This window comes from Zea mays, chromosome 10 (genome assembly GCF_902167145.1).
Source record: "Zea mays cultivar B73 chromosome 10, Zm-B73-REFERENCE-NAM-5.0, whole genome shotgun sequence".
Classification (NCBI taxonomy): Eukaryota; Viridiplantae; Streptophyta; class Magnoliopsida; order Poales; family Poaceae; genus Zea; species Zea mays.
Window position 1 is genome coordinate 144,802,933 of NC_050105.1, and position 69,852 is coordinate 144,872,784.

The 69,852-nt window shown below is 46.2% G+C and overlaps 4 protein-coding genes, 1 long non-coding RNA gene and 1 other non-coding gene across 18 annotated transcripts; 2 read left to right on the top strand and 4 right to left on the bottom strand.

Moving 5' to 3' along the window:
• The first annotated feature begins 14,162 nt into the window (after positions 1–14,162).
• Positions 14,163–16,510, top strand: LOC100502153 (uncharacterized). 4 transcript variants are annotated; one of them, NM_001196631.1, is given in 3 exon segments: positions 14,395–15,438; positions 15,534–15,615; positions 16,193–16,398. In NM_001196631.1, coding segments are annotated over 2 exon segments (732 nt in total). In that variant the 5' UTR covers positions 14,395–14,757; the 3' UTR covers positions 15,585–15,615; positions 16,193–16,398.
• A 1,838-nt stretch (positions 16,511–18,348) lies between these two features.
• On the top strand, positions 18,349–22,101 carry LOC100383103 (uncharacterized). The gene is made up of 11 exons (NM_001175774.1): positions 18,349–18,554; positions 18,770–18,896; positions 19,086–19,210; positions 19,671–19,784; positions 19,869–19,976; positions 20,073–20,164; positions 20,568–20,709; positions 20,794–20,897; positions 20,974–21,103; positions 21,222–21,366; positions 21,489–22,101. The coding sequence occupies exons 2-11, from the start codon at positions 18,836–18,838 to the stop codon at positions 21,713–21,715; spliced, it is 1,248 nt and encodes a 415-aa protein (NP_001169245.1). The 5' UTR covers positions 18,349–18,554; positions 18,770–18,835; the 3' UTR covers positions 21,716–22,101.
• Positions 22,102–22,783: 682 nt separating this feature from the next.
• Positions 22,784–26,702, bottom strand: LOC100273308 (Gamma-soluble NSF attachment protein). Of its 2 annotated transcripts, none has more exons than XM_008663370.2 (9): positions 26,387–26,702; positions 25,256–25,323; positions 25,083–25,167; positions 24,834–24,992; positions 24,618–24,755; positions 24,236–24,314; positions 23,945–24,024; positions 23,717–23,857; positions 22,784–23,153 (listed from the first exon to the last, which is right to left on the bottom strand). In XM_008663370.2, exons 1-9 carry the CDS (start codon positions 26,434–26,436, stop codon positions 23,150–23,152), a joined length of 804 nt encoding a protein of 267 aa, XP_008661592.1. In that variant the 5' UTR covers positions 26,437–26,702; the 3' UTR covers positions 22,784–23,149. The 2 variants fall into 2 exon arrangements, with proteins under 2 accessions (XP_008661592.1, NP_001141221.1); NM_001147749.1 differs by having other exon boundaries at positions 22,828–23,153; positions 23,717–23,846; positions 26,387–26,519.
• A 2,356-nt stretch (positions 26,703–29,058) lies between these two features.
• LOC103645998 (peroxisome biogenesis protein 6) lies at positions 29,059–38,117 on the bottom strand. 9 transcript variants are annotated; one of them, XM_035963554.1, is made up of 22 exons: positions 37,750–38,115; positions 36,240–36,884; positions 35,845–36,088; positions 35,608–35,749; positions 35,238–35,421; positions 34,957–35,148; positions 34,603–34,875; positions 34,433–34,504; positions 34,179–34,265; positions 33,937–34,059; positions 33,750–33,860; positions 33,606–33,644; positions 33,399–33,520; positions 33,188–33,332; positions 33,020–33,103; positions 32,843–32,933; positions 32,134–32,303; positions 31,953–31,999; positions 31,075–31,141; positions 30,949–30,992; positions 29,621–29,672; positions 29,059–29,366 (listed from the first exon to the last, which is right to left on the bottom strand). In XM_035963554.1, exons 1-16 carry the CDS (start codon positions 37,981–37,983, stop codon positions 32,844–32,846), a joined length of 2,787 nt encoding a protein of 928 aa, XP_035819447.1. In that variant the 5' UTR covers positions 37,984–38,115; the 3' UTR covers positions 29,059–29,366; positions 29,621–29,672; positions 30,949–30,992; positions 31,075–31,141; positions 31,953–31,999; positions 32,134–32,303; position 32,843. The 9 variants fall into 9 exon arrangements, with proteins under 9 accessions (XP_035819447.1, XP_035819446.1, XP_035819451.1 ...); XM_035963553.1 differs by having other exon boundaries at positions 32,129–32,303; XM_035963558.1 differs by having other exon boundaries at positions 31,953–32,024; positions 32,129–32,303.
• A 5,068-nt stretch (positions 38,118–43,185) lies between these two features.
• TRNAV-CAC (transfer RNA valine (anticodon CAC)) lies at positions 43,186–43,259 on the bottom strand. Its single transcript has one exon. It is a non-coding gene; the product is annotated as a tRNA-Val (tRNA).
• A 503-nt stretch (positions 43,260–43,762) lies between these two features.
• On the bottom strand, positions 43,763–45,662 carry LOC103642063 (uncharacterized). Its single transcript, XR_560610.2, has 2 exons — positions 45,304–45,662; positions 43,763–44,150 (listed from the first exon to the last, which is right to left on the bottom strand). It is a non-coding gene; the product is annotated as an uncharacterized lncRNA (long non-coding RNA).
• Between the last annotated feature and the right edge of the window lie 24,190 nt (positions 45,663–69,852).

The following is a 69,852-nucleotide window of genomic DNA, read 5'->3' on the forward strand; positions in this document are numbered from 1 at the left end:
CACATTATATCTTGATTGAGACCTGATGACAATTAGCTAATTACCAATAACTAAGTGTACCTGTTCTAAAAAAATGAGTACCTTCACTAAATTAATCTCATATATATGTCCTTCAGTAGATTCAATGTCTAAAGATTGGATACAAGCTTCTGCCACCACAAGTCTGCTAACTTCCCCCACAAGCTTGTCGCCTAGTAGGTATGAGGTGTTAGAAGAAGCAAAAATCTTATCAAAACAAAAGTGTCATCATAAAATGCAGGTGAACAAAAGAAATAACCTTTGCCTATGACTACTGCTCGTCGCTCCCCAGCTGTAGCTTTAAGAAGTGTATTAAGATCATATGAAGTGTAGGGTCCATCTATCAATCTTCTAGGCCTGCAAACAGCTTGTATCATGTCAGAATAATATATCTATGATCCCACCAAAAAACTTTTCTGTGAACAAACCTGAATACCTGATAATCGTGAATGGTATTTGAAAGGGAAATAGGGTCAAACCTTTCCCCTGAATGATTTTGGTGGTTGAAACGCCCAACACAAATAATTGGACTAACTAGTTTGCTCTATATTATATACTCTACAGGTGCCAAAGGTTCGACACAAACCAATAAAAAGATCAAAGTTAGGTTCAAAACAAAGGAGCAAAAGAGAACCCTGGTCTGGCGCACCGGATTGTCCGGTGTGCCACCGGACAGTGTCCAGTGCACCAGGAGCCATACAGTCCGAACTCTTCACCTTCGGGTTTTTCAGACGTATGCCTCCAGTGTCATACGGTGAGCTCTACAAGCAAATCTCACTTATACAAGACAAATACATGCTAATCTCCCACTAATCCTCTCATCCTCCCACTAATCCTCTCATCCCTCCCCCTAATCCCCCACCATGGCTATAAATAGAGAGGGCCTCCTCTCATCCCACCCCAAGACATTTCATGGCAACTCTCTCCCCCCCCACACACCCACTCCATGTTCCACACAAGCACACACTAGCACAAGGATCGTTCGGTCGTTCTTCGATCGTTCGTCCCCCTGTTCTTAGTTTGTTCGTTCGTCCGATCGTTTGATCGTTCGTCCGATCGTTCATGGTTCGTTCGTCCGTTCGTCCGATCGTTCGTCCGTTCGTTCGTCCAAATAATCTTTTCCCTGCCGTTATGCTGCCGAAATTCCGATCGTTCGTTCGTTCGATCATTCAATCGTTCATCGTTCGTTCATAGTTCCTATTCATTGTTCGTTCATAGTCCCTATTCATCGTTCTTCCAGATAATCTTTGTCCTGCCGTTATGCTGCCGAAATTCCGATCGTTCGTTCGTCCGATCCTTCGATCGTTCGTCCAAATAATCTTTTCTGTGCCGTTATGCTGCCGAAATTCTGATCGTTCGTTCCTTCGATCGATCATCGTTCGTTCATAATTTCTATTCATCGTTCGTTCATAGTCCCTATTCATCGTTTTTCCAGATAATCTTTGTACTGCCGTTATGCTGCCGAAATTCCGATCGTTCGTTGTCCGATCGTTCGTTCATAGTTCCTATTCATCGTTCGTGCACACGACTATTCATCATCACTATTCACCGTTACTATTCACCGACCCTATTCATCATCGTTACTACTCATCGATGATATCTATAGTAACTTTTTCGTCGTCACTATTCATCGTTACTATTCATCGATTAGCCGATCACCCTAAATTTCAACTACTCATACATCATGTTGTCCAATCCACCTAAGACCAGCTAGACCCATATTCCAGTCATACGAACTCCGGTGACTGTGATTTCCCTTCCAGTGGGAACTTCCCATCTGGTCACCCATCCCAGGTTTCTCCAAGTTGAGCACGCTTAACTTTGAGATTCCTTCGAACCAGGCTCCCAAACTCAGATTCCAATAATTCTCGTTTCTAAATTCTTATCAAACTATTCTCTATCCAACCATGTCATCCCTTAAGCATGGCCCATATTCCAGAAAACTTCCAAAATACTCTTGTCCCATATTCTTCCTATAACTCTCCTGTTCATACTAAGTGATAGTCGCCTAGAGGGGGGGGGGTGAATAGGGCGAAACTGAAATTTACAAAGTTAATCACAACTACAAGTCGGGTTAGCGTTAGAAATATGATCGAGTCCGCGAGAGAGGGTGGAAAACAAATCGCAAGCAAATAAGAAGTGTGACACGCGGATTTGTTTTACCGAGGTTCGGTTCTCGCAAACCTACTCCCCGTTGAGGAGGCCACAAAGGCCGGGTCTCTTTCAACCCTTTCCCTCTCTCAAACGGTCCCTCGGACCGAGTGAGCTTTCTCTTCTCAATCACTTGGAACACAAAGTCCCCACAAGGATCACCACAAGATTGGTGTCTCTTGCCTCAATTACAAGTGAGTTTGATCGCAATGAAAGATTGAAAGAAAGCACGATTGCAAAAAGCCAAGCGACAAGAGCGACAAATAACACACGGATCACTTTCTCTCTCAAGTCACTAATCAGTAATGATCTCTTTTCTCAATTGTGAAACTTGGAGAGATGGAGGCTTTGAATGTGTCTTGGAATGGATTGCTAGCTCTTGTATTGAATGTTGAAGGTTGGAATGCTTGGATGGAGTGAATGGAGGTGGTTGGGGTTGTATTTATAGCCACCAACCACTTCCTAGCCGTTGCTCCATTCTGCTGAGCGTGGACGGTCCGCCCGCCTGGTCCGGACGGTCCGCCCCTGTAGATCAACGGCTGAAAACGCAACGGTCAGCAGTAACGGCTATATCAACGGCTATATCGCATTTAATGCGACGTCAGATGTCAGGTAAAGCCAGTCGCGGACGGTCCGCCCGCCTGGTCCGGACGGACCGCGAGGCCGCTATAATTCAATTCTCCGAACCCGTCACCTTCGGGTTTTTCGGTTTCTCACCTACCGGACGGTCCGTGCCTGAGGCCGGACGGTCCGCGAGGGGGCTCGGACGGTCCTTGCTTTTCCTCCGGACGGTCCGTAGTGGACACTTGTATTTTTGCATTGGTTCTGTCCGAAGGGTATCCTGGTGTCGCGGACGGTCCGCCGCAAGGGCCCGGACGGTCCGCGTTTGGTCTGTTTTTCCAAAAAGATTCTCCTGTCCGGAATAATCTACGGTATTCCGGACAGTCGATTTAGTATAGTTGTAGATGAACCTTTGACACCTGTAGAACATATAATCTAGAGCAAACTAGTTAGTCCAATTATTTGTGTTGTGCAATTCAACCACCAAAATCAATTAGGAAATAGGTGTAAGCCTAATTCCCTTTCAATCTCCCCCTTTTTGGTGATTGATGCCAACACAAACCAAAGCAAGTATAGAAGTGCATATTTAAACTAGTTTGCATAATGTAAGTGCAAAGGTTGCTTGGAATTGAGCCAATAAGAATTCTTGCATGGATTGTTTCTTTATTTTTAACATTTTGGACCACGCATGCACCACACGTTTTGTTTTTGCAAATTCTTTTGTAAACCTTTTTCAAAGTCTTTTTGCAATTAGTCAAAGATAGATGAATAAGATTTCGAGAAGCATTTTCAGGATTTGAAATTCTCCCCCTGTTTCAAATGCTTTTCCTTTGACTTAAACAAAACTCCCCCTAAATGAAATCCTCCTCTTAGTGTTCAAGAGGGTTTTGAGATATCAAGTTTTGAAAATACTACTTGCTCCCCCTTTAGAACACGAAGAGATACCAATTTGAAATTTACCAATTGAAAATCATTAATTTTAAAATTAGGGTGGTGGTGCGGTCCTTTTGCTTTGGGGCTCATATTTTCTCCCCCTTTGGCATGAATCGCCAAAAACGGAATCATTAGAGCCCAACGAAGTACTTTCTCCTCCTTTGGTCATAAAATAAATGAGTGAAGATTATACCAAAGTTGGAGAGTGAAGCAGAGCGACGACGAAGGATGGGTAATAGAGTGGAGTGGAAGCCTTTGACTTCGCCGAAGACTCCAATTCCCTTTTAATATACCTATGACTTGGTTTGGAATACACTTGAAAACACATTAGTCATAGCATATAAAGGATACGTGATCAAAGGTATATAAAAGAGCTATGTGTGCAAATCAACAAAAGAAGTTCCTAGAATCAAGAATATTTAGCTCATGCCTAAGTTTGTTAAAAGTTTGTTCATCTAGTGGCTTGGTAAAGATATCGGCTAATTGATCTTTAGTATTAATGTATGAAATCTCGATATCTCCCTTTTGTTGGTGATCCCTAAGAAAATGATACCGAATGGCTATGTGTTTAGTGCGACTATGCTCGACGGGATTATCCGCCATTTTGATTGCACTCTCATTATCACATAGCAAAGGAACTTTGGTTAATTTGTAACCGTAGTCCCGCAGGGTTTGCCTCATCCAAAGTAATTGCGTGCAACAGTGGCCTGCGGCAATATACTCGGCTTCGGCGGTAGAAAGAGCTACCGAGTTTTGCTTCTTTGAAGCCCAAGACACCAAGGATCTCCCCAAGAACTGGCAAGTCTCCGATGTGCTCTTTCTATTAATCTTACACCCCGCCCAATCGGCATCCGAATAACCAATCAAATCAAATGTGGATCCCTTAGGATACCAAAGCCCAAACTTAGGAGTGTAAGCCAAATATCTCAAGATTCGTTTTACGGCCGTAAGGTGAGCTTCCTTAGGGTCGGCTTGGAATCTTGCACACATGCATACGGAAAGCATAATGTCCGGTCGAGATGCACATAAATAGAGTAATGAGCCTATCATCGACCGGTATACCTTTTGATCGACGGATTTACCTCCCGTGTCGAGGTCGAGATGCCCATTGGTTCCCATGGGTGTCTTGATGGGTTTTGCGTCCTTCATACCAAATTTGTTTAGAATGTCTTGAGTATACTTCGTTTGGCTGATGAAGGTGCCCTCTTGGAGTTGCTTCACTTGAAATCCTAAGAAGTACTTCAACTCCCCCATCATAGACATCTCGAATTTCTGTGTCATGATCCTACTAAACTCTTCACATGTAGATTCGTTAGTAGACCCAAATATAATATCATCAACATAAATTTGGCATACAAACAAGTCATTTTCAAGAGTTTTAGTAAAGAGTGTGGGATCGGCTTTTCCGACTTTGAAGCCATTAGCAATAAGGAAATCTCTAAGGCATTCATACCATGCTCTTGGGGCTTGCTTGAGCCCATAAAGCACCTTAGAGAGCTTATAGACATGGTTAGGATACTCACTGTCTTCAAAGCCGGGAGGTTGCTCAACATAGACCTCTTCCTTGATTGGTCCATTGAGGAAGGCACTTTTCACGTCCATTTGATAAAGCTTAAAGCCATGGTAAGTAGCATAGGCTAATAATATGCGAATTGACTCAAGCCTAGCTACGGGTGCATAGGTTTCACCGAAATCCAAACCTTCGACTTGGGAGTATCCCTTGGCCACAAGTCGAGCTTTGTTCCTTGTCACCACGCCATGCTCATCTTGCTTGTTGCGGAAGACCCATTTGGTTCCTACAACATTTTGATTAGGACGTGGAACCAAATGCCATACCTCATTCCTAGTGAAGTTGTTGAGCTCCTCTTGCATTGCCACCACCCAATCCGAATCTTGTAGTGCTTCCTCTACCCTGTGTGGCTCAATAGAGGAAACAAACGAGTAATGTTCACAAAAATGTGCAATACGAGATCTAGTGGTTACCCCCTTATGAATGTCGCCGAGGATGGTGTCGACGGGGTGATCTCGTTGGATTGCTTGGTGGACTCTTGGGTGTGGCGGCCTTTGCTCTTCATCCTCCTTGTCTTGATCATTTGCATCTCCCCCTTGATCATTGCCGTCATCTTGAGGTGGCTCATTTGCTTGATCTTCTACTTCATCAACTTGAGCTTCATCCTCATTTTGAGTCGGTGGAGATGCTAGCGTGGAGGAGGATGGTTGATCTTGTGTATGTGGAGGCTCTTCGGATTCCTTAGGACACACATCCCCAATGGACATGTTTCTTAGCGCTATGCATGGAGCCTGTTCTTCACCTATCTCATCAAGATCAACTTGCTCTACTTGAGAACCGTTAGTTTCATCAAACACAACGTCACAAGAAACTTCAACTAGTCCTGAGGACTTGTTAAAGACTCTATATGCCCTTGTGTTTGAATCATATCCTAGTAAAAAGCCTTCTACAGTTTTAGGAGCAAATTTAGATTTTCTACCTCTCTTAACAAGAATAAAGCATTTGCTACCAAAAACTCTAAAATATGAAATGTTGGGCTTTTTACCGGTTAGGAGTTCATAGGATGTCTTCTTGAGGATTCGGTGAAGGTATAACCGGTTGATGGCGTAGCAAGCGGTGTTGACCGCTTCGGCCCAAAACCGATCCGGTGTCTTGTACTCATCAAGCATGGTTCTTGTCATGTCCAATAGAGTTCGATTCTTCCTCTCCACTACACCATTTTGTTGTGGAGTGTAGGGAGAAGAGAACTCATGCTTGATGCCCTCCTCCTCAAGGAAGCCTTCAATTTTAGAGTTCTTGAACTCCGTCCCATTGTCGCTTCTAATTTTCTTGATCCTTAAGCCGAACTCATTTTGAGCCCGTCTTAAGAATCCCTTTAAGGTTTCTTGGGTATGAGATTTGTCCTGCAAAAAGAACACCCAAGTGAAGCGAGAATAATCATCCACTATTACAAGACAATACTTACTCCCACCGATGCTTATGTAAGCAATCGGGCCGAATAGATCCATGTGGAGTAGCTCAAGCGGCCTGTCGGTCGTCATGATGTTCTTGTGTGGATGTTGGGTTCCAACTTGCTTCCCGGCTTGACATGCGCTACAAATCCTGTCTTTCTCAAAATGAACATTTGTTAATCCTAAAATGTGTTCTCCCTTTAGAAGCTTATGAAGATTCTTCATTCCAACATGGGCTAGTCGGCGGTGCCAGAGCCAACCCAAGTTAGTCTTAGCAATTAAGCAAGTGTCGAGTTCAGCTCTATCAAAATCTACCAAGTATAGCTGACCCTCTAACACTCCCTTAAATGCTATTGAATCATCACTTCTTCTAAAGACAGTGACACCTACATCAGTGAATAGACAGTTGTAGCCCATTTGACATAATTGGGATACGGAAAGCAAATTGTAATCTAACAAATCAACAAGAAAAACATTTGAGATGGAATGGTCAGGAGATATAGCAATTTTACCCAAACCTTTGACCAAACCTTGATTTCCATCCCTGAATGTGATAGCTCGTTGGGGATCTTGGTTTTTCTCATATGAGGAGAACATCCTTTTCTCCCCTGTCATGTGGTTTGTGCACCCGCTGTCGAGTATCCAACTTGAGCCCCCGGATGCATAAACCTACAAAACAATTTTAGTTCTTGACTTTAGGTACCCAAACAGTTTTGGGTCCTTTGGCATTAGAAACAAGAACTTTGGGTACCCAAACACAAGTCTTGGAGCCCTTGTGTTTGCCCCCAACAAATTTGGCAACCACCTTGCCAGATTTATTAGTCAAAACATAAGATGCATCAAAAGTTTTAAATGAAATGTCATGATCATTTGATGCATTAGGAGTCTTCTTCTTAGGCAACTTAGCACGGGTTGGTTGCCTAGAACTAGATGTCTCACCCTTATACATAAAAGCATGATTAGGGCCAGAGTGAGACTTCCTAGAATGAGTTCTCCTAATTTTGCTCTCAGGATATCCGGCAGGGTACAAAATGTAACCCTCGTTATCCTGAGGCATGGGAGCCTTGCCCTTAACACAGTTGGATAAGTTCTTTGGAGGGGCATTAAGTTTGACATTGTCTCCCCTTTGGAAGCCAATGCCATCATTGATGCCAGGGCGTCTCCCATTATAGAGCATACTTCTAGCAAACTTAAATTTTTCATTTTCTAAGTTATGCTCGGCAATTTTAGCATCTAATAATGCTATATGATCATTTTGTTGTTTAATCAAAGTCATGTGATCATGAATAGCATCAATATCAACATCTCTACATCTAGTACAAATGGAAACATGCTCAACACTAGATGTAGAAGGTTTGCATGAATTAAGTTCAACGATCTTAGCACGCAAAATATCATTATTATCTCTAAGATCGGAAATAGTGACATCAAAGTTTTTAGCCTTAGCAATCAAATTTTCATTTTCTACTTTAAGGCTAGCAAGAGAAATGTTTAATTCTTCAATCCTAGCAAGCAAATCATCATTATTATTTCTAGGATTGGGAATTAAAACATCACAAACATGAGAATCAACCTTAGCATTTAATCTAGCATTTTCATTTCTAAGGTTGTCAATGGTCTCATGGCAAGTGCTTAGCTCACTAGACAATTTTTGACATTTTTCTACTTCTAGAGCGTAAGCATTTTTAACCTTAACATGCTTTTTGTTTTCATTGATTAGGAAGTCCTCTAGGGAGTCCAAGAGGTCATCCTTTTCATGGATGGCACTAATTAGCTCATTTAGTTTTTCCTTTTGTTCCATGTTAAGGTTGGCAAAAAGAACGCGCAAGTTATCCTCCTCATTGCTAGCATCATCCTCATCACTAGAGGTTTCATATTTAGTGGAGGATCTTGATTTTACCTTCTTCCTCTTGCCGTCCTTTGCCATGAGGCACTTGTGGCCGACGTTGGGGAAGAGGAGTCCCTTGGTGACGGCGATGTTGGCGGCGTCCTCGTCGGAGGAGGAGTCGGTGGAGCTCTCGTCAGAGTCCCACTCGTGGCATACGTGGGCATCGCCGCCCCTCCTCTTGTGGTACCTCTTCTTTTCTTTCCTCTTTCCCTTCTTGTCGTTATCCCTATCACTGTCACTTGATAATGGACATTTAGCGATAAAGTGACCGGGCTTACCACACTTGTAGCAAACCTTCTTGGAACGGGATTTGTAATCCTTCCCCTTCCGTTGCTTGAGGATTTGGCGAAAGCTTTTGATGATTAAAGCCATCACCTCATTGTCGAGCTTGGAGGCGTCAATTGGTTGTCTACTCGGTGTAGACTCCTCCTTCTTCTCCTCCGTCGCCTTAAATGCCACCGGTTGCGCCTCGGATGTGGAGGGTTCGTCAAGCTCGTTGATCTTCTTTGATCCTTTAATCATACATTCAAAGCTCACAAAATTCCCGATAACTTCCTTGGGGGTCATTTGAGTATATCTAGGATTACCACGAATTAATTAAACTTGAGTGGGGTTAAGGAAAATGAGTGATCTAAGAATAACCTTAACCACCTCGTGGTCATCCCACTTCTTGCTCCCGAGGTTGCGCACTTGGTTCACCAAAGTCTTGAGCCGGTTGTACATGTCTTGTGGCTCTTCCCCTTGGCGAAGTCGAAAGCGACCGAGCTCCCCCTCGATCGTTTCTCGCTTGGTGATCTTTGTTAGTTCATCACCCTCGTGCGCGGTCTTGAGGAGGTCCCAAATTTCCTTTGCATTCTTCAACCCTTGCACCTTGTTGTATTCCTCTCTATTTAGAGAGGCCAAGAGTATGGTTGTGGCTTGGGAGTTGAAGTGCTCGATTTGGGCCACTTCGTCCGTATCATAATCCTCATCCCCTACAGAAGGTACCTGTGCTCCAAACTCAACAACATTCCATATACTTTTGTGGAGTGAGGTTAGATAAAATTTCATTAAATCACTCCACCTAGCATAATCTTCGCCATCAAAAGTTGGCGGTTTGCCTAATGGAACGGAAAGCAATGGAGTATGTCTAGATGTACGGGGATAGTGTAAGGGAATCTTACTAAACTTCTTGCGCTCTTGGCGCTTAGAAGTTACGGACGGCGCATCGGAGTCGGAGGTAGATGTTGATGAAGTGTCGGTCTCGTAGTAGACCACCTTCCTCATCCTTTTGTGCTTGTCTCCTTTCCGATGCGACTTGTGGGAAGAAGATTTCTCCTTCTTCTCCTTGTGGTGTGAGGAAGAAGATCTTTTCTCCTTCCGTTTGGAGGAGTCCTTCTTCTTCTCCTTCCTCTTGGTGCGGGACTCTTCCGATGAAGTGCTCCCTTGGCTTGTAGTGGGCTTGTCGTCGGTCTCCATCTCCTTCTTGGTGTGATCTCCCGACATCACTTCGAGCGGTTAGGCACTAATGAAGCACCGGGCTCTGATACCAATTGATAGTCGCCTAGAGGGGGGGGGGTGAATAGGGCGAAACTGAAATTTACAAAGTTAATCACAACTACAAGTCGGGTTAGCGTTAGAAATATGATCGAGTCCGCGAGAGAGGGTGGAAAACAAATCGCAAGCAAATAAGAAGTGTGACACGCGGATTTGTTTTACCGAGGTTCGGTTCTCGCAAACCTACTCCCCGTTGAGGAGGCCACAAAGGCCGGGTCTCTTTCAACCCTTTCCCTCTCTCAAACGGTCCCTCGGACCGAGTGAGCTTTCTCTTCTCAATCACTTGGAACACAAAGTTCCCACAAGGATCACCACAAGATTGGTGTCTCTTGCCTCAATTACAAGTGAGTTTGATCGCAATGAAAGATTGAAAGAAAGCACGATTGCAAAAAGCCAAGCGACAAGAGCGACAAATAACACACGGATCACTTTCTCTCTCAAGTCACTAATCAGTAATGATCTCTTTTCTCAATTGTGAAACTTGGAGAGATGGAGGCTTTGAATGTGTCTTGGAATGGATTGCTAGCTCTTGTATTGAATGTTGAAGGTTGGAATGCTTGGATGGAGTGAATGGAGGTGGTTGGGGTTGTATTTATAGCCACCAACCACTTCCTAGCCGTTGCTCCATTCTGCTGAGCGCGGACGGTCCGCCCGCCTGGTCCGGACGGTCCGCCCCTGTAGATCAACGGCTGAAAACGCAACGGTCAGCAGTAACGGCTATATCAACGGCTATATCGCATTTAATGCGACGTCAGATGTCAGGTAAAGCCAGTCGCGGACGGTCCGCCCGCCTGGCCCGGACGGTCCGCGAGGCCGCTATAATTCAATTCTCCGAACCCATCACCTTCGGGTTTTTCGGTTTCTCACCTACCGGACGGTCCGCGCCTGAGGCCGGACGGTCCGCGAGGGGGCTCGGACGGTCCTTGCTTTTCCTCCGGACGGTCCGTAGTGGACACTTGTATTTTTGCATTGGTTCTGTCCGAAGGGTATCCTGGTGTCGCGGACGGTCCGCCGCAAGGGCCCGGACGGTCCGCGTTTGGTCTGTTTTTCCAAAAAGATTCTCCTGTCCGGAATAATCTACGGTATTCCGGACAGTCGATTTAGTATAGTTGTAGATGAACCTTTGACACCTGTAGAACATATAATCTAGAGCAAACTAGTTAGTCCAATTATTTGTGTTGTGCAATTCAACCACCAAAATCAATTAGGAAATAGGTGTAAGCCTAATTCCCTTTCACTAAGTCAGACGATTCATTCGTCACTATTCTCACCAACAGTGAACTTCACTGTGCTACACCACCTACACTCAGCTATAAATACACCCAGCTACCCTCTCCCTCTCCACACACACTCAACACCCTCAGCCAAGGCAAACACCCCACCCACTCAGTTACTCCGCTCTGCCGGCTACACGCATAGTGTCGCTTCGCCTCCAGTCCACCCTCCTGGTAAGCACCTCCGCTCCACCACTAGTAGTATCTCAACACCACATGACATATATTCTACTCAGGACTCTACCCATCCATGTATCGCTATTTTGACCACTATACTAAATATTTGTTGCTATACTTGTTGGTTTGTATGTTTGTTTGTTCATGTTGCATAGTTATCGGAGCGTTCGTGCCGTCTCGTGGAGGCCAGATCTGCAAGTCTACGCCAGGCGGTGGAGCCAGAAGCCAGTTCCGCGAGCTCCCCTTCCCCCTTCACCGAATAAGCACGACAAGCTCACTGGATCCCTTTGATGCATAAATTACCTATGTTTTTCAACCACAACCCTCAGCCTGTTATTTTACGCATGATATGATTTTGAGACAAGTTATTATGCCCACCCAAGCCGCTTGCCGCAATCAATCCTTAATATATTTGTTACAAATGATTTGAGAAAAGGTGTGAGTTTTTTCAAAAGAAAATGCTTTTCAAAATGTGTATGATGAAGGGTTTTCACCCTTATCACCTTTGAGTAGGGATGATCGTTAGGGACTCCCTGGTTTAGGGGAGGGCCTAAGGTGATGGCTCAGCTGGTTTAGGCGTGAGCAGAAGGATTGTCCCCTCACATAAGGACCGGTCTGTCATCTTTCACTACCTGTACTCATGATAAGTACAACCACTCGAGACTGTGTGGGCAGTCACTCAATCTGAACTCGTACGGTCTAACCCCAGGGTTATGAAGGCTGGGGAGCACCGGGAGGATAAGGAGGGGGAATGTTTTGTCCGGTTTGGATATGGTGGTGGCCTGACTCCTTCCGGTATAACCGTTAAGGTTAGGACGTGCGAGGAAAGAAAGAGATTCGGATTCAGGTCTCACTAGCTATGAGATCGCAGAGCCGGACTAGTGGGTAAAGTGTACACCTCTGCGCAGAGTTTGAAAACCTATTCGAATAGTTTGTGTTCACAGAAATGGACGAGTCTGGTATGGTATGGTATGGTAATTAATGTTTTGTTTTCCAAAAAAAGAGATGCTTTTGAAAAGTGGGTTTTAAAAGGTCTGGCTGTTGAACCGTGAGCTATGGTAGACGGGAAGTCCAGTAGCTGTTTTTGGAAATGAAAACCAGTGGGAAACTGCTGAGATACCTGGATGGTTGAGTCCAGGGGATTTTGTTATAATACTGAAAAACTTCCTGCTCCTTTTGGAGAGGATGCGCTTTGCAAAAGTACAAAATGTTTTTCAAAACAACCCTGCATAAAATATTGCTGTTTCTGCAAAATATTCTGAGCTCCACATATTCCATGCATTATATCTGATTTCCCCATTCCGCGGGTGAAGGTTGGCTGCTGAGTACGTTTGTACTCACCCTTGCTTATTTGTTGTTTTTCAGAAAAAGGAGATCGGGTAAGAGTTACGACTGTTCCCAACCTTGCCTGTGGCTGTTAGACCGCTGATTTGCTTCGCTGCGTATATCGGGCTGCTTCAGCCCCACTCTGATGATATGTCCCGAGTTGTGGACCAACTCTTAAAGTTGATCGCCACATTTATAGGTTTGTCTCGTTTAAGCAGATCTGGAATCATCTGATGTATAAATGTGTTTACTAGCCTCCTGGGACTAGTAATTGTATCACATTTGAGTCCCAGAGGATTGAGACACTTCAGGCGGGGGGAGGGGGTGGATCGCGGATTCCTGGGCGGTGGCTTATTGTGCCACACGGGCGCCGTAGGGGGAGCAGACTGCGACTGCCACATCACCGGCGCCGATGGGAGGATGGCAGATCCAGGAATCGCGAGCGCATGCTTGGATGGCGCGTGGATGACGGTTGTGGGGCTAGGGGCATCGCGAGCGGGGCTGGGGGCGAGCATCGCGCCGCTAGGGTCGATGCAGAGAGGATGGGGCGTGGTGGTGGGGAGGCGTCGAGGCAGGGGATGGGTGGGGGCGACGATCTCGGACCAAGGCAGGTTGGGGGCGGGGGCATGATTGTGACCCTATTTGTTTCAGCTTCTGGCAGCTTATGGCCACCAAAAGCTGCTGCAGACTGCCAAACGCTCAGCTTTTCAGCCTGCTTCTATAAAATTCGTTGGGGCAAAAACCATCCAAAATCAACATATACACATAATCGGTTGAGTCGTTGTAATAGTAGGAATCCGTCACTTTATATATCCTGAGCCCTATGAATAACTTTATCTTCATCCACACGTAATTGTAATGATATTCAGATTCTCCGCACAGCCAGATTATCCCCACAGCCAGATTTTCAGAAAAGCTGGTTAGAAAAAAGCTGAACTAAACAGGCCCTGTGTTCCGCGGCATGGCTGGTGGCGTGGGTGCGGATATGCGGCGGTCGTGCGGATATGGGTGGTAGGCTGGCGTGCGGGTGGTTCGCGGCGGAGGCGGGCGTGCGGTAGCGGCGGGTTTCACGGGGGCTGGCGTGCGGGCGTGAGGGCGGTTCGGGAGCGGAGGTATTCACGGCGGCGGGCGGGCGTGCGGGCTTGAGGGTGTTGCGGGTTGCAGGAGGGGATTCGCGGCGGGCGGGCGGCGGGATCCGCGACGGGCGTGGGCGGAGGCGGTTGCTGGCGGTCGTGCTGGCTGCTCGAGGCGGGGGCAGTCTACACTATCCCCTTAATAGTTAGTAGAGATAAGTTTCTAACATACAATACATCACCAACGTAAAACTCAAAGTATCTAGCATACATTGAATTATGTGATGATCTGTCCAAAAAAATGTTAGAAAGAAAATAGAAATGAAAAAAGGAAAGAGAAAAAAATAAGGAAACTATGGAATTTTATTTGGTGGCCCATGTAAAAGATCATTAATTCAGCCCAAACCCAAGTTACACCAGATCCAGACGTTTCTTTACCATCACCTTTTCACTGCTCCAGCGAAGAAGGCACACAGCCAGCCGCCGCCGCCGATTATTCATCTTCCTCACAGCGCCGGCGCTACATCTTCCGCTACCTCGGCACAGGCGACGGCGGGGGCGCTCAGGCTCGGGCTCGCGCTCGGAGCGACGGCGTCAGCGGCTTCCCCCTCCGCCTCTTGCCAGTCGCCTCGCGCCCTTGCCTCCGGTCCTCCGCACACCAGCCGGTGACCCTGTGTGCGTGCCCCCCTCTCTCTCTCCTCCCGCCTCCGGTGGATCGTCAAACGGAGCCAGGCCTCGGCGTCTGCGCCGCGCGCGGCCTGAGGGCAGCCGGGGGGGGGGGGGGGGGGGGTTCAGCAGCCGCTGCTCCAGCAAGGCGGTCGCGGGGCTTTGGGAGCGCTTATGCCCCAAAGCGAAGATCATGTCGAGAGCCTTAGCGCGTCACCCGGTACCTCCTTTCCTGAAACTTCGTTCCACGGTTTGCGACGACGGCTACTGGATGGGCAGATTGGACCACAAGGACTGGCTCGCTCCAAACGAGGTGCTCAAAGTATTTGTGAACATCAGGGACACTAGCCTGATAAACAGCGTATTCAAGAAGGCATGCAGCCGGAGAGACTACAAGCCCAGCGAGGCGCTCTACAGCTTGATGATCGACAGGCTGGCCTGCGCCAGGAGGTTCAGTGATGTGGAGGAGTTGCTGTCCAAGGCAAGAACCGAAAAGTTGAGGTTTTCAGACGAGTTCTTCTACAGGCTGATCAAGATGTACGGCAACGTGGCAGAACATCCTCAGAAAGCCATGGACACCCTCTTTGCAATGCCTGGGTATAATTGTTGGCCTTCTACAAAGACATTCAATTACGTCCTTCACATGCTTGTGTGCAAGCGGCAGTACGAGGTTGTTCATGAGGTCTACTCGAGCGCGCCCAGGCTTGGGGTGACGTTGGACACATGTTCTTTCAATATCCTTGTCAAGGGTTTGTGCCAGTACGGTAAATTTGATGAGGCTATCTCCTTGCTGCATGAGATGCCGAAGCAAGGGTGTCAGCCTAACGCGACAACCTACTCGACCTTCATGCATTTCCTCTGTCAGCGCAGTCAGGTTGATAAAGCATTTGAGCTGTTTGAGAGAATGCGGAAGCAGGATATTGCTGCAGATACAGTTGTGTACAATATTTTGATCTCTGGTCTCTGCAGGGACGAAAGAGTGACCGAGGCATTCGACCTGTTCAAGTCAATGACTTCTGAAGGGTGCTGTCCTAATTCAGGGACATATCAGGTACTTCTTGATGGTCTAATCAGTTTAGGAAAACTTTTTGAAGCCAAAAGCCTTGTTTGCACTATGAGTACAGAGGGTGTGAGGCCGAGCTTCCAATCATACAAGCTACTGATTGATGGCCTCTGTAGTGATGACTGCGTGGGTGATGCACATCTTGTCTTGAAGCAAATGGTGGGCCAAGGTTTTGTTCCCCGGATGGGCACTTGGACAAAACTTCTCACATCCATGTTCAAGTTTTAGCTTCCGCATCGGTGATTTCCTTGGCCTAACAAGACACATGAATGAAAAATTCAAATTTTGGCAGACTCTTGACTGAAGGTCATCAAGTTTGGTTAGAGGAGCAAGTGGACCAATGGCGGCTTGAGTTTGTGCTTGTAGTCCTGCATACCATTGCTACCTATACATGATTATCGTTTGTTGGAATAGCTTCCACGGACATCAACCTGAATTATATAAGTCTGACAAGAAAAACCGTTCGATTCTGTAGGTTTGTAGCTTCAAATTTAAAAGCCTTTCAAGTAGCCTAAAAGGGTGAAATGTGAAATATCAATCTGAATCCACATTTGTGCATTTGCAGGTGATTTATGTTCTGGGCAGTTGAATGACTAATCTTGGGCATTTGAAAGCCTACAGAACTCTTCGAACCCTGTTATGCAAGGTCCAAGTGCGCTGTAAACCCTCTGAAACAAAGTTGGTCACCATCATCTATCTACTCGCAAGCCAATCTCAACAACATCATCTGGTGACATCTGTAGGGCGGCTTTCCTCCAAGACCACATAATAAGTTGGAAATTTTCCTCTTAACTGCCAAACAGCTGATTCAAAGCCCTCTCCTTCCCGTACCAGACAGCGTCATAAGAAATGTGCATCTTACAGAGTGGACTGCATGCAACTCCTTACTACCCATGTGGGTCTTCTCCAACAGCAGAGGAAGAGCTCTTGCAGCAACCAAGACACTTGTTGATGTGGTGGTCCTCCTCCTACCACCACTAGAGAGGTCCGTACAGGTGTGCTGGCTGTTCAACACTATAACGTACACGACTAGGCCGGTTTCGCCACCCCAACTCCAGGCGAACACGAGTAGTTGGCCATTGACACGAGCGGTGTCCACTGGCTGCTGCTGATGGGGGCCACCGTCACCACACCGTCGTGACCAAACTTTTGTCACCAATCGCAACAAGCCCAAACGCTCGCCGAGGTGAGCCCCAGTGCTTGGCTGCTTGCCCTTGCTCCAATAATTTATTTATTCATTTTCTATTATCAGAAGCGATCTGATTAGGCTTCCGCCGCTGTCCGATTAGGCATGGTTAGGTTAGGTACGTACGATCTCGAGCTTGCGCACAGTAGCGTCGACCCACCCTCCGCTCTCAACAGATGCTTATTGCCCTTTTAACAGCACACGAGGTCAGCTAAAACAGTATCTAATTCGCTTAGGCTACGTTAGGATGTCGATATTGGAGTGGATGGAATTGAATTGGGTTGAAAACCAAATGAGACATACTATTAAAACGAGATGCGATTTCAATCGTATTGTTTAGATGTCACTGAATTGGAGTTTAGAATTGTCCTGTCTAATTCCATGTAATATCGAGGGGTCTAATTCCATGTAATATCGAGGGTGAGGCATTGTCTAATTTCAGTGAATTGAGACTCTTGATTCCAAGTCTCAATTTCCCATGCAACCAAACACCAAAATTAAGGAAAGTTGAATCTAGTTACTAATTCTGTCCTCCAATATCTACATGTAAAATGAGGTATAACTAGACTTTCGCAGGGAAATATTAGAACAAATCCTGTCGTCTCCTCTGAAAGAAACGGAAAATCCTGACATCTGAGGCGCCGATTGCTGCGGTTTTCAGGACTAGTGCTACTAGTATCAGTCTGCTGCGGGCAGTACTACAGTACTAGTCGTACTGGAGCGCTGAATCCTGCGCTGTCGGAGTGCATCGCTGCCGAACTGACCGACTGACAGACCGTGTGTGAGGAAGAAGAAGAGGAAGCTGCCTCCGGTCGTCCATCTCCATCACGTGATGACACGAGCGACGCGGTCGAATTGGAACGGACCGGAGTACTGCTACGTAGCTAGATCACGCCAGTTGACTCGCACAAAGCGTGGCACCGTTCATCCGTCCTGTGCAACGCCCGCGACGTAGCTTTTTTTGGATCTGGAGGCACTCGAAAAGCTCGCGAAAACCGCCTCCAGTCCTGCTCTTGCATGAAGACTGTAGAGTACAAAAGTTTGCACGGCGATTTTCCTACGGTCAGCGGTCGGGTGCACGGTTCGGTTCTTTATCGTCAGACCAAAACGAGCACAATTTATATACTGTCAGAAAATGATTAAATTCTAGTTCGGTGGTTCCGTCCCTACTGATCAGACAAGTATTTTATAGATTATAGCTACAACAGTTCGTTTAATTCAAAGCTAACACTAACAGGTATTTTCTGCGTACTACCATGGAGCCACAGCCACAAGGACGTTGCCAGAAGATTATTTAACAAAAAAGAAGTCTCAATTTCTTTTTTTGCAAATTCGGAGGAATACGTACGTGCCAGCCAACTACACGCAAAAAGGAGTAATTGGCCACAAGGCAAACAAATAATGTAAACAAATGCGAAAAGATTCTGGTACAGTAGAACCCCACATGCGCTAATTATGACCCGACCTGGTGGTACAAATAGAAATAAAAACGGCCCCTCCCCGGCGACCTGGCTGGCTCCGCCTCCTCCGTTCCGTCTCATCGCTCCTTCCTCATCATCAGTTGTTGCCACCACCCTTCCCTCCCTCCATTCCTCTCCGCGTCGCCCCACATCCCATCTTGGCCTGGACACCTGGGCTGCCTCGCTCCGTTTCCGCGCTCGCGGACGCGCCGAGTCCCGGCCGAACCAGGCGCCCGCCCTCCCTCCCGCCGCTACCAGCGTCGATCTGCGACCGAAGAGCGGTGAGTTCGCTCGCCGGGATCCGGTTTCCTTTCCCCGTCGTTGTTTGCTGTTGTTATTCGCCCGACACCGGTGCCTTTCCTCCGCGTTAACGGAGATCCTTCTGTTCCGTGCGCGCTTCTGCCTGTGTGTATCTCTGTACGGGGATGGTGCTTGAGCCTGCAAAGGTTTGATCTTGGGATGGAATTTAATCAATCGTGGATCGCGTGGTATGCAGATTCAGAGGCAGGGTGAGGGGGGGAGACGAGTTCTTGTCGGTTTCATTCTTGGCCGCCGACTTCACATGCCAACAACCCCAAGGAGCAGAAGCCAGGCTAGGACCACTAGGCCTTGGATCTTGTCAGGTACGTCAATTCCTTCCCTGCTTTACGCTCCTCTCTGTTTTCCCCCGTTTTTTTTTTTTTTTTTTGCCTCTATAATGACTCCACTGATCTGTCTTCAAAACAGCAAAGAGGTGGTCATCTCGACCACTGAATTACAAACCAAAATGCTGTCATTACAAAGTTTACTATGCACCATTTTTTTCTTGACAGGGATGGACTTTGCTGATTCGAGACGGAAGCCTAATTTCACGGGGAAGATTGCCGTGGCTGCTGCCCTCACGGTCATGTGCATAATCGTGTTGAAACAGTCCCCTAGTTTCAGCGGCACCAGCGTGGTACGTGCTGAATCTCTCCACACCAACCACCCATGTCACTGTCACTTGCTGTTGAGTTGGAGTTTGTCGTTATTCCTTGTTCCAGACGACTTAAATACACTGTCGTTTGTTTTCCATGGAATGGAACATCAAGTCGATGAATTCATCTGGGAACTGCCATGTATGGTGATTGGAAAAGACAATTGTGCAACGAATGACGTATTCACATTGTCAAGGGTGTTATGTTTATGCTGCTGTGCTTGGGTCATTTTTACTGATACATCTATGCAATTGTGCCAGGGTTATTTTACTGATGCATCTGTGCATCGTTTGTTCTTGATATACAGTCCTGTCACAGTTGCACCGTTTCAGCAATTTTGTAGAAGCTGTTCAATTCATGTGTCTGCAGTTCTTCATTAGTGTTTTTTTTTGAGTCATTCCAAATGGAGGCACTGTGTTGATGCACCCACATTTCCTGCAGTTCTCTCGCCATGAAACTGGGGTGACCCATGTGTTAGTAACAGGCGGTGCTGGTTATATTGGCTCACATGCTACTCTTCGTCTCCTTAGTGACAAGTACAGGGTTACCATTGTGGTAATTCTTTTTCCTATCTCCCATTCTATTCCTCACGAACAGAGTTTGATGCTAACAGCAGCTTCTGTTGTTTGATGTTTACAGGATAACCTATCCAGAGGGAACATGGGAGCTGTCAGAGTTCTTCAACGGCTATTTCCAGAACCCGGAAGGCTTCAGTTTATTTATGCTGACTTAGGCGATGCCAAAGCTGTATCCTTCCTCTGAATTTTAATAACCTAGTGCTCCCCGCTCCCCTTATATTCATGTGTTGATGACAATTTTGTTTTGCACTTAACCAATAATCAGGTGAAGAAAATATTTTCGGAGAATGCATTTGACGCTGTTATGCACTTTGCTGCTGTTGCTTATGTTGGTGAGAGCACAATGGAGCCACTCAGGTAAAGGATTATCCTAGGAATGTAATGCACTCGTTTTCTTTAATTGCTCAAATATTTCAAAGCTTGGACCTACATGATTCTGTTGAATTTTCTTTGACGTGTATCTAGCAAGGCACCTTATGTTCCTTAATTAATGTAACGGAATTGCTACATAAGCCATCTAATTGGTATTCTGTTAAATCAAAATTAAATGATGGAAGTCCACACGGATTTTGTCATTCTTGGAAGCCTATCTTCATCTTTGGCTCAAAATGCTTCTATAGTTTAAATGGATGTAGTGCATTTTTTTTGCTCCAACCGTTCTATGTTGCTTCCTTGGTATTAGTTCACCGTGCAAAAGTCATCTGCAGCAAATGTTCTTCCTAACCAACTGTATATACTCTTGTTAACACTGCTATAACAGGTACTACCACAACATAACATCAAACACATTGACAGTTCTTGAGGCAATGGCAGCATATAATGTAAATACTCTGATTTACTCGAGTACGTGTGCAACCTATGGTGAACCTGATACGATGCCTATTGTAGAAACAACTCCTCAGGTTAGCCTCTCAACGCATGAGCTTTTACCTTCCTTACTTTTATAGATGTTGTCACGATTCTAACTATTTTTCTAAACCCCCAAGAATCCTATCAATCCATACGGTAAGGCAAAGAAGATGGCAGAGGACATCATCCTAGATTTTACAAAATCAAAGAAGCAATCAGACATGGCTGTAATGATCTTAAGGTTTGTTTTCAACAGCCTATATTAGATTGCAATCCATGGAATAGTTGTAACCCGATTCCCGCTCTGTATAAATCAGATACTTCAATGTGATTGGATCGGACCCAGAGGGGCGACTAGGAGAAGCTCCAAGGCCAGAGCTACGCGAGCATGGACGGATATCCGGTGCTTGCTTTGATGCGGCTTTGGGAATCATTCCAGGGCTAAAGGTATTCTACATGCTCATTTCAGTGCCATCGATTCCCCTTTTACTTCTGTATAAGTAGCTGCATCCATTAATTTTATATGAATAACGACCGTATATATGTGATTCCTTTTCTCCTTCAGGTTCGTGGAACTGATTACTCCACTGCAGATGGAACTTGTATTAGGGACTACATCGATGTCACAGACCTTGTAGATGCCCATGTCAAAGCTCTTGGTAAAGCTCAGCCAGGCAAAGTTGGAATCTACAACGTCGGAACAGGCCAAGGTTGTTGAAAGATCAATAACCAGTAACCAGATCAACAATTTCAGATACAGATACCCTTTTGTTTAAGACCATATGCATTCCCCCCTTCTTTTTCTGAACGTGGTGTTTTTATGCCTTATCAGGTAGATCGGTGACCGAGTTTGTAGAAGCTTGCAAGAAGGCAACGGGAGCTTCCATCAAGGTCGAATATCTTGCCCGTAGACCTGGAGATTACGCCGAGGTATACAGCGACCCGTCGAAAATCCTCAGGGACCTCAACTGGACAGCCCAATACACGGATCTTGGCCAAAGCCTTGCCCAGGCGTGGAAATGGCAGAAGGCGCACCCGAACGGATATGCATCGGCCTGATTCAGAGCTCAAAAGGTTGAGAGACTCATCACTCAGATTCATCCAAGGGGTCCGTCCATGTGCAGTCAATATAGCCTTCAGACAATTGGTTCTTCACCATAGAAAAAACGTAGCAACAGCAACAGAAGAGTCGTGATTCTTTTATTGCAGAGCTGGAAGAAGACAAGAGTATCGCAGGGAGAATACACTACCTGTTCCTTGATTAGTTTCATTTATATGTATAGGTCCTCTTTTCGTTGGTGGCATTTTAGTACAATTTGGTGTAATAACACAAGGAAATCGTGTTGTAGACAGGGTAGATCGAATCTCGTGTATCGACCTTCGTCTTCTTCGTGGTGGTAGAATGAAAGGATATATATAAATAAGTTGATGTATGTTTCTGTTCCCGTACTTGTTTCAAGTCTACACAAACACAAGGCTGCTTGCCTGCTTCTGCCAGGTCCAGCGAGCTGAGCTCCTCAGCTTCTCGTATTATGAGATAACAGTGAGTCAGTGGCACAAGCATTTCTTTGAAAATGTTATACACAGAACATGTGGTTGGTACACATTCATGTCTGTTGTCTGCATAAGTGCCAGTTCTACCATTTCATTCAGCTGGCTGTCGGATCATCCTATTCCTAAGGCCGAGCTCCAGTTTGACATGCGTCAACCACCACAAGGCTGTATCAGTCAGAGACCTGTGGTACTCATATGTACCCGTGTCCTGCAAGATGTGAGTTGAATGTGCATTGGCAATAGAGCAAAGGTTGTTGGCAGTTATCGTCAATGATGAGCTAAGCTAATCTTCTATTGCCATTTTAGAGATATGTTCTAGAAACCGGTGCATTTACCCTATATAGAGTGTCATCTAGATCAGTAGATAAGACACCATACGGGATATGGATCGAGAAACGTCCTAGACTACATCGTTACCAAATTTAGTCAATTATTAGTTTTTGGCAACAATTTCGGATAACATTTAGTCAACACTGAAACTGATTTCATCACGGAATTAACCGAATGTCCCGACCTACTACTTGCGATGGAAGCGCGTGGGCTACTGCACAGCTACAAATGTAGGAGTAATGATTGGCCAACACATATACATCATGCTAGATTTGCAAGAATCATGTAGCATAGGGCACCATAAACATACCACTAAAGTTTCGCTGTTTCGGTAACACCAAACCACCAGTACGGATACAACATAATTGGGCCCTACAAATTTCATGTTTATAGATCTGGGAATGCTGCCCAAGTTTTTAGTATGTAACTCGCATAACTTCTTTTTACAGCGGTTCCCCCACCTATGGCAAACTATGACGTTTGCTCTATGCACCTTTTGGCTCGGGAGATCGTTTTAAGTCAGGTCATCCTCGTCCAAGGATTCCTCGCCATCGTCAGCTTTCTTGATGGCCTGCAGATCATCTGTTGGTAGCTTCCGTGCAAGCCTAATTACCTGCATTAATGTACGGAACCAATTGTAACCACCAATTCCAAGCATAGACAAGCACCAAACAAGTACTATAAAAATACAATCAGCCAGGCAAACATTACATCAGGGTGAATGCAAATTGTTCTAGAATCTAGACTAGAGAACATATGGGACGATTGATGATCATGAAGTAGAAAGACTGTAAGGAAACACAGTTAATCAGGGTTTCTTTTCTCACACAATCGGTTCTATAGATATAATGAAGGCACCATGCACATCACTGCTGAAATCCATGAACATCGGAAACGGAAGATACACCATTTGTGCACCATTTTTTTGTGCATGCTAGCTCTTACATAAGATCTACACGATACAGCATGAGCATGACTTCCCAATGGAATCAAGTCTAGTTGTGTATATGGAGATTAGAAATAACAGGTTCTAAAAATAATATTCCCAGCTCTTTGTTCAACATTTTATGGACACGCAACACCAGATGGCAACTTCTGATCCATTTAGACACTATACCAGTGTCGACACATTTCAGCGATGCAATGCTTTTTTATAGAGGAAATGAAAATAATTACCACATGGTCAAGGTGATTGAAGGCACTTGATTGAGCCATGCGTTTGATTTCTTCAGCATCACCTTCCTCATAAGCAGACAATAACTTCGTTGCGCATCGATTCTGGTCGCTATTGAGGAAGGCTTGAACCCTGTTAAGCGACTTTACTTTACGCTTCATGGTTTGATGGGGGCAAAATAGCACATGGCACAAATATTGTTATACAAAATCCACCAATGTACAACTTACTCTGAGCAGTCATTGTAGCATTTTTGAGCTTGCTGAAAATCATGTGTGTAAAGATAGATGATGATCGCACTCAGATAGGCCTGAATGCCAGAAACAAATTTTGGATCAGACAAGTTTTGTGTTCAAGACATAAATGACTAAGCAATTTTGTTTTCAAGACATGATCATAGATAAAGCTGCAAGATACAAATATAATGCGCTAATTTGTAAAATGATCAATTCAATAATACACATGTAGTTTTTGAATAATATATAAGCAATTTCAGTTATTAGTTAGAAAAAAAAGATTACCTTGCATTGGCTATTGATGGCATTGCACTTATCAGCAGCTGAACCAAGTCTTAAAAACAAAGCAGCGGCATCTGAATATCTGTCCAACGGACAAATATGGGGGTGAATTGTAAGATGGTCATGTTAGTTACTTGCAATGCTACAAGATAAGAACATGCAAATCTATCAGTATACACGATTCCAAGGTGTTAGGTTCAGAAGTGTATATTCAAAACATTTTCTGTTTGTCTTTCTTTGTTTAAAAGTTCACTTACTTCACATGTAAGAACAATGAAGAATGAACAAAAAATGTTCCAAGGAAATCATGAATGAGATAGCACATAGATGAAAATGTGAGGCTATACATCGAAATTAATATAAGCAAGCATTAAAGTGATCTTACTTCTCCATCTTGATATACAAAGCTGCTGCGGCACGGTACAAGTCAAAAGCCATCTGTTCCTTCCCATCTTCTTCTAGAACTGAACAAGCCTCATCATACATTTTGATAGCTTCTTCTGGAGATTTCTCCTCCAATGCACTGAATTCATCATAATACAATGTTTAGAACAAAAGCATCCATAATGCCACAACTGTAGAAGGTGAGATTTAAATTTACCTGGCACCCTTTGCTAGAGCATCAGATGCAGGTTGTGGCCTTCCACATTCACGGTATAATTCTGAAGCTCTGTGATAGAAATCAGATACTTCATTCCAGCGCCCAAGCTCCTTTGCTAAAGCAGCAGCAGATTCCATATGCTTAGCAGCGTCCCATGGTCTATGGCATTAGCTAAGGGTACAATACGGTAATGTATAATAATATGAAAAATGAAAATACCAAAACTGCAGAGAAATTTCTAAAGGATACGAGGAGATCATTTCCTGTCCTTTTGAGGCCTTCTCAAAAGCATCTTTTGCTTTCTCATTATCCTTTCTGAACCTATACGCAATTGCTTCAAAGAAGAAATGAATTTCACTTATATATTCCCCAGTGAAAAATTGCTCCGAAGAAAAATAAGAAGGATGGTAAAAATCACCGACCAGCTTGCTCATACAAGGAGGTAGCGCTTTTCCAATCAGCATTCCATCTTGTAAAACTCAATTTTGTTCTGCGAAAAAGGGCATATTCAAGAAATTTTGAGGGAACAAGCTTTATACAGATTCAATTATAGGTTGCTGGAACATGACCCTTTTCGGTGTCACATTGATAAAAGTAATAGAAAAAAAGCAGGAAAATCAGCAGTCAATCACACATTATAAGAAAAGAATTTGCCAATGCTAAAGGTCTGACCGAACTGATATATTGTCATGTATAAGGAAAACCACCTGAATAAAGCATAGAATGGTCCAAGATAAAATCTAGATAAGGTTGATTGGGCACAGCATATACTCCCAAGCAATACACTTATATGGCGTTGAAGCTACATCGCATAGCCATTGCTGAAGTGGCATAGTCTAGCACAAGGAATGGTATGTATTCACCCATGTCTGCAGATGTGTCGAAATGGAAAGGTAATGCAATATGATCTAGTCATCTAGGAGAGTGTGACATGAAGAATTTCTCCACAGTTTGGATCTAATTGCCATTTTATTGTCGTTTCGTGCAGATTTGGCATGTCCCTGGCCATATGAGAATAAAACCAAATGAACCCTTCTAAAATGAACCCGGAAATAGGTTTAGGGTTGTAGGGGAACTCTTCCGAGCCTCCAAAACTACTACTCGAAGGTTTGAAGCTTACTCTAGCAATCACTAGAGATCAGTTCGTACGCAAGATCCCGAAACAACCGTCATGATTTTTGACGAACAAACGAAACTTCGTCTAACAGCAAGACGCCAAGACTAGATCTAGGAATTCCCTGATCGCTCAAGACACATTCCACACGAAAGCTCAACACGATCGGGCCAAGAATTACAAATCGGTGGGATCTAATTCGGTGCGCTAAATCCCAAACAGCTCGATTTGTCGACCTAAACGAAATGAAATCCCCATCCTGAAAAGATCTAATTCGGTGCGCTAAATCCCAAACAGCTCGATTTGTCGACCTAAACGAAATGAAATCCCCATCCTGAAACAACACGCGCGTCGCAGCAATCGAGTCGCTCGCGGACCGAACGAAGCAGGAGAACTCGAATGAAGGTGCAGACGGCAATAATAGAAACGCAGGGCTCACAGTTTGTCGGCTTTGCTCATGAGCTTGTCGGGGTCGGAAGAGCCCGCCATGGCGGACGGAGAGCGCGCTGCCTCCTCTTCTCCGCGGGGCGCTGCCCAGATTCCCACGCCTGCTGCGGCGGCGGTGGCGAGCCAGCGTGGGGGTAGTTAGCTCCACGCCTCCACCGTGTCGCAGAAAGTTGGCAAGATATATGGGCGGTTTCGGGCTACCGGGTCGAACGCGCCGGCCTGGCGGAGAACCCAAACGCGGGAACAGAGTATACGAGGCTTGCGCGACGAGGTACGGTACGGTAATGGGTGATGAACAGCGATCCAGCATCCGATTACCGCTTGCGCGTTTGCGTCTCAGTTATTAGTGCGAATAGTAGGACATTTCTTACCTCTCACTATAGGTACGAGAGCAGGTCAATTAGTCAATTAGAGCACATATCCAGTGCACATGAAAGTTTTTTTACATGGTGCACATATTAAATCACCACTATCCATCTTAGATCTAACGTCACTGGTTGATCATTGTAATTTACAAATAACACATTACACCACTACAGTCCATTACGTCGGAGGGTGTCCTTAGCAAATATATCAAACAACTACAGACGTTAGATCTAAAATAAGTGATGATGATTTAATATGTGCATCATGTGCACTAAAATTCCATGTGCATTAGATACGTTCTCGGTCAATTAGGCAATTACTGCTGACTGCTTGGTGTTGACATTGCAGAATCAGCCTTCAGATCAATTTTTTTCCACCTAGCACCACAAAGGCATGTTTTTCATCAACAGAATAAAGCTCAGGTCCCCCACTCCCTCGACTCCTAAATTTTAGATTGTATTGGGATCGGCGAAACGAGTTTTCTTCATTTGTTTATATTTTTATTCATAGTTCATGTCTAAAGGTTTCATGCTACCTCCACGTATGTTGAGCTGTCTTCGGTGTGTTTAACTTAGCAGGTTCTAAATACCGATAAAAAATCAGAGTTATACTAGCATCGGCAAGATAATATAAATACTTAGCCATTAATTTTGTTGTAAACGTATCAGGTGCAAGCAGCCATCGTGATTTTTCGAAATAACCTTTCAATCTCCTCTGGTATATTTTCAAAAACATTCTCCTGCCTCCGACAACATGTTGATTCACACGGCTAGTTTTGGAATCGATAGCCACTAGTGTTTCTCTTTGATTTTCTCTTTTCCGAATGATAAAGTTTATGCAGAAACACTTTCTCATTACTACTCACGGCCATCTGCTCAGTGCAGAAAAAGTGATTAGCTCTTTAGAGAGCCATGTATAGGTGGCATGCACATCTGAATGGGTGCTATTTAACCAGTGCTAATTAATAAATGCTTGAAACTAATATACTTCCTCCGTTTCTTTTTAGTTGTCGCTGGATAGTTCAATTTTACACTATCCAGTGACAACTAAAATTAAACGGAGGGAGTATTTATTCTTGATGTATGCGTGTATGTGTTTACTCCATTTGGTACAACTGCTCTATCATCATTAATTAAGAATGATAATCGGATATGTACGCATCCAACTCTGAGTGCTGATCAGGCCAACCTTAAACTGAAGACCAACGACAAAAGGTGATCACGAATTCGTTTACTATTTTTTAATTATTAAAATGAATTTAATTTTGCGCCTGATAGGGTAGATCGGCAGACGATGTAAACCATGTAGGTTAGGTGGTTGGGTACTTGGGCTTACGCACGTTTTGGGTCTGATGAGTCGTTTTATCCACGCCAGACGTATAGTTTCGCAGCCCAAGACGTTCGCGTATTAATACTTCCACATAGCAACCACGTAATCGTCAGTTCGTCCCCCATGTTGAAGTTCCCAAAAAATATCCCTACCAAACACAATAATAGGTAAATAAAGATCTTTTCTGCGAGAAGGCCTATAGCCAAGTTACGCACTTACGCTATTGAGGTATTAGATTTAGTGCGTGTTTAGTTCGTGGCTAACTGTACCACACTTTATCTAAGGTTAGTCGTCCGAATTGAATAACTAACTTTTAACATAAAAGGATCTTTACAAGAAACCCCTTTATTTCTCTGTTCACTAAATTAGCCCTTAAAGAGGAGATTTTAAAATAAATTAGAAAATATAGATAAAGAGAGATGCATAGGAGAAATTGTTCAAGATGATCCTTATACCAAGCAACTGCAATTCATAGTTACAAATTAGTGTAGAAACCGCAGCAAGATAAGCCTATAGAGTGAGCGAGACTAGGCTCTAAGACCAACTCCAGCAGTGTGCGACTCCGTATCCCTAAAACGCGCGGCCGACACATTCTCTCTCCTCTCCGTATCCGGCTCCGTTTCCAGCAACACTCCCCATCCCACTCCGCATGCAGTCTATGACACCTGGGCCCCGCCAGCAGGCGCGCGCGCACGCAGAGAGTTGCGGAGAGGAGAGAGAAAGTGTGGAAATGGGGAGCGCAGGGACACGGCGTCCATTTTGCGGAGAGGGATGCGGAGTCTGCTGGAGCGCGCAATAGTGCCTCAGACCGCGCAAAATGGGGATGCGGAGTCGGATACGGAGTCTTGCTGGAGTTGGTCTAAAGCCGTGATGTGAGTGGCGAGTACAGTAGCTCTCCTAGCTAGTCCTAGACGGCAAAGGAGTACGCACAGAGCTCCACAGTGGCAGCCCCAGCACGGATAGCCGAAATTGTCCTCGAAAAGCATGATTCGCCTCAGAAGTGCTTTACCAGTGTACAGTGCCTTTTGTTTAGCGTGAAAGTTGACACTCAAATTTTGACACCAGCTTAAAACCACCTTTTGTTAATCCAAGTAGATAGAAGGTCCAACTACAAAACTACCAGAATTTAGTGCATGGTATAAACGATGGCTCCTCTTGCGCAATGCTAAACAGTATCTTTATCGATGGGGCTGAATATGCCAACCATCGAGCCAACCCCATGCCCAGCTCATCAGCTATTCAATCATCACAGCTACAGTAATATCCTTCAGCGTTCCCTGCAAAGTTCAAAACTGCTAATCATCAGTCAAACATTTTGCCATAGGGCTCGCCATTAAAATGCTTTCAACTGGGAACTGTCCCGAGTGCCTAGTACTAATTCTTCAATGTGAGCATCTCTTCTAATAATATCCGATGGTTTGGAAACCTCAACTAATTCAGAAACCAGAACATGTGTTTGGAGAAAATAGCAATGGCTCGAGACCATCAAACCCATTACCAAAAAAACAGACCCTGAATTTTTCGATCTTACCTGAGAATGATCTTTCAGACCCAGAGAAATCACCAATGACCGGGCTGAGCCACTGCCATTACAAAAATGAATGGACAATGTTGTGTGTGAGTATAATATTTCTTTGTGGGACACAAACGTACAAAAAATGATGTATCTGTCGTCAGCCAAAAGGAACAGTTAACAGTGGTGTTAGAAATATTACTAATTAAATTTTGTTATAATAGAAGCATGGAAGTTAGTTGAACAGACTGTAACAATTACGATCAAAGAGTCATTGCTAGGAAAGTTATTTGAAGCATGGAAGTTAGTTTAAACGGTAAAATGTGTTTATGAGTTCGAGCATCTGGACGTTTTGATCACATCTCCTTGAAAGTCCGTGAAACAAGTTTAAATGTCCGTTTCGTGTCGTTTAAACGTCTTTCGACGTTTAACTCACATTTCAGGCACTTCAGAGTATTGGGCCTCTCAAAGGCCCATCACTGTGAGGCCCATCATCTTCCAAGTCAAGCTACCAGCCTCCAGCTCCCAGAGCGCCGTTGGCCTCCGCAATCTGCATCTCCACCAGGCGCTGCCAGCAGCTAAGAGCAACTCCAATAGTTCTCTAAAAGACTTCCTAAATCAATAATTTAGGTAGTTAACATGAAAACTATTCTCCAACAATTCTCTAAATAAACTTTCTAAATTTAACAACTTGTCATCTAATCTCATTTTCTCTCTACATTTGGCAATCATTTAACAACTCCCTAAACAAAAATATTGACTGCATTATATAGTTTTTGTGACTTATTTTTTATGTGGATAAATACAAAACAAAATTACAACCTATATTTAGAGAACTATTGGAGAACTCACATTTTTTTACTTCAAAAACCATTTAGCAACTTTTTAAAACTGTGATTTAGAGAGCTAAACTTTACATAACTATTGGAGTTGCTCTAAGGCCTAACTCCGTCGCTCATCACCTGCCTCCAACACCGCCCGCCCGCCTCCCTCTTCCAGCACCGCCGCTAGCAGCAAGCGCTCTCGCCCTCCTCCCTCTTCTGCTCTGCCCGACACCATTGATGAGTTGGATGATGGTTACTGATCCTAGACGCAAGTTCTAACTTGCATATTGCATAGTTGCATAGACTTGTGCGGTTGAACTTGATGCATTTACTTTTATGCTATTTGCTTTGTGAACTCAACTTAAGAGAATGAACATATCCTATCCTGTGTTTTATGCGAGTCTGAAAAGACGTTTCAACGTTTAAATGTTGAAAAGGTGGTTGCTAACGTTTTATCATTTTACCGCTTTAATAACCATGCAGACAGCAAAAAGTAGATGGTATAGGAACTAGGAAGCAAACCTTATGTGCTCAATAAGTTGACGTGCGCAAGCTAGTAGGAGTGGCTGCAGTCACAAAATTTGGTGTGGTCATTAGTCTATGCATGTCCATATCATAGTTTGATGCCAGATAGTTTAAAGAGCTTACCTCATCTCTCTTCCCAAAAAGAACAGACACATTGTAGGTTGGGTCGGAGAAAACACTTTCATCTTTCCTATCAAGTGAAATTAAAGCTTTAATGAAAATATATAGTATACAAAGTTTTAAGGTAAAAGGAAAAATGGTTGTCTACATTCATTATAAAAGGTCAGCATTCTTAAGCTAGAATCACCAGAGAGACCTACAAATAGTAAGATACGACACACTGATTCCATCACTCATGTCAGATATGGAAATTCGCCATAAAATGTATATATATTGCAATAATAATAACATGTAGGTGTTTATTTTAATTGTAAGTTGCAAAACTAGGAAAACTTGTATAAAAACAATCCTTGCTTGTTCATGGTTCCCTCATTTCGTCTGGAAAGGGAATAGCATGATTTCTAGTTTGTCACAAACTAACAATACAATATGGTGATGGAATAAATATTAACCAAGTTCCAACATTAAAAGTTTAGGTTTTCAAACAGCCAACATCTAGCGACCAACAATCTGCCAGTTGTAAACTGATATGCTTGTGAACTGATATCATTAGAATGCTGCCTTGCTGAGGTAGAAATAAAGGTATTATCTTGCATACAGGTTTAGACATGTAAACAATCTGCGAGTTGTGAACTAATATGCTTGTGACTGCAGTATATCGCAGATCTTTCTACTAGATGATCGAGTCGGTGAAAATATTTGTGGAGGGAGCCTGAGTATTCTATCATAAGGATCGAACAGAATGACAATTCACAATTTCAATGCATTGTGAAAGAAATAGCAATGGAGCTACTTATGCAGAAGCAGAACTAATAATGCAAATAACAACTGGATTTTACATGTTTAGGGGAATGAATTTGCATAGAAACAAACAAGCATACTTGGCAGCTAGTATGGTTCCCATGCAGCCGATTTGTGTCACAATCACCTGCAGATTTAATAAAAATGAACATCTTTGGCAAGTGAGAGTCAAGGCCAAACTGAATAAAAAACAACACTTTCAACTTACCAGAAAGGTATCATCATATGCATGGGGGTAGTTTAGTTCAGTTCGTACCGTACCGTAGAACAGGATGTGTAGATGCTGAGTCCCTGCCTGAGTTTGTTGCAGTTGTTCGGTCTCGAGAGCAGCAGATCCAGTTTAGAATGACACCACTGGAGACGACGACGTACGGATTTTGCTCACACCAGCCGACTTGCCGAGCACCAACAAGGAGGCATCGCTGCTGGCACTACAAGATAGCAACAACAAAAAAACAAGTATTGTAGGTAGACAAACGCTGCAGTTAGTTCTCTTTGACCAATGACAAATCACAGCAGTACAAGGAACTCTGTTCATTGCAACATTCGCTTATAATTTTTCCGATACAACTTCTAGACGATGGCATCTAAACGAGACAGAGGCCTCTCCCAGGCGAACTAGCTGGTTCAGCGTGTGTACCCAAACTAGCTGTATTGGTGGATGCTTCCTTCAGGTCAGGAATAGCATTTTGTTTCCCAGGTAAGGCTTTGAGTGCTTGACTTCACGGGCTCATTCAGAATAGTTGCGGAGCTGCTAACAAAGAATGACAGGATGTTTCTCTTCAGAGAAAATGTCATTCTGATGTCAATACAGATGCTGCTACAAGGATGTGATTGTATAAATCAGGAATGGATATAGAAGTGCCCAAGTTTTCAGGGAGGAAAACTTGTGTACGAACGAAAATGTAAGACAGGGAATGTTTTGGTGTGTTAGCAGTTTAAGAATGTCAGCAGGGAGTGGAAACCCAACTTCATCTAGAAGGTCCTTCGATCTTCTGCCTCAACTGTTCGTAGTTTTGTAGCTCGTCCAGAGAGAGCGACGGTGCGATATCTCCTAACACCTGCGTAGTAACACAACAACTTATTTCCGCAGCATGCGACCACAAAGGCTATTACTGTGCTTACTCAAAGTGATTTAGAGTTTTACCGTGATAAAATCGTCGATCTCGACGATGACTTCTTCGGCACTGGCTTCATTACTTCTTGAAGGATCGATTTCGAATGTTTCAACCTAAAAAATACCACACGCAAGATCAACGGAGCAAGGCTAGGAAGAGCCCAACATATGGCGTAACGGGTCGGCAGAAATACTCACTGATCGCTTTGCTGCATGAAACCATGCATCCGCACACAGCGCGTAAATATCAGCACCAGTGAAGTTTGGTGGACAACGCTGCGCAACTGACAAGAGAGAAACGTTCTTGTGCAGCTTATACTTGCGTGTCTGTGCTTTAAGGATCCTGTATAGAAATCGCAGTGAGATCACAGTTGCGGTGAATTTGGAATTAGCAAACCGAAATAATTACCTTTCCCTGTATGATGCCTCAGTATTTACACCGACATAAAGAAGCTTGTCGAACCGACCAGGGCGAAGAAGGGCAGAATCAAGAAGGTCAGGCCTATTGGTAGCCCCAATAATGAAAAGGTCCTACAATCAATTTTGAAAGGAACTACATGTCAAGCGCCGAAGAAATGGCAATTAAAAACAAGTATGACATGGAGTAGGGAAACACCTGGCTGTTGTCACTCAACCCATCGATCTCCACAAGTAACTAGTAGACACGAAAAGGGGGGAAGTGAGAAGACACTGGCCCAGTAATTTAACAGAAGACTTGTGAGAAGTTGTGACACCGCCTCAGGGACGAAGCTAATGATACCTGGGAAACAACCCTGTCCATGACACCGCCAGAATCTGCTGAGGATCCTCGTGCAGGAGCAAGGGAATCAAGCTCATCAAAGAAAATGACACATGGGCGTGCAGACCTAGCCTGAGATTGACAGTGGAAAACTGAAAAAAAAACTATGCACGTTTCACACAATTACATGGCTGTGTAAATTCTGTACCTTCTCAAAAATATCCCGAACATTTTTCTCTGATTCTCCAACATACATGTTTATCAGTTCTGGACCTTTGACGCTAAGAAAGTTCAATGAGCATTCAGTTGCTACTGCTTTCGCGAGTAAAGTCTAGAAGTCCAAGGGACAATTATTTTAGCGATCTCGTATCATGTTTCTTCTGGATGCACTTGTTATTGGTAGCTAAACAAAAATACAATTGAATCCGGATGGAACCTTTTCAAACCTACCTTCCCTGTTCCTGGAGGTCCATATAGCAGGACACCTGATCGCTTGCGCAATTTAGAAGAAAACAGGTGCTTGTACATCAGAGGCAACTGAAATATCAAGTATAAAAGAAAAGGTCAATATCCTGCAAAAGGCCAAAATTGACGAGCCAGCTTCTAGTGCTGAAACTACTGTAGGGGGAAAAACTTGTTTTCACCCATAATTGCGAGTACTATTGAGGCTGTCGATATTTACAGTTGAATCAAGTCCAATTTACCTGAATAGTATCTAGAATAACCTTTTTCACATCCTCTAGCCCACCAACATCTTCCCATTTGACATTAGGAACCTAAAAAACAATTTGTACTCAGAGGCAAGTTAAAATCACTACGTACGATTCATGGCCTATCAGCTGATAGTCCTGAAAGCTAGAATCAAAATGTTTACTTTGGGTGTGCCCAGTGCAGCACGATTCCGTTTCTTGGCTCGTTCCAAGGAAGACATAATATCTTCTTTGCTGAAATGGTGTTCCTCATTTTGAGTGGCAGAAGAGCTTTCTGGAAGGACCTCCGTATGCTTACTGATTGCTTTGCTATCTTTCCCTGCTGCAATTTTATGCGCAAAAGACACACCAGCATCTGCGACCAATGCAAGTATGTCCCTGGGCATGAAACCTGACGTTTGCGCTGCTAAATCTTTTATGAACTTGTCACAAATACTCTGAAAAGTGGAAACGTATAAGTGGGAGGTGCACTATAAGATGGTAAATAAGTTTTGGGCCAAAGAATGACCAAAAGACACCTCATCAGCAACTTTAGGAATGCCTTGAAGTGTCTCAGATATCAGTTCGTTTCTCTGTTCTTCATTCATAGTCTTCATGTCGATCTCATAGCGGAAGCATCTTCTAATTGACTGTTGCATTCCTTCAGAACTGTCCGCAGTTGCAACTAGTATGATTTGAAGAGAGCTTACACATTCAGGCTCCACGAGGTACTGCAAAAAGGTGAGTTAATAATAAGAAATGTGATATATAGAAGGTCTTATATCATTAGATCTCATTGAAGTAAGGAATCCAAACTTACTGAGCTCCCATTTACATCTTTTCCTGGCAGTGAATCCTTAGCAACCCAACGTTGTCCAATGTACTGCTTAATGACAGATTCAATGTTCGATGCAATCCCAGATTGCTCAGACTGTGGACCTTCGTTTGAGGATGCATTCCCAATTGCATCAAAGTGGCGAAGAAGTATTATACAAGGAGAATACCTTCACAAAAAAAATTCAAAATAAATGTCAAAGGGGTAAACAACATCACCAGGAGAGTGGGTAAATCTGGAAATATAGTTGTTCCCATAAGAAAACGAAACAAATATAAAGATATTTTCATAACTGAAAACAGGAATAAGTTTAAGCGACATAGAATAAGGGGAAACATAGAAAAAAGATGAGTACTTCTGAGCTTCTTTAAAGGCAGTTGCAAGTGCAGCAGGTGCCCCACTTTCTGATGATGTCATCAGATCATGACAGCTACACTCGACCACATGCAGACCAAGATGGTTAGCAACATGCCTAACCACTGTGCGCTTTCCACATCCTACAAAGCGATCGTTTTTTGAGAGTCGAGTTCTGTTGAAGGTTGAGTAGTATGGGAATACACATTTCATGAAGTCATAGTTGAAGTGCACTAACCTGGCGGGCCATATAAAAAAGTGGAAAACTTTATTTTTGGTAAAATATCCGAAGGGCACAATGCTGGTGCAATGACAGATGCTAAATGCTCCACTACTTCACTGTGCAATGGTACTGAATTACCAGAAGAAGCAAAAAAGGAATAAGGGGGGATTGCAGCAGAAGCAGCTCCACCAAGTACAAGGGCTGTTTCATTGCAATTAACACGAAGTATAGGTTCATCTGATGGTTCCATGCCAGTCACCTAACAATTAATTAAAATATCAACAAACAAGCAGCAATCCTATAAAATAGTTACAATTATGAGCAAATGCAGTTAGATATGAGCTATAAGTTCAATTGCCAGTGAAGAACTTATGGACTAAAGTAATTTTAAGTATGAAACATAGGTATACCTTAAAGTAGATCATATTACGGGGATTCAGTTTATTATCCTGCTTATTGCATGCCAGGCAGCAGCTTGAGCCACACTTCCAACTGTTTTGTATACCAAAAACATCTCCTCTTGCTAGGAACCTATCAAACTTAAAGTACTCGTTCAAAGCTTGATCTACCATGTCTTGGTACTCACTTCCTCCAAAGGATGAATATATCTTTAAAGAAGCAAGCACACCACAATCAGGAATCCTCACAACAGAAACTCGTAAATGCAATGCATATTTAGGCACTTGAGGGCATGGAAGAAGGTCTAAGTGAAGAGAAAGATCACTTCCAGAACTGGCAGTTGCATCAATCTCTTCAGCTCGAGAACAGAACTTGAAAGGCTGCCCTTCTCTTTGAATAAGAAGTTTAAGGCAAGAAACATGCAATCCCAAGTTGAATGCCAAAAGTGGGCTAACATAACCAACATCTTCATCCATGGATGTAAAACCAATAGCAGGGAACGTGCGACAAGGTAAGAAGCCCATTGCATGACCAGAGAGAGAGGCAGAGACCACTTGGTCAGTATGTTCTGAGCAGGACTTGTCAAGGGACGGGTTACCAAACAATACTGCTTTGACAATCCTCCCAACATTATTGTCAGTATTCTTGACAAGCACCTGCAGATCAGTAGCTGCATATCATATTTTACTAAAATGAACAGAACAGAATCCCACACAGTACCCATTTACCATCTAAGCACGAAAAGTTGCACCTGAATTGTGTCAGAGATGAACTTGCTAAGGCCATGTTTGTTTACCCTCTATATTATATAATCCAGCTTAAATAAGTTAAGAGGCAAACAAACAACACAGATTATTAGGTGGATTATATAAGCTAGATACCTGGATTATGATAATCCATAAGCTGGATTATATAATCCTGGAAGGAAACAAACAGGGCCTAAATCACTTATTAGAATACAAACAAATAGCTACGATGGTTGGTTTTTTTCAGCTGCAATTCTCTATAATATATTTGTCCATTCGCCCATTCCCAGTATGGGAACAGAAATCACCTATCTAATTCATAACCAAAATTCACAAGAACAAACTCCTAGATAATGGTTCCATGAGATCCAGTTCACTCCTCAAAGCACAAAGCGGAGTTTCCTACGTGGTACCAATTTAACATTGAAGCTCAAAAGGCTGCACAGAAATCGCATCAGTTTAAAACTAAGTAGACCACAGAACAAAAGTGCATGGCGTCTTGATCAAAACACAAATGTACACCCGGAATGGCTTCTTCTTTTGGTAGCAGTAGCCTTTTCACTATGGTTATCGAGATCTCATCGTTATCAGTCACAAGAGCTCTTTTTCACAAACGAGTAGTGAAACTTAAACCAGTACATCCTTCTAGTTCTACAGAACGACCAAAGCTCTTCCTGAAAGCACCAAGCAGAGTTCCCGCGACGAAGCCTAACCGATCGAATTTCCCAGCACGACTCTCCAATTCGAAACAAATGACTGAAACTAGAGGACTCACAGGAGTACCCGTGACGACCGCGAGCCGTCGGAGAGCAGGGGCAGGGATGCCGACGAAAGACGCGAGCTCCCCGAACTCGGCGCCACCACCTCCGGAGGGGAATCGGAGGACGCCGGCCTTAAGGCGCACCGGCTTCTGCGGCGGTGGCGGCGGGCGATCCCCCGGAAGCGAGTCGAGGAGCGCCTGCGTGGAGGCGAGCACCAGCGGCTTCCTCCGCTGCCGCATCTCCACCATGGCTGCGGCCGCCGTGACGGAAAGCCCAGGGGATGGAGCGCAAAAGGCGACCGCGAAGAAGACGGCGCTGGAGTCTGAACTCTGAACAGCCGAAGAGGCAAAGAAGCACAAGCAGTTCAGACTTAATTTTTTTCTTTTTTTAGAATAATTGTGTCTATACTATTAAAAGATTGGAAATTTAAATATATATCATTAACTTCATATGTCATTAACTCATGTGGATTCCACATATAAGTGAAATATCAATAATCTCTACTACTCTGGCGTCCACCACCACCTTCACCACGGCTCCGCCCTCCCTCCTCTCGCCCGCCATTCCCGGGCCACACTCGGTCTGCCACCGCCCCCACCCCCCCTCTCTCCCAGCGTCCACAATGTCATGCCCCCGCTCGGCTTCCCCGCCCAACGACCCCATGCCCCCATCTCCCGCGGCTTAGGCGGGGGAGACCGCCGTGCCACTACAGTCGCCCCCACGCCTCAGCGCAATAGCCGGTGTCCCAAAGTCGTCGCTTGAATCTCCCCACCCTCGCGACTTCATCCTCCCCGAAGTCGTCGCCCGAATCCCCCCTCCCCCGCTCGCCATGGCACACCACGGAGCACCATGCCCTCTCGCGGCCTCCTGTCGCGACGACGTTGTGGCTCCCCCAGCCCGTGCCGCGCGGGAGGTGGTACTCCGCGGCGCAGGGGCTCCAAGATAGCAAGCACGAGATCCCCAGTGGCCCCAACCAGACTCCAATCAGTGGGAAGAGAAATGGGTCGTAGATCTGTGAACTCCGCCGTCCGTGTTTGTTTCGGCGAATGGTGACCAAGCTCCCTCCCTGTCCCCTGTTTCCTGCTCGTCTAGCTAGGCCTAGCCATCGTGTCATGTTATTTTTACAGGAGAGTGAGAAACTTGTGAAGAGCAGTACAATGGTTGAGTAGGTGGATGAGTATGTTGATATTGGGGATGAGATGCTAGCAGCCACTTACCAATCCATGGAGATGGAGATGGACGCTGAGACTGTCTCCAGCAACGTCCTCTATATACATCCTCTATATCCGTCCTTTACAGTCTTCTCTAAAATATTCCATCTCTTATATCTATTTTCTCTCCAACAACGTCCTCTAAATCATGTCCTCTATATGTAAATACCTATATTAAAAACATTTTTAATTTTTTAATTTTTATACATGCGTATTTGTCATACTCTCAAATGTATTGTCGTATTTTAGTTTTATTAAACCGGTTGTTTAAAGTATTCAAATAGATAGAGAATCGTTTGGAGAAACTCTACATATAGAGGATCCAGCAGCGTTCTCTAAATTTAGAGGACCGTTTAGAGGACGTTGCTGGAGGGAGTAGAGGACGTCCTCGTCCTCTAAATTTAGGGTATAGGACCCTTTAGAGCTCCTTGTTGGAGCTAGGGCAGGGCGATGAAGGGAAAAGGGCAGGGCGATGGAGAAAGGAAGAGAGGCGGTGATTTTCTCGAATTCCTTCTCTCCTTTTTTTTCCTATTTATGCATGGGAAACGAAGCGTCTCTTCTAGGTGCGGGTAGGGTCGAGCGAGTCAGTCGTGGCTTGGTCTCCACCTCACGGGAACTCCATGACTAGCTCCTGCAAGCCAAGTAATGGCGAAGCCAAGCTGCCAGAGATGGGGGTAGAGAGAGGGATAGAGAAACAAGCTAGAAGCGGATTAAATGGTGGTGGAGGGGTGCCCGCTGCCCGGTCGTCCAGGCCACCGGGACGATAGGCTCTGGTGGTTCTGGCAGTGGCTCTTCATCGTTCAGTGGTACCAAGCTGGCATTGTGTAGTCCTTCAACAGTTCCAAAAAAAATTTAGGGTGCAGACTTTTTGCATTTACTACTGTCTTATTTTACAGGTTTGAGTCGAGGAACTCAGGGATAATGCCTCTGGCACTAATCGTATAAGTGTCACTTTATGGCTACTCTCGGATGTGTTCATGCCGCTGCCACTAATCGTATAATTGTAACATTATATTTGTTAGTAGACAATTTTTGAGATATTAAAGTCGGTGATAATATAAGTGTTATTCGTTTCTATATAATCGTCGTGCACTAATATTTTACTGAATATTTTGTGTGTCGTTGCAAAGCACGGGTACATACATAGTATATATATAAAGTTATAATTTTTAATGGTACAGATCTAAATTTTCCTTTTTTTTTGAACTACAATTCAGAAGATTAGGATGACTTATTACAGTTGGGCCGCAGTGTCACTATGAGTACTCTCTCAGCCAGCCAAGGAGACCGCTGAGGCGCTGAACTAATGAGCTATTTGGTTTAGGGAATCGCTCTATCCAAAATGAAGTGATGTATCATGGATCAATTTCTCAAGTTTGATGGGATGACTCCATTCCACATATATTAGTACTAAATAACTAACTATATTGGTTCCCTCGTGTACCTTGCTGGTGGAACCAGACCCGATATCTCATTTGCTGTGAGGAAATTGAGCAGATTCACTTATAATCCGGGAAGTGATCACTGGTGTGCACTAGAATGTGTAATGAGATACTTGAGAGGTACTTCTGTGTATGGACTTCACTATACTGGGTACCCTGGTGTACTTGAAGGGTATAGTGATTCCAACTGAATCTTAGATGCAACTGAGATCATGGTCACAAGTGGACATATATTCACAATTGGTGGGGTTACAGTTTCTTGGAGGTCTCGTAAGAATACTATCTTAACGAAGTCTACTATGGAGACGGAACTTGTAGCACCTGAGTCAGCCACTACTGAGACAGAGTGGTTGAAAGAGCTCTTGATGGACTTGTCAATGGTTGATAAATCGGTACCAGCCATTCTGTTGCTTGTGATAATCAAAACGTGATCATAATTATAGGCAATGCAAAAAGTGAAAAGTTCTCAAGGCATGTGAAACGGCGAATCAAATCAGCAAGGCATTTGATAAATACTGGAGAGATTGTCGTAGAGTATATTAATACTGCTCGAAACTTGCCGGACCCTTTTACAAATGGATTAGCACGTGCTGTGATTGATGAAGCATAAAGGGAGATGGGATTGAAGCCCACTTGATGTTATCATACAATGGTTACCCAATCTATGTGAACGGAGATCCCGTGAATTAGTAATTGGAAAGAACAAACTGTTTTGTATAACAAGATAGTACATTATTTTACTCGTTTTCCGCTAGAAGATGCGTACTCTTAGTACTGCAAAAGAGGTTGACTTTTGTCTTAATGTATTATGAGGCCTATAACAGGCAAGGTACTGTCCTGCAGGGTACACTTGTAAGAATACACCTATGTGAGTTCGACTGTGAGGTCGCAGTTTATGATATGTGGGTAATCTAAAATAAATTCACTAAAAGACACGGGAGCATGAACGTAACGCTCCAATCAGAGGCATGTCTTTAGGCGGCCTAGTATCGGTGATGCCTATAGGTGAAACCAACTTACACAAGACTAGCAATTCAAGTCTTTGTCCATTGCAAAGTTGTGAGAAGATGAATCTTGTAATGCAAGGTGTAACTCAACCCGTATTGGGTCTACAACGTAAAGCTGATATATGAATGCGTATAGATTGAGTCAATTGGAGACATTGACTTTGGTGGAGATTGTTGGAATTAGGTCCATTAGTGTGTGGCCCAATTCAAAAAGGAAGCCAAGGTGGTGTCTAGAGATGACACGATGATTTAGTCCCATATTGCCCATCTAGGTAGGAGAGAACCAACTTATACGTGGGAGTGTTCCCTACTCTTCACATGAGACAAATAAAGGGCTACGGAGGCTGCTACACACGCACTCGCTCGCATTTCACGTTATTTATCGCGTGACCTATGACTTGGGACGAGGCGCGATCGCGTCGTGACGTGTTCTAAACGACAATTAATTTCTGCCTTTTGTTTATTTGATTGTCAAATATCACACCTATATTGTCACGTCAACCTAGAGTAATGGGCACACACGTTACGTGCGAGATCTCCGGGCGGTTGCACGTAGAGAAATAGACGGAGGACCTAATATTGCTTGGCGTTGCTCAAGCAATACCTTGATTCAACCCAATAAAATACCAATAGTAAAATAAATATCTATCCTACTCCATTATTCCTAGCTGACTAGGACTGCCCCGCTCAGCCCCACGAGCCTTCATCGTCTGCCCAGTAGCTAGCTCTGCTTGTGGCCAGGGGCGAACCTAGTGGGTGATCCATATGGGCCACGACACATCTTAAGATCATATAAAGTTAGTTAGCATAGTGGTGCAAGTACTACGTTTTGAACTTGGCAGACAAGGTTCTCTTTTGTTGTTCTCTTTTTTTGTTTCTTTTTTTAATATTTTTCTTGGTACACCCTAAACATAGCAGCTGGGTCTGCTACTGCTTGTGGCGTGCCTCAGCGGCCCAGCCAGTTCCACGTGTCTCCATCCAGGCCTTGCTTCGCGCTTCGTCATCTGCCCTCGCTTCGCCCATCGCCTAGCTCGATCTGCCTAGCCTAGCTCGGCGATTCACCCCTGATTCCTATTCTGCCCATCGTCCAGCTCTGATTCCTATTGTATTACATCCCCTATCTCCATTCGCTTGTCCCTGTTCTTAGAACGGCGAGGAGCTCAAAGCAAATCAACACAGCAGCCTTTGCCTAGCTCCACGCAACAAGATGGCCCATGATTAGTTAAATGATTTGATGATGTGCCATATCAAAAGAGAAATCTTAAAAGGACTTGATCTTCATAAAATTAAAAAGATATCTCAAAGTAATAAAAATATATAAATGCACCTGTCTAGGTATCCTATAACTATACTAAACTAGAGGTATAATATTATATCGTTTTTATTTCAATTTATCATCATTAACTTATTTTCTTTTTTAAATATTTTATTTGCTTTATAATATTTGGTTGTAAATGGATTATTGACACTATAACTCTTGAATAAATATTTTCCATATTGTTGCTTATTCTATAGCTATAAATTACTTATAAAATATTTTAGATTGTGTTGTAATTTTTTTCATTGTTATATTAGCAATACCTTAATTTTAGCGCGTCCTCCACCGCTGCACAGAGCTGTTTTGCTTCTACACTCCTGAAAGTAATAGTGTCAGTTTGTGACTACCGGAGTAGCTAGTGAGTGACAGGTACATCTCTGGATGGGGCAGAAAATGACAGTGTTTGACTAAACAAAAAAAAGACAGTGTTGTGATGGAGCTGTTCAAAAGGGCAACATGGAAAAAAAAAAGATGTCTGAGCCCAGGTTCGAACTGGGGACCTTTAGTGTGTGAGACTAACGTGATAACCAACTACACCACCCAGACAATGTGATGAGGAGCGATCCATTATTTAATATGTTGGTTATCTGCATAAGTGCCAGTTACAGCAGCTCAGACTGCTCAGTCAGCTGGCTGTCGGATCGTCCTGAGGCCGAGCTCCAGCTTGACAAGGCTGTATCGGTCAGAGACCTGTGGTACTCATATGTATCCGTGTCCTGCAAGATGTGAGTTGAATGTGTGTTAGGCAGTAGAGCAAAGGTTGTTGTGGTAGTTATCGTCAATGATAAGCTAAGCTAATCTTCTATTGCCTTTTTAGAGATATGTTCTAGAAACCGATGTATTTACCCTAAATAGTGTCATCTAGATCAGTAGATAAGACACCATACAAGATATGAATCGAGAAACGTCCTGGACTACATCGACACCAAATTTGGTCAATTATTAGTTTTTGGCAACAATTTTGGATAACATTTAGTCAACACTGAAACCGATTTCATCACGAAATTAACCGAATACTTGCAACGGAAGCGCGTGGGCCACTGCACAGCTACAAATGTAGGAGTAATGATTGGCCAACATATTAATTTTACACCATGCTGGATTTGCAAGAATCATGTAGTACAAGAAACCATAAACATACCACTAAGTTTCGGTAACACCAAACCACCAGTACGGATACAACATAATTGGGCCCTACAAATTTCATGTTTATAGATATGGGAATGCTGCCCACAAGTTTTTAGTATGTAACTCGCATAACTTCTTTTTACAGTTGTTCCCCCACCGATGGCAAACTATGACGTTTGTTCTCTGCACCTTTTGGCTCGGGAGATCGTTTTAAGTCAGGTCATCCTCGTCCAAGGATTCCTCGCCATCGTCAGATTTCTTGATGGCCTGCAGATCACCTGTTGGTAGCTTCCGTGCAAGCCTAATTACCTGCATTAGTGTACAGAACCAACTGTAACCATGAATTCCAAGCATAGACAAGCACCAAACAAGTACTATAAAAATACAATCAGCCAGGCAAACATTACATCAGGGTGAATGCAAATTGTTCTAGACTAGAGAACATATGGGACAATTGATGATCATGAAGTAGAAAGACGGATAAAAGTAATAGAAAAAAGCATAGAATTTTATTACACAGATTCGATTATAGGTTGCTGGAACATGACCCTTTTCGGTGTCACTTTGATAAAAGTAATAGAAAAAAGCAGGAAAATCAGCAGTCAATCACACATTATAAGAAAAGAATTTGCCAATGTTAAAGGTCTGACCGAACTGATATATTGTCATGTATAAGTAAAACCAACTGAATAAAGCATAGAATAATCCAAGATAAAATCTAGATAATGTTGATTGGACACAACATATACTCCCAAGCAATACACTTACATGGCCTTGAAGCTACATCGCATAGCCATTGCTGAAGTGGCATAGTCTAGCACAAGGAATTGTATGTATTCACCCAAGTCTGCAGATGTGTCGAAATGGAAAGGTAATGCAATATGATCTAGTCATCTAGGAGAGTGTGACATGAGGAATTTCTCCCCAGTTTGGATCTAAACAAAATTGCCATTTTATTGTCGTTTCGTGCATATTTGGCATGTCCCTGGGCATATGAGAATGAAACCAAATGAACCCTTCTAAAATGAACCCGGAAATAGGTTTAGGGTTGTAGGGGAACTCCTCCGAGCCTCCAAAACCACTACTCGAAGGGTTGAAGCTTACTCTACCGATCACTAGAGATCAGTTCGTACGCAAGATCCCGAAACAACCGTCATGCTTTTTGACGAACAAACAAAACTTCGTCTAACAGCAAGACGCCAAGACTAGATCTAGGAATTCCCTGATCGCGCAAGACACATTCCACACGAAAGCTCAACACGATCGGGCCAAGAATTACAAATCGGTGGGATCTAATTTGACACGCTAAAGCCCAAACAGCTCAATTTGTCGACCTAAACGAAATGAAATCCCCATCCTGAAACAACACTCGCGTCGCAGCAATCGAGGCGCTCGCGGACCGAACGAAGCAAGAGAACTCGAAGGAAGGTGCAGACGACAATAATAGAAACGCAGGGCTCACAGTTTGTCGGCTTTGCTCATGAGCTTGTCGGGGTCGGAAGAGCTCGCCATGGCAGACGTAGAGCGCTCGGCCTCCTCTTCCCTGCGGCGCCCTGCCGAGATTCCCACGTCTGCTGATTCGAGCATTTGAGCTGGCACAGCTGCCTTCCACTGGATGAGGACGGGAACTGGCAATTCGTTGAGATTCGCGTAGCCTCGAATCCAACGTCTCAATTAATTGGGCCCGTAGGAGGCCCCGTCGGCCTAGGACTAACGTCGGAGTCCGCCCGCTAAGATCATACAAGTTAGTAAGTTACAGCCGCCCAAAGGCCCAAAATTTACCATGAACATCCAGGCATGGGCCCCAGAGTCCTATTTGTCAGTTTTCTTTTTTAGCGTCTACGGACTTTGCTGACATCGTTCGTTACAGTGCAGAAGAATACTCTGTCCCAAAATATGATATTTTAGTTTTATCCAAAGTAAATCAAACTACTGTGAGTTTAACCAAATTACATACTTAAATACTAATGTTATATTTGTCGGCGTTTCGAGACCGGGGGGTCCCTGGGCCGACGAGTGAAATGTCGTCGCGTGCCCCAGCCCAGATGGGTCGGCGCGAGACGGAGCGCGAAGGGGGGGGGGGGGAAAGGCAGCCGGAGCGAGAGAGAGGTGGGAATCCCGCGACCTTCGTGTTTGTCCCGCGCCCAAGTCGGGTGCGCTTGCAGTAGGGGGTTACAAGCGTCCACGCGGGAGGGGAGCGAGCGGCCTCACGCGAGCGCCTGTCCCGTCCTCTTCCCTGCACGGCCAACCCTCTCTAAGAGGGCACTGGTCCTTCCTTTTATAGGCGTAAGGAGAGGATCTAGGTGTACAATGGGGGGTGTAGCAGAGTGCTAACGTGTCTTAGCAGAGGAGAGCTAGCGCCCTAAGTACATGCCATCGTGGCAGCCGGAGAGGTTTTGGCACCCGGTTCGTGTGGTGTCGTGGCCGTCGGAGGAGCGCTGGAGCCTGGCGGAGGGACATCTGTCGGGGCTGTCGAGTCCTTGCTGACGTCCTCTTGCTTCTGTAAGGGGGCTGAGAGCCGCCGTCGTCATAGGGCGTGCGGGGCGCCATCATTACTTGTCTGGCGGAGCGAGCCAGATGGGACGCCGGTCTTGTTCCCCGTAGCCTGAGTTAGCTTGGGGTAGGGTAATGATGGCGCCTCCTGTTGACGTGGTCGGTCCGTGCCCTAGGTTGGGCGATGTGGAGGCTCCTCCGAGGTCGAGGTCGAGTCTGTCTTCCGAGGCCGAGGTCGAGTCCGAGCCCTGGGTCGGGCGAGGCGGAGACCGTCGGCGGAGGCCAGGGCTGAGTCCGAGCCCTGGGGTCGGGCGAAGCGGAGTTCGTCGTCTTCAGAGGCTGAGCCCGAGTCCGAGCCCTGGGGTCGGACGGAGCGGAGTTCGTCGTCTTCCGGGGCTGAGCCCGAGTCCGAGCCCTGGGTCGGGCGGAGCGGAGTTCGTCGTCTTCCAGGGCCGAGCCCGAGTCCGAGCCCTTGGTCGGGCGGAGCGGAGTTTGCCGTATTTCGGGGCTGAGCCCGAGTCCGAGCCCTGGGTCGGGCGGAGCGGAGTTCGCCGTCTTCCGGGGCTGAGCCCGAGTCCGAGCCCTGGGTCGGGCGGAGCGGAGTTCGCCGTCTTCCGGGGCTGAGCCCGAGTCCGAGCCCTGGGTCGGGCGGAGCGGAGTTCGCCATCTTCCGGGGCTGAGCCCGAGTCCGAGCCCTGGGTCGGGCGGAGCGGAGTTCGCCGTCTTCCGGGGCTGAGCCCGAGTCTGAGCCCTGGGTCGGGCGAAGCAGAGTTTCCTATGGTGCCCGAGGTCGGGCCTGGCTGCCTGTCAGCCTCACTCTGTCGAGTGGCACAGCAATCAGAGCGGCGCAGGCGGCGCTGTCCTTCTGTCAGGTCGGTCAGTGGAGCGGCGAAGTGACTGCGGTCACTTCGGCTCTGTCGACTGGAGGACGTGCGTTAGGATAAAGGTGTCAGGCCACCTTTGCGTTAAATGCCCCTGCGATTTGGTCGGTTGGCGTGGCGATTTGGCCAGGGTTGCTTCTTGGCAAAGACTGGGCCTCGGGCGAGCCGGAAGTATGTTCGTCGCTGGAGGGGGGCCTCGGGCGAGACGTAGATCCTCCGGGGTCGGCTGCCCTTGCCCGAGGCTGGGCTCGGGCGAGGCGTGATCGAGTCCCTCGAATGGACCGATCCCTGACTTAGTCGCACCCATCAGGCCTTTGCAGCTTTGTGCTGATGGGGGTTACCAGCTGAGAATTAGGAGTACCCCTAATTATGGTCTCCGACAGTAGCCCCCGAGCCTCGAAGGGAGTGTTAATACTCGCTTGGAGGCTTTTGTCGCACTTTTTTGCAAGGGGACCAGCCTTTCTCGGTTGCGTTTTGTTCCGGTGGGTGCGCGCGAGCGCACCCGTCGGGTGTAGACCCCGAGGCCTCGGAGGAGTGGTTTGACTCCTCCGAGGTCTTAATGCCTCGCGCAATGCTTCGGCTGGTCTGGTCGTTCCCTCATGCGAGCTGGCCGTAGCCCGGGTGCACGGTCGAGTCCCAAGTCCTCGGGCTGGTATGTTGACGCTGTCAACGGTTTGGCCGGAGCCGGGTTTGCGAGAGCAGCCCCCGAGCCTCTGCATAGGGCGAGAGGACGGTCAAGGGCAGACTCGGCTTTTTTACATACGCCCCTGCGTCGCCTTTCCGCAAGGAGGAGGGGGGAAAGCGCCATGTTGCCCTCGGAGGGCGCCGAACATGGTGCCTCCGGTCTGCTGGCGGGTAATCCGAGTGGACGCCTGTGCCCCATTTGTTAGGGGTCGGCTAGAGGCTCGGAGGCGTGCTCAAAAGTACCTGCGGGTGATCTGCCTGACCCGGTCCCCTGTCGATGGGGTCCAAGGGCTCGATGCCTCCCTCTGATGGGATTCCGTTACAAGATCGTTCCCACTGGTCTCGAAAATGTCCTAGGGTACCTCGGGAGCGTAGCCCGAGCCTCGGTTATGTATCGAACGTACCCAGGGTCATCCCTCGCTCTATGTCTGAGGCAGCTGTGAACCCTTCGAGGGCTAGCCTACGAACCCCTGATCAGTAGTGGGTGCGGAGCCCGAGTGGCCTGAGGCGGCCGTTGAACCCTTTCGAGGGGCTGGCCTTCGAACCTCTGACCAGTAGTGGGTGCAGAACCCACACGCTCTGAGGCGGCTGTTGAACCCCCCCCCCCTCGAGGGGCCATCCTTCGAACCTCTGATCAGTAGGGAGGCTCGGAGCCTGTTTCCTTCACGGAGAAGGATCCTTTTCGGGGTATCCCCCTTTCCCGGCCCCTGTTGTAAGAGAGAGAAAGAGGAAAAAGGAAAAGGATACGAAATCGAATGACGTGGCGTACCTTTTTTGACGCGGTCATTATGGCGAAGGCGAAGCGTCGCTCGCTTCCTCTGCCAGAGGCGCCGCCTGTCCCGCCGCGGAGTTAATGCGACGGGGCGAGTGGTTCGCGGGGCAGTCGTTGCGCGTGCGCGAGCCGTTCGAGGAACGGAACACGGGCGCGTCGTCTTCACGCCGTGAGAGAGGGTTCTCTCACTGCCCCAGGATGGGACGTAAGCTCGGCTGACGACGTGACTGCTGCCCCCACCCGCCTACCACCGCCATTACTGCCGGCCCATTTTTGGCCGTATTGACCGTCGCGCCTGGCTGACACTGCTGGGTCGTACGCAGGGTTGCCTCGAGTCGCGATACTGGTTCCACAGTCGAGGAGGCGTGGCAGTGGTGCGAGTGGCGGTGCAGTTGCTTGCACGTAGCGACCGGCGCGCCGGTTGCATGACGCGTGGGCGTGGGGCCCCATGCTGGGTGCGTTGGAAGTCGGAGGGGCGCGGCTGCATGCCGCCTGCATGGCTGCTCGCCCTTTCGCCCGATGGTCTGGGCGAAAGCGGAGGAATGCTCGTAACCGCTGGGCGGTTGCATGCACCGCGCGCGGCGGTTTGGCTTCTTCTGCTCTGGGCCAGCTTGCATGACGCGTGGGACCCAGCCCCCACGCCGTAGGGGGATGTAGCATCCCAAAAATTCAAATCCTAAAATTTTCTCAAACTCGCTCTAAATTCAAAATGAATTTCAAATTTCATTTCAAAATGTTTGTTTGCGAGTTGATATCAACAAATAAAGTATAGTGGTCTATATTCTCTCTAAAATCCTCCTCAAAATATCCTACAAATATTTCCCCAGTGATCACCCTCAATTTCTTTTCAGAAATACTGCCTAGATATTTCCCGAGTAATCCCCTTCAAGTTCTTTCCAGAAATATTGCCCAAATATTCCACCGATATATCTCCAAGTATTTTCTTCCTGAGAAATACCTTCAGAATCATTTTTGAAGTCCCTACAAATATTTTCTTCATAACTTTTCTCATGCTCATACGTATATGTATGCCTCCGGTGTCATACGGTGAGCTCTACAAGCTAATCTCACTTATACAAGACAAATACATGCTAATTTCTCACTAATCCTCTCATCCTCCCACTAATCCTCTCATCCCTCCCCCTAATCCCCCCACCATGGCTATAAATAGAGGGGCAAGGGCCTCCTCTCATCCCACCCCAAGCCATTTCATGGCAACTCTCTCCCCCCCCACACAAACACCCACCCCATGTTCCACACAAGCACACACTAGCACAAGGATCGTTCGATCGTTCTTCGATCGTTCGTCCCCTGTTCTTAGTTTGTTCGTTCGTTCGTCCGATCGTTCGATCGTTCGTCCGATCGTTCATGGTTCGTTCGTCCGTTCGTCCGATCGTTCGTCCGTTCGTTCGTCCAAATAATCTTTTTCCTACCGTTATGCTGCCAAAATTCCGATCGTTCGTTCGTTCGATCATTCGATCGTTCATCGTTCGTTCATAGTTCCTATTCATCGTTCATCGTTCGTTCATACGACTATTCACCATCACTATTCACTGTTACTATTTATCATTACTATTCACTGACACTATTCACCATCGTTACTATTCAGTGTTACTATTCATCATCGTTACTATTCATCACCGTTACTGCTCATCGATGATATCTAGTAACTTTTTGCGTCGTCACTATTCATCGTTACTATTCATCGATTAGCCGATCACCCCAAATTTCAACTACTCATACATCATGTTGTCCAGTCCACCTAAGACCAGCCAGACCCATATTCCAGTCATACGAACTCCGGTGACTGTGATTTTCTTTCCAGTGGGATTGTAACGCCCCGAATTTTGCAGTTGAATTTTTTTTCTTTTCTTTACTCGCCAAAATTCGGGCGTTACCTTTTCTTTTTCTTTTTGCCCTCGCTACACCTTGACCTTTTCCAAAGTTCTAGCGGGATTCGGTTTGGATTTCCCGTGTAAGAAAAACCCTAAATACTTTATGTTGTTTGATGCACCATGCCGAACCTTGCATTTCTTTTTGATTGCTTTGAAAGTGCAAATGCATTCATGTAAAAAGATCGGATTTCGAAAATGAGGAGAAGATCTTTTCTTTCTTTTTTTTTCTCTCTCTTTCTCTCTCCTCTTTTTCTCTCTCTCCCGCGCCGTGGGCCGACCCCGGCCGGCCCAGCCGCCCCTGGCGCCCCCCCCTTGGGCCCAAAAGGCCCAACCGCCCCCCCACCTCCCCTTTTTTCCCCAAATTCTTTCTCCCTCCCTCTCATTTTCTCTCATTTTCTCTCCCTCACCCTAAGCCGCCGCCGCCCCTACCCCCTGCCCTAGCGCCGCCCCTCCCCGTCGCCGATCGGCCGCCCCGCCCCGCCCCGTCCCCGTCGCCGGTGAGCCCCCTCCCCCTCTCCTCCCTTCCCCATTTCCCCCCTCCCCTTTCCCCTTGCCGCTCGGCGCCTTGGCCGCCGCCATGGTCGGCTCGGCCCGCCCCGCCCGGCCGCGCCCTGGCCGGCTCGGCCAGCCCCCGGCCGTGCCCCCCGCCGGCGCGCCCCCTGGCCGCCTTGGCTGCGCGCTCGCCTGGCCGTTTGGCCGGCTCGGCCGCCTGGCCAGCCCGACCCCCCCCCCCCCGCGCGCTCGCCTGGCCGCCGGTTCAACCGGGCCGGCTCAGCCGCCCCGCCGCCCAGCTCGCCGCCCAGCCGGCCGGTTCAACCGCCCCTAGGGCCGGTTCAACCGCCCCCCCCCTGTTTTTTATTTTTTTTATTTATTTTATTTTATTTACTTTCTGTGATCATAGCTATTTTATTTTAAGTAGGCTAATCGTTGTTCATATGCCATTGAAATAGGAAGTTTAATTTAAAATTCCGTTATGCTAATTGATTCATGTAGTTAATTGTTTATCTCGTGCGATGTTGATCAACTTAAAACGATTAGGTTCCCACTAGTGCATATAACAGAATTCTTTTGTTAAGAACCAATTGTAATTGATCGTTAGCGCATAAGATTTAACCCCCCTGCGAGACCCTTTCCCGTTTCTTTCTAACCATAACAAATGCGATATCGAATGTCATACTTGATGCATATTCGCTTTACTTGTTCCCTTGTATGGTGTACTGTTCTTTTGTATTAAATATGTGGATGTATGTATGTTTGCAATCGCATAGAGAACGATTCGGTCGAAGAGCCCGAGGAATTCGCAGGAGAAGCCCCTGAGCAGCAGTCGGTTGGTGGAGGCAAGTGTCCTTTGACCTATCCCTGTCCTATTCATTCTTTAATTCACCCCCCGCATTACATATTTATACCTAAGGATTGACTAGCTTTTGTTATCCATGTCCTTGTTTACCTATCTGGGTTGGATTATTACTGTTTAGCTTTATGCTATTGCTCAACTCTAATCAATGAACATGATGAGATTATCTATGATACGCTGTTTTCCCTTCTCTTATTATGATGTTGTACTTGTGACCTTCAAGGGGGCTCGAGCGGTTTCTCGAGTGCCTCTCCGTAAGGACCTGTTCTATGGATGACCGCCCGGGAAAACAGTGCAACCATGAGGGTGGAATGGGGTGCCCTTAGCTGAATAATTAGAGGATCCGGGGTGTAGTTCACTTAGCCGTCGTGCCGTCAATGGGGCTCGGTGTATGCGGCTCGCTCTGCCAAGTTTGGGTTCGCCCCTTGGGGAGGAGTGCGGTGCATTTAGGAAACCTAACGGGTGGCTACAGCCCCGGGGAATCTTTGTAAAGGCTACGTAGTGAAACCCTGCCTATTCACCTTGGTAGTGTTTAAGGGTTTGATCGGCCCGAGGCAAGAGGGAATCACGGCTTGTGGGTAAAGTGCACAACCTCTGCAGAGTGTTATGAAACTGATATATCAGCCGTGCTCACGGTTATGAGCGGCCAAGGGAGCTCCAGTGATTAGTGGTACTTGATCAGAGACATTGTGGTACAGGTGGTTATGAGATTGATGGTTTTGGTTATGACTATGGTGCTGGTAAGTGGTATTCTTTCCGTTTGGAAAGGGTACATCGGGTTAATAACTTGGGTAAATGCTAAAACTTGGCTTTCTACTAGTAAATAATAATCTGACCAACTAAAAGCAACTGCTTGACTTATCCCCACATAAAGCTAGTCCACTACAGCCAAACAGGATACTTGCTGAGTATGTTGATGTGTACTCACCCTTGCTCTACACACCAAACCCCCCCCCAGGTTGTCAGCATTGCAACCACTGCTCAGGCGAAGATGAAGCTGTGGAAGGAGACTTCCAGGAGTTCCAAGATTACGACGAGTTCTAGTTGTGGGTTAGCGGCAACCCCCAGTCGGCTGCCTGTGAAGGCCGCGTTATCTACGTTTCTTTTCCGCACTTTGATTTATTGTAAGAACTATATGGACGTCTCGGACGTATGATGTAATCGACTATTTCCCTTATTAATACTATTTTGAGCACTGTGTGATGATGTCCATATTATGTAACTGCTGTGTACGTGAAATAACTGATCCTGGCACGTACATGGTTCGCATTCGGTTTGCCTTCTAAAACCGGGTGTGACATAAGTGGTATCAAAGCCGTGCTGACTGTAGGACCGCTAACCTAGAGTAGAATGGTCGTTCTAAGGACTATAGACCTCTGTCTCTTCCTTGACTTTGATATCCCTTCAAAAGTTGGTCATACCGACCAAACCTATGTTCTACTATATATTATACCTTGCTAAAAAATTGTGTTTCATTCTGATCCTTCATTTACTTATTACTTGCTGGTCATATTAATTCTGTTCTCACCCTTTTGCTTGCGATGTCTTTTGTAGATGGCTCGACTTAGACACACTGCACGAAAGTCAGTCATCCCCTTCTTACCCTCCCGCCTTGCTGAGCGTCCGCTTCGCCGTCCCGTGGCCGGACAGTCCAGCCACTTGGAGAGACTACACCACCGCCTGCGTGAGGAGCAGGAACGTCGACGACAGGAGCAGCAGGGCTCTTCTTTCTCGCTCCACCAGGAGATAGAGTCTGTGAGGAGCTGCTCCCCTGTGCTTCCTCTGGAGCCGCCCCCTGCACCACCACTGGGCGCCCCAGCTTCTGGAGTAGCTGCTGGAGGAGACCCAGACGACGGAGATGGCGACGACAGCTCGAGCCACGACACCGACTTCTCTGCTAACCCTGAGCCGGAAGGATGGGTTGCTCGACCCATCACTCGCGACGCTGCTCGCGGGTGTCACTTCCACGATGCGCTCGACACCCTGCTACGTCGGGCATTTGACCGGCATACTTGGTCCGTCGAGTATCGCTGTGTGGTCTACCAGCATAGTCGCGGGGTCTACCCGGACCGCTGGGAGGCGACTTGCTTGGTGCGCTGCCCGGAGGACAGTCTCCAGGGTGCGGAGGCCTGTTCAGAGCACTATTCTATCTCTGAACGGGACTCAGCTGAGGCAGCCATGCAAGATGCTGCACGGCGTGCGCTTTCGCACTACTGCTCGGTTTTCGGTGGGGCAGCTGACGGTCTTGACCTGAAGTATTACCCCCGCCGTCCATCTGGCAGCACAGGAGGCGTGATTGTCTCACCTGTCGGTGAGGGCAATCCTAGGTTGAGCAGCACAGTCAACCTAGCCGCCGTGCTAAACACGGAGCTGGACCATGCATTAGACGAGCTGAGTAGGGCTCGTGCTGAGATCGCCCTGCTGCGGGCTGAGCGCGCGGAACGTCGTCACTTGGATGGTGGTTCCCCCGCTCCCGTCGGGACTCAGCACCCGTACCGCTCACCTCAGCGTGGACACCAGTCTTATGGCAATCCCGCCTGCAAGACCAAGATAACTCTAGAGCCATAGATCGTTAGAGTTGGATCTTGTAATTAATACAAAATATATACGTAGAAGCTTCAGTCTTAGCGTTAATCTCGGTCTTAGTTAGTCTTAGTTAGACAGGGTAGTTTGCTATATCCTGTGCATTTATGTTTGTCATGATGAACTATGTTTGGTTTGGATCTTTGTAATGATTGTTACCAGAGTGTGGGTACCCCCTGCATTTTGGTTTACATACTATGTTAATAAAGTTAGTTATATAGTTGGGAAACCTTTTATTCCACTTTCCTCTTTATCTGAGAAGCTGTGTGGTCTGTGTTGGAGATCAGTGAAGATGCTCATCTGTTCAGTGCTGTTGAAGAATTCTATTCTCTTTTCTTATGCTGCAAGATTTGCCAGATCAGTTCTGATGTGTGGTCGCATTCTGCAGATGTCAGAGAACAGGCGCAGAGGAGGAAGGCGTGCTCAGCAGGAGCGAGCCGGTCAGCAAGATGAGGCGCTCCAGCAGCAGCAGCTGCCGCCCCCGCCCCCGATGTCGATCGAGCAGATGTTTATGATGCAGACTCAGGCAGTTCAGGCCATCGGTCAGACTTTGGCCGCCATTCAGCAGCAGCAGCAGCAGCAGCAAGCACCACCTCAGCCTCAGATGCCTCAGATGCCTAGAGACAAGCGTGCTGAATTCATGAGAGGTCATCCACCAACGTTCGCTCATTCTTCTGACCCCATGGATGCTGAAGATTGGCTGCGCACTGTGGAGCGGGAGTTGCATACCGCTCAGTGCGATGACAGGGAGAAAGTCTTGTATGGTCCCCGTCTGTTGAGAGGAGCAGCCCAATCATGGTGGGAGTCTTACCTCGCCACCCATGCCAACCCCGACACCATCACCTAGGAAGAATTCAGAGGAAGCTTTCGTCAGTACCATGTTCCTGCAGGTCTGATGACAGTGAAGAAGGAGGAGTTCCTGGCCCTCAAGCAAGGGTCATCATCTGTCAGTGAGTATCGAGACAGGTTTCTGCAATTGTCTCGCTATGCTCCTGAAGATGTCAACACCGATGCCAAGCGGCAGTACCGTTTTCTGAGAGGCTTGGTTGACCCTCTTCAGTATCAACTGATGAATCATACCTTCCCGACATTCCAGCACCTGATTGATAGAGCGATCATGACAGAGAGAAAGCGCAAGGAGATGGAAGATCGTAAGCGCAAGATCAGTGGACCCCAGCCTGGAAGCAGCAGTCGTCCTCGTTTTTCAGGCAATCAACCTCAGCAGTTCAGGCAGAACCAGCGTCCACCTCAGCAGCATCAGCAGTTTCAAAGGCAGTATCCTCAGCATCAGTACCAGAACCGTCAGAGCAATCAGTCAGGAGGTCAGTTTCAGAAGCAGAATCAGCAGGCACCTCGTCTTCCTGCCCCAGCAAACCAGCAGAACAATCAGGCAGCACCAGCTCAGGTTGGAAACAGAGCATGTTTCCACTGTGGAGAGCAGGGCCATTGGGTGATGCAATGTCCGAAGAAGGCAGCCCAGCAGCAGTCAGGCCCCAATGCCCCAGCGAAGCAGAATGTGCCTCAGCCTGGATCAGGCAATCGCTCTCAGCCGCGCTATAATCATGGAAGGCTGAACCACTTGGAAGCTGAAGCAGTTCAGGAGACCCCCGGCATGATAGTAGGTATGTTCCCAGTCGACTCCCATATTGCAGAAGTGTTATTTGATACTGGAGCAACGCATTCTTTCATTACCGCATCATGGGTAGAAGCACATAATCTTCCAATTACTACCATGTCAACCCCCATTCAAATTGACTCAGCCGGTGGTAGAATTCGAGCTGATAGCATTTGTTTGAATATAAGTGTGAAAATAAGGGGGGATAGCGTTTCCCGCCAACCTTATAGTAATGGGTACTCAGGGAATAGATGTCATCCTAGGGATGAATTGGCTAGATAAGTATCAGGCAGTTATCAGTTGTGATAAAAGGACAATCAAGTTGGTGTCCCCACTAGGAGAGGAAGTGGTGACCGAGTTAGTCCCGCCTGAGCCAAAGAAAGGAAGTTGTTATCAGATGGCTGTCGATAGCAGTGAAGCAGACCCAATTGAGAGTATCAAGGTAGTGTCTGAGTTCCCGGATGTGTTTCCAAAGGACTTACCGGGTATGCCACCAGAGCGGAAAGTTGAGTTTGCTATAGAGCTTTTTCCCGGAACCGCCCCCATCTTTAAGAGAGCTTACAGAATATCTGGACCAGAGTTGGATGAACTTAAGAAGCAAATTGATGAGCTGTCAGAGAAAGGTTACATTCGGCCAAGCACCTCGCCTTGGGCCGCCCCTGTCTTGTTCGTGGAAAAGAAAGATGGTACCAAGAGGATGTGTATTGATTACCGAGCTTTGAATGAGGTCACGATCAAGAACAAGTATCCTTTGCCCAGGATTGAAGATCTGTTCGACCAGTTGAGAGGAGCCAGTGTGTTCTCCAAGATTGATCTGAGGTCAGGTTATCATCAGCTCAGGATCCGACCTTCGGACATTCCGAAGACGGCATTCATTTCCAAGTATGGGTTGTACGAGTTCACAGTGATGTCTTTTGGTTTGACCAATGCGCCAGCATTCTTCATGAACTTGATGAACAGTGTATTCATGGATTACCTTGATAAGTTTGTGGTGGTATTCATTGATGATATTCTGGTTTATTCTCAAAGCGAAGAAGAGCATGCAGACCATTTGAGGATGGTATTGCAGAGATTGCGAGAGCACCAGTTGTACGCAAAGTTGAGCAAGTGTGAGTTCTGGATCAGCGAAGTCCTGTTCTTGGGTCATATAATCAACAAAGAAGGATTGGCTGTTGATCCGAAGAAAGTGGCAGACATTTTGAACTGGAAAGCGCCAACAGATGCTAGAGGAATCAAGAGTTTCATTGGAATGGCCGGATATTATCGGCGATTCATTGAAGGGTTTTCGAAAATTGCGAAGCCAATGACAGCGTTGCTAGGCAACAAGGTTGAGTTCAAGTGGACCCAGAAATGCCAAGAGGCCTTTGAAGCGCTGAAAGAGAAGTTGACTACAGCGCCTGTCCTAGTCTTGCCTGATGTGCACAAGCCCTTCTCGGTGTATTGTGATGCTTGTTACATAGGTTTGGGATGTGTGTTGATGCAAGAGGGAAGAGTTGTGGCTTACTCGTCCCGACAGCTGAAGGTTCATGAGAAGAACTACCCAATCCATGACCTAGAGTTGGCAGCAGTGGTTCACGCACTGAAGTCATGGAGGCACTATTTGTATGGACAGAAATGCGATGTTTACACAGATCACAAGAGTCTGAAGTACATATTCACTCAGTCGGAGTTGAACATGAGGCAACGAAGATGGTTAGAGTTGATCAAAGATTATGAGTTGGAGATCCATTACCATCCAGGCAAAGCAAACGTAGTGGCAGATGCTTTGAGCAGAAAGAGTCAAGTCAATCTGATGGTCGCTCGTCCGATGCCTTATGAGTTGGCCAAAGAGTTTGACAGGTTGAGTCTCGGATTTCTGAACAATTCGCGAGGAGTCACAGTTGAATTGGAACCTACCTTGGAGCGAGAAATCAAAGAAGCGCAGAAGAATGATGAGAAAATCAGTGAGATCCGGCGACTGATTCTAGATGGCAGAGGCAAAGAGTTTCGAGAAGATGCAGAAGGCGTGATATGGTTCAAAGACCGCTTGTGTGTTCCCAATGTCCAGTCTATTCGGGAGTTGATTCTCAAGGAAGCTCATGAGACAGCCTATTCGATTCACCCTGGTAGTGAGAAGATGTATCAGGATCTGAAGAAGAAATTCTGGTGGTACGGAATGAAAAGGGAGATCGCAGAGCATGTGGCTATGTGTGATATTTGTCGAAGAATTAAGGCAGAACACCAGAGACCTGCTGGATTGTTGCAACCGTTGTAGATCCCTCAGTGGAAATGGGATGAAATTGGTATGGATTTCATAGTCGGATTGCCTCGCACTCGAGCCGGCTACGATTCCATTTGGGTAGTAGTGGACCGCTTGACCAAGTCAGCCCACTTCATACCTGTCAAGACCAATTACAACAGTGCAGTATTGGCAGAGTTGTATATGTCTCGGATCGTTTGTCTTCATGGTGTGCCAAAGAAGATAGTGTCAGACAGAGGAACGCAGTTCACCTCTCATTTCTGGCAGCAGTTGCATGAAGCCTTGGGCACACATCTGAATTTCAGTTCAGCTTATCACCCGCAGACAGATGGCCAGACCGAAAGAACCAATCAAATTCTTGAAGACATGTTGAGAGCCTGTGCGTTGCAAGATCAGTCCGGATGGGACAAGCGATTGCCTTATGCAGAGTTTTCCTATAACAACAGTTACCAGGCCAGTTTGAAGATGTCACCGTTTCAAGCGCTTTATGGAAGGAGTTGTAGAACTCCGTTGCAATGGGATCAGCCTGGAGAAAAGCAAGTGTTTGGGCCAGACATTTTGCTCGAAGCCGAAGAGAACATCAAGATGGTTCGAGAGAATCTGAAGATAGCGCAATCGAGACAGCGAAGCTATGCAGACACAAGAAGAAGAGAGCTGAGTTTCGAAGTCGGAGACTTTGTCTATCTGAAAGTGTCACCGATCAGAGGAGTCAGAAGATTTGGAGTGAAAGGCAAGCTAGCACCCCGCTACATTGGTCCGTATCAGATTCTTGCAAAGCGAGGAGAAGTGGCCTATCAGCTCAGTTTGCCCGAGAATTTGTCTGCTGTGCATAATGTCTTTCATGTGTCTCAGTTGAAGAAGTGCTTGCGTGTGCCAGAAGAGCAGTTGCCAGTGGAAGGTCTTGAGGTCCAGGAGGACTTGACCTATGTTGAGAAGCCAGCTCAGATCCTTGAGATTGCAGATAGAGTCACCCGAAGGAAGACCATCAGAATGTGCAAAGTCAGATGGAATCACCACTCTGAGGAAGAAGCAACCTGGGAGCGTGAAGATGATCTGATGGCTAAGTACCCAGAGCTCTTTGCTAGCCAGCCCTGAATCTCGAGGGCGAGATTCTTTTAAGGGGGATAGGTTTGTAACGCCCCGAATTTTGCAGTTGAATTTTTTTTCTTTTCTTTACTCGCCAAAATTCGGGCGTTACCTTTTCTTTTTCTTTTTGCCCTCGCTACACCTTGACCTTTTCCAAAGTTCTAGCGGGATTCGGTTTGGATTTCCCGTGTAAGAAAAACCCTAAATACTTTATGTTGTTTGATGCACCATGTCGAACCTTGCATTTCTTTTTGATTGCTTTGAAAGTGCAAATGCATTCATGTAAAAAGATCGGATTTCGAAAATGAGGAGAAGATCTTTTCTTTCTTTTTTTTCTCTCTCTTTCTCTCTCCTCTTTTTCTCTCTCTCCCGCGCCGTGGGCCGACCCCGGCCGGCCCAGCCGCCCCTGGCGCCCCCCCCTTGGGCCCAAAAGGCCCAACCGCCCCCCCACCTCCCCTTTTTTCCCCAAATTCTTTCTCCCTCCCTCTCATTTTCTCTCATTTTCTCTCCCTCACCCTAAGCCGCCGCCGCCCCTACCCCCTGCCCTAGCGCCGCCCCTCCCCGTCGCCGATCGGCCGCCCCGCTCGACCGCCCCGCCCCGCCCCGTCCCCGTCGCCGGTGAGCCCCCTCCCCCTCTCCTCCCTTCCCCATTTCCCCCCCTCCCCTTTCCCCTTGCCGCTCGGCGCCTTGGCCGCCGCCATGGCCGGCTCGGCCCGCCCCGCCCGGCCGCGCCCTGGCCGGCTCGGCCAGCCCCCGGCCGTGCCCCCCGCCGGCGCGCCCCCTGGCCGCCTTGGCTGCGCGCTCGCCTGGCCGTTTGGCCGGCTCGGCCGCCTGGCCAGCCCGACCCCCCCCCCCCCCCCGCGCGCTCGCCTGGCCGCCGGTTCAACCGGGCCGGCTCAGCCGCCCCACCGCCCAGCTCGCCGCCCAGCCGGCCGGTTCAACCGCCCCTAGGGCCGGTTCAACCGCCCCCCCTGTTTTTTATTTTTTTTATTTTTTTTATTTTATTTACTTTCTGTGATCATAGCTATTTTATTTTAAGTAGGCTAATCGTTGTTCATATGCCATTGAAATAGGAAGTTTAATTTAAAATTCCGTTATGCTAATTGATTCATGTAGTTAATTGTTTATCTCGTGCGATGTTGATCAACTTAAAACGATTAGGTTCCCACTAGTGCATATAACAGAATTCTTTTGTTAAGAACCAATTGTAATTGATCGTTAGCGCATAAGATTTAACCCCCCTGCGAGACCCTTTCCCGTTTCTTTCTAACCATAACAAATGCGATATCGAATGTCATACTTGATGCATATTCGCTTTACTTGTTCCCTTGTATGGTGTACTGTTCTTTTGTATTAAATATGTGGATGTATGTATGTTTGCAATCGCATAGAGAACGATTCGGTCGAAGAGCCCGAGGAATTCGCAGGAGAAGCCCCTGAGCAGCAGTCGGTTGGTGGAGGCAAGTGTCCTTTGACCTATCCCTGTCCTATTCATTCTTTAATTCACCCCCCGCATTACATATTTATACCTAAGGATTGACTAGCTTTTGTTATCCATGTCCTTGTTTACCTATCTGGGTTGGATTATTACTGTTTAGCTTTATGCTATTGCTCAACTCTAATCAATGAACATGATGAGATTATCTATGATACGCTGTTTTCCCTTCTCTTATTATGATGTTGTACTTGTGACCTTCAAGGGGGCTCGAGCGGTTTCTCGAGTGCCTCTCCGTAAGGACCTGTTCTATGGATGACCGCCCGGGAAAACAGTGCAACCATGAGGGTGGAATGGGGTGCCCTTAGCTGAATAATTAGAGGATCCGGGGTGTAGTTCACTTAGCCGTCGTGCCGTCAATGGGGCTCGGTGTATGCGGCTCGCTCTGCCAAGTTTGGGTTCGCCCCTTGGGGAGGAGTGCGGTGCATTTAGGAAACCTAACGGGTGGCTACAGCCCCGGGGAATCTTTGTAAAGGCTACGTAGTGAAACCCTGCCTATTCACCTTGGTAGTGTTTAAGGGTTTGATCGGCCCGAGGCAAGAGGGAATCACGGCTTGTGGGTAAAGTGCACAACCTCTGCAGAGTGTTATGAAACTGATATATCAGCCGTGCTCACGGTTATGAGCGGCCAAGGGAGCTCCAGTGATTAGTGGTACTTGATCAGAGACATTGTGGTACAGGTGGTTATGAGATTGATGGTTTTGGTTATGACTATGGTGCTGGTAAGTGGTATTCTTTCCGTTTGGAAAGGGTACATCGGGTTAATAACTTGGGTAAATGCTAAAACTTGGCTTTCTACTAGTAAATAATAATCTGACCAACTAAAAGCAACTGCTTGACTTATCCCCACATAAAGCTAGTCCACTACAGCCAAACAGGATACTTGCTGAGTATGTTGATGTGTACTCACCCTTGCTCTACACACCAAACCCCCCCCCCCCCAGGTTGTCAGCATTGCAACCACTGCTCAGGCGAAGATGAAGCTGTGGAAGGAGACTTCCAGGAGTTCCAAGATTACGACGAGTTCTAGGTGTGGGTTAGCGGCAACCCCCAGTCGGCTGCCTGTGAAGGCCGCGTTATCTACGTTTCTTTTCCGCACTTTGATTTATTGTAAGAACTATATGGACGTCTCGGACGTATGATGTAATCGACTATTTCCCTTATTAATACTATTTTGAGCACTGTGTGATGATGTCCATATTATGTAACTGCTGTGTACGTGAAATAACTGATCCTGGCACGTACATGGTTCGCATTCGGTTTGCCTTCTAAAACCGGGTGTGACAACTTCCCATCTGGTCACCCATCCTAGGTTTCTCCAAGTTAAGCACACTTAACTTTGAGATTCCTTCGAACCAGGCTCCCAAACTCAGATTCCAATAATTCTCGTTTCTAAATTCTTATCAAACTATTCCCTATCCAACCATGTCATCCCTTAAGCCTGGTCCATATTCCAGAAAAACTCCCAAAATACTCTTGTCCTATATTCTGCCTATAACTCTCCTGTTCATACTAAGTCAGACGATTCATTCGTCACTATTCTCACCAACAGTGAACTTCACTGTGCTACACCACCTACACTCAGCTATAAATACACCCAGCTACCCTCTCCCTCTCCACACACACTCAACACCCTCAGCCAAGGCAAACACCCCACCCACTCAATTACTCCGCTCTGCCGTCTACACGCATAGTGTCGCTTCGCCTCCAGTCCACTCTCCTGGTAAGCACCTCCACTCCACCACCAGTAATATCACAACACCACATGACACAGATTCTACTCAAGACTCTACCCATCCATATATCGCTATTCTGACCACTATACTAAATATTTGTTGGTATACTTGCTGGTTTGTATGTTTGCTTATTCATGTTGCATAGTTATCGGAGCGTTCGTGTCGTCTCGTGGAGGCCAGATCCACAAGTCTACGCTAGGCGGTGGAGCCAGAAGCCAGTTCCGCGAGCTCCCCTTCCCCCTTCGCCGAATAAGCATGACAAGCTCACTGGATCCCTTTGATGCATAAATTACCTATGTTTTTCAACCACAACCCTCAACCAGTTATTTTATGCATGATATGATTCTGAGACAAGTTATTATGGCCACCCAAGCCGCTTGCCGCAATCAATCCCTGATATTTATGTTCCAAATGATTTGAGAACAGGTGTGACTTTTCAAAAGAAAATGCTTTTCAAAATGTGTGTGATGAAGGGTTTTCACCCTTATCACCTTGTGAATGGGATAATCAGGGACTCCCTGGTTTAGGGGAGGGCCTAAGTGAAAGGGAAATGTGCCCTTGGGCCATTTCTAAGTATTTTGGTGATTGAGTGCCAACACAAGTGCTTAAATGTGAATCTATACCCATGGATGGACAAAGTGCAAATCAAGAGTAAAGGTATGTTTCTAAGCCTTAGTACATTGTTTTGAAGACTAATGTATTGTGTGTAAGTGCTTGAAACAGGAGAAATCGAGTCAGAGAAAAGTTGGCTGTGTACAGCCAAAAGGTTGTTCGGTCTGGAGCACCGGACTGTCCGGTGCGCCAGACTGACTCGGGCGAACTGGCCGCTCTCGGGAATTTACCGGTGACGTACGGCTATAATTCACCGGACTGTCCGGTGTGCACCGGACTGTCCGGTGAGCCAACGGTCGGCCGGGCCAACGGTCGGCCGCGCGATCTGCGCGGGACACGTGGCCGAGCCAACGGCTAGAAGGGGGCACCGGACTGTCCGGTGTGCACCGGACATGTCCGGTGCGTCAACGGCTCTCTGGTGGCCAACGGTCGGCTGCGCCGTTTAAGGAAAGAAATCGGGCACCGGACAGTGTCCGGTGTGCACCGGACTGTCTGGTGCACCAGTCGACAGAAGGCAAGATCAGCCTTCCAGATTTGCTCTCAACGACTCCTAGCTGCCTTGGGGCTATAAAAGGGACCCCTAGGCGCATGAAGGAGTATACCAAGCATTCCTACAACATTCCTAAGCACCAAGACATCGATTCCGCGCATTTGGTTCATTGTGATAGCATCTAGAGCTCTTGTTGAGTTGTGAACTCATTGAGTTGTGTTGCGAGCTCTTGTTGCGACTTGTGTGCGTGCTGTTGCTCTGATTTTGAGTCTTGTGTGCGTTGCTAGTTCCTCCCTTACTCCGTATTTCTTTGTGAATCTCAAGTGTAAGGGCGAGAGGCTCCAAGTTGTGGAGATTCCTCGCAAACGGGATATTGAAAGGCAAAGCAAAACACCGTGGTATTCAAGTTGGTCTTTGGACCGCTTGAGAGGGGTTGATTGCAACCCTCGTCCGTTGGGACGCCACAACGTGGAGTAGGCAAGCGTTGGTCTTGGCCGAACCACGGGATAAACCACTGTGTCATCTCTGTGTTTGATCTCTTGTGGTATTGTGTTTTGTTGAGACTCATCTCTAGCCACTTGGCGATTATTGTGCTAACACTTAACAAGTTTTTGTGGCTATAAGTTTAAGTTTCACAGGATCACCTATTCACCCCCCCTCTAGGTGCTCTCAATTGGTATCAGAGCCGTTCTCTTCACAAAGGGACTAACCGCCCGAAGAGATGGATCCTAAAGGGAAGGGAATCGTGATCAACGACAAGGAGAAGGAGTCCTTCGTCAACGAGCCAAGGGATGACATGTCCAACGACTCGGGCTCGGGCCACAGACGCAAAGATGGGAAGAAGAAGAAGACAAGACGCATCAAGGATATCGTCTACTACGACAGCGATGAGTCTACTTCCTCCCAAAAGGACGACGACCACAACGAATACGAGAGAAAGAAACCGGTCAATTCGAACTTTTCTTTTGATTACTCTCGTATTCCTCAAAGTACTAATGCTCATTTATTATCTATTCCACTTGGTAAACCTCCTCATTTTGATGGAGAGGACTACGGATTTTGGAGTCACAAAATGTGTAGTCACTTGTTCTCTCTCCATCCTAGCATATGGGAGATTGTAGAAAGTGGAATGCACTTTGATAGTACGGATAGTCCCATGTTTATTAATGAACAGATTCATAAAAATGCACAAGCTACTACTGTGTTGCTAGCCTCTTTGTGCAGGGACGAGTACCATAAGGTGAGCGGCTTGGACAATGCCAAGCAGATCTGGGACACCCTCAAGATCTCTCATGAGGGGAATGATGTCACCTTGCTCACCAAGATGGAGTTGGTGGAGGGCGAGCTTGGACGGTTCGCAATGATAAGGGGCGAGGAGCCAACTCAAACATACAACCGGCTCAAGACCCTTATCAACAAAATAAGGAGCTACGGAAGCACGCGATGGACGGATCACGACGTCGTCCGTCTAATGCTAAGGTCCTTTACCGTTCTTGATCCTCATTTGGTGAACAATATTCGTGAAAATCCTAGGTACACCAAGATGTCGCCCGAAGAAGTTCTGGGGAAGTTCGTAAGCGGGCGAATGATGATCAAGGAGGCAAGATATGTGGACGACGCGTTGAACGGTCCTATTCATGAGCCTCAGCCCACTGCTCTCAAGGCAACGAGGAGCAAGGAGGCGCTACCGAGCAAGGTGGCGCAAGTTGAGGCGGCCGGGCTAAATAATGAGGAGATGGCCCTCATCATTAAGCGCTTCAAGACAGCGCTTAAAGGTCGCAAGGGACAGCCAAGCAAGACCAAGACAAAGGAGAAGCGCTCGTGCTTCAAATGTGGTAAGATTGGTCATTTCATTGCTAACTGTCCCGATAATGAAAGTGACCAGGAAAAGGGGAACAAAAGGGAGAAGAAGAAGCATTACAAGAAGGCCAAGGGCGAGGCACATATCGGAAAGGAGTGGGATTCGGATTGCTCCTCCTCCGACTCCGACAATGAAGGACTCGCCGCCACCGCCTTCAACAAGTCATCCCTCTTCCCCAACGAGCGTCACACTTGCCTCATGGCAAGGGAGAAGAAAGTAAGCACTCATGATACTAGTACTTATGCTTCTTCAAGTGAGGATGAGTCTAGTGATGATGATGAGATAGATTACTCATGCTTATTCAAGGGATTGGATAGATCTAAAATTAATAAGATTAATGAGTTGATTGATGCTTTGAATGACAAGAATAGATTACTAGAAAAACAAGAGGATCTTTTATATGAGGAGCATGATAAATTTGTTAGTGCACAAAATTCTCTTGCTCTAGAAATTAAAAGGAATGAAATGCTCTCTAGTGAATTATCTACTTGTCATGAATCCATCTCTAAATTAAAAAGTGTTAATGATGATTTGAATGCTAAGTTAGAAATAGTTAGTAAATCAACATCTTGTGTAGAAATTGTTGAAACTTGCAATAGGTGTAAAGATTTTGACATTGATGCTTGTAGTGAACATCTAGTTTTAATTTCCAAACTTAATGATGAATTGGCTAGTCTTAATGCTCAACTTAAGACTAGCAAGAGCAATTTTGATAAGCTAAAATTTGCAAGGGATGCCTACACAATTGGTAGACACCCCTCAATTAAGGATGGACTTGGCTACAAGAAGGAAGCCAAGAACCTGACAAGCCATAAGGCTCCCATCTCCGCCAAGGAGAAAGGGAAGGCCCCTACGGCTAGTAGTGTGCAAAAGAACCATGCCTTTATGTACCATGATAGGAGACAATCTAGAAATGCTTATAGGAGATGTAACGCATATGATGCTTTTGATTCTCATGACATGTTTGCTTCTAGTTCTTCTTATGTGCATGATAGAAATGTTGGTAGGAGAAATGTTGTTCATAATATGCCTAGGAGAAATGTTGTTAATGTTCCTAGGAAAGTAATAAATGAACCCTTTACAATTTATCATGCTTTAAAAGCTTCCTTTGCTATTTGTAGAAAGCATAGGAAAATAGTTGCTAGGAAGTTAGGGGCAAATGCAAGGGAGACAAAACTTGCATTTGGGTCCCTAAGGATATTTGCACTAACCTTGTAGGACCCAACATGAGTTGGGTACCTAAGACCCAAGCCTAAATTTGCCTTGCAGGTTTATGCATCCGGGGGTTCAAGTTGGATTATCGACAGCGGATGCACAAACCATATGACGGGGGAGAAGAAGATGTTCACCTCCTACGTCAAGAATAAGGATTCCCAAGATTCAATTATATTCGGTGATGGGAATCAAGGCAAGGTAAAAGGGTTAGGTAAAATTGCAATTTCTAATGAGCACTCTATCTCCAATGTGTTTTTAGTTGAGTCTCTTGGTTACAATTTGCTATCTGTTAGTCAACTATGCAGTATGGGATATAATTGTCTTTTTACAAATGTAGATGTGTCTGTCTTTAGAAGAAGTGATGGTTCACTAGCCTTTAAGGGTGTATTAGACGGCAAGCTTTACTTAGTTGATTTTGCAAAAGAAGAGGCCGGTCTAGATGCATGCTTAATTGCTAAGACTAGCATGGGCTGGTTGTGGCATCGCCGCTTAGCACATGTGGGGATGAAGAACCTTCACAAACTTCTAAAGGGAGAACACGTGATAGGTTTGACTAACGTACAATTCGAAAAAGATAGACCTTGTGCAGCTTGTCAGGTAGGTAAACAGGTGGGAGGAGCGCATCACAGCAAGAATGTGATGACCACATCGAGACCCCTGGAGCTGCTACATATGGACCTCTTCGGACCCGTCGCCTATCTAAGCATAGGAGGAAGTAAGTATGGTTTAGTTATTGTTGATGACTTTTCTCGCTTCACTTGGGTGTTCTTTTTGCAGGATAAGTCTGAAAACCAAGGGACCCTCAAGCGCTTCCTCAGGAGAGCTCAAAATGAGTTTGAGCTCAAGGTGAAGAAGATAAGGAGCGACAACGGGTCCGAGTTCAAGAACCTTCAAGTGGAGGAGTTCCTTGAGGAGGAAGGGATCAAGCACGAGTTCTCCGCTCCCTACACACCACAGCAAAATGGTGTGGTAGAGAGGAAGAACAGGACGCTAATCGATATGGCGAGGACGATGCTTGGAGAATTCAAGACCCCCGAGCGTTTTTGGTCGGAAGCCGTGAACACGGCTTGCCACGCCATCAACAGGGTCTACCTTCATCACCTCCTCAAGAAGACTTCGTATGAGCTACTAACCGGTAACAAACCCAATGTATCTTACTTTCGTGTATTTGGGAGCAGGTGCTACATTCTAGTGAAGAAGGGTAGAAATTCTAAATTTGCTCCCAAAGCTGTAGAAGGGTTTTTGTTAGGTTATGACTCAAGTACAAAGGCGTATAGAGTCTTCAACAAATCATCGGGTTTGGTTGAAGTCTCTAGCGACGTTGTATTTGATGAGACTAATGGCTCTCCAAGAGAGCAAGTTGTTGATTATGATGATGTAGATGAAGAAGATGTTCCGACGGCCGCTATACGGACCATGGCGATTGGAGAAGTGCGGCCACAGGAACAAGATGAACGAGATCAACCTTCTTCCTCAACAACGGTGCATCCCCCAACTCAAGACGATGAACAGGTTCATCAAAAGGAAGCGTGTGATCAAGGGGGAGCACAAGATGATCACGTGATGGAGGAAGAAGCGCAACCGGCACCTCCAACCCAAGTTCGAGCGGTGATTCAAAGGGATCATCCCGTCGACCAAATTTTGGGTGACATTAGCAAGGGAGTAACTACTCGGTCTCGATTAGTTAATTTTTGTGAGCATTACTCCTTTATCTCTTCTATTGAGCCTTTCAGGGTAGAGGAGGCCTTGCTAGATCCGGATTGGGTATTGGCCATGCAGGAGGAACTCAACAACTTCAAGCGCAATGAAGTTTGGACACTGGTGCCTCGTCCCAAGCAAAATGTTGTGGGAACCAAGTGGGTGTTCCGCAACAAACAGGACGAGCACGGGGTGGTGACGAGGAACAAGGCTCGACTTGTGGCAAAAGGTTATGCCCAAGTCGCAGGTTTGGACTTTGAGGAGACGTTTGCTCCTGTGGCCAGGCTAGAATCAATTCGTATCTTGCTAGCATATGCCGCTCACCATTCTTTCAGGTTGTACCAAATGGATGTGAAGAGCGCTTTCCTCAATGGGCCAATCAAGGAGGAGGTGTACGTGGAGCAACCCCCTGGCTTCGAGGATGAACGGTACCCCGACCACGTGTGTAAGCTCTTTAAGGCGCTCTATGGACTTAAGCAAGCCCCAAGAGCATGGTATGAATGCCTTAGAGACTTCTTAATTGCTAATGCTTTCAAGGTTGGGAAAGCCGATCCAACTCTTTTTACTAAGACTTGCGACAGTGATCTTTTTGTGTGCCAAATTTATGTCGATGACATAATATTTGGTTCTACTAACCAAAAGTCTTGTGAAGAGTTTAGCAAGGTTATGATGCAGAAATTCGAGATGTCGATGATGGGCGAGTTGAACTACTTCCTTGGGTTTCAAGTGAAGCAACTCAAGGACGACACCTTCATCTCCCAAACAAAGTACACGCAAGACTTGCTGAAGCGGTTTGGGATGAAGGACGCCAAGCCCGCAAAGACTCCGATGGGGACCGACGGACACACCGACCTCAACAAAGGAGGTAAGTCCGTTGATCAAACAGCATACCGGTAAATGATAGGGTCTTTACTTTATTTATGTGCTAGTAGACCGGATATTATGCTTAGCGTATGCATGTGTGCTAGATTTCAATCCGATCCTAAGGAGTGTCACTTAGTGGCGGTGAAGCGAATTCTTAGATATTTGGTTGCTACGCCTTGCTTCGGGCTCTGGTATCCAAAGGGGTCTACCTTTGACTTGGTTGGATACTCAGATTCCGACTATGCTGGATGTAAGGTCGATAGGAAGAGTACATCAGGGACGTGCCAATTCTTAGGAAGGTCCCTGGTGTCGTGGAACTCTAAGAAACAAACCTCCGTTGCCCTATCCACCGCTGAGGCCGAGTATGTTGCCGCAGGGCAGTGTTGCGCGCAACTACTTTGGATGAGGCAAACCCTTCGGGACTTTGGCTACAATCTG

Coding starts and splice junctions, on each gene's coding strand:
- LOC100383103 (NM_001175774.1), top strand. CDS start 18,836: ATGCCAACAACCCCAAGGAGCAGAAGCCAGGCTAGGACCACTAGGCCT. Junction 20,165..20,567: donor AGCACAATGGAGCCACTCAG/GTAAAGGATTAT, acceptor CTGCTATAACAG/GTACTACCACAACATAACAT. Junction 20,898..20,973: donor ATGGCTGTAATGATCTTAAG/GTTTGTTTTCAA, acceptor TGTATAAATCAG/ATACTTCAATGTGATTGGAT.
- LOC100502153 (XM_035963174.1), top strand. CDS start 14,758: ATGTCGAGAGCCTTAGCGCGTCACCCGGTACCTCCTTTCCTGAAACTT. Junction 15,616..16,192: donor CTAATTCAGGGACATATCAG/GTACTTCTTGAT, acceptor GTGCATTTGCAG/GTGATTTATGTTCTGGGCAG.
- LOC103645998 (XM_035963554.1), bottom strand. CDS start 37,983: ATGGTGGAGATGCGGCAGCGGAGGAAGCCGCTGGTGCTCGCCTCCACG. Junction 33,861..33,936: donor TTCGGGATATTTTTGAGAAG/GTACAGAATTTA, acceptor TGTCAATCTCAG/GCTAGGTCTGCACGCCCATG. Junction 33,645..33,749: donor TGGACAGGGTTGTTTCCCAG/GTATCATTAGCT, acceptor CGTGTCTACTAG/TTACTTGTGGAGATCGATGG.
- LOC100273308 (NM_001147749.1), bottom strand. CDS start 26,436: ATGGCGGGCTCTTCCGACCCCGACAAGCTCATGAGCAAAGCCGACAAA. Junction 23,847..23,944: donor TGCTACAATGACTGCTCAGA/GTAAGTTGTACA, acceptor GTCGCTTAACAG/GGTTCAAGCCTTCCTCAATA. Junction 23,154..23,716: donor TCAATCACCTTGACCATGTG/GTAATTATTTTC, acceptor ACATTAATGCAG/GTAATTAGGCTTGCACGGAA.